Below are 72,089 nucleotides of genomic sequence, written 5' to 3' on the forward strand. Positions count from 1 at the left end.
TTCAAACTTTTTTTTAATCTCAGAAGCCCTTTATTATTCTTTAAAAGTAGTGAGAACCCCAAATAACTTATGCTAATGTGAATTCTCACTCTTAATACTTATTGTTTTAGAAATTAAATTGCCCTTCTATTATTATAGAATAAGTTTTTAACTCATAGGCCCTTGAGAGGAATTTGGGAACCCCGAGGGGTCTCCAAACTATACTATGAGAATAACTATTATAGGTCAAAACCCTTGCGTTATTAATGAGAAGCCTGTAGCCCAGAATAGTTAGCTTGTCTAAGATCACACAGCTACTGAATAGCAAAGTCAAGAATCAATTCTAGGTCCTCTGATTAAAAATTCAATACTCATGCTGCTACAACACTGTCTTTCAATGATGACGAAGAAGGTATTCCAAAGCAAATAAGTCAAGGGAGTTCAACTGGTACCATCTATGACCAGAGTAAAACATGACTCAAAAAAAAAAAAAAGATTTAGCTTAATGTATAATAAATAGGAGTATGGCATCCATCCTTGTAACTAGGATGATGTGGCTGAAATTTACTAGGATGCTTTCTTCTCAATCCCCAATTAGTTCATCTGCTAGTAGAACCATTGAGTCCCAGGAAGGTATCCACTCCACTTTACCACTGCCACCTCTCTGAGAGAGACAGACAGACAGACAGTAAGAGAGAAACAGAGAGGGAATAACAGAAACAAACAGAGAGACACAAGAAGACAAAGAGAGGGGGAAAGGTATAGGGAGAGACACAGACAGACAAAGGAAGACAGAAAGAAAGACAGAGAGAAAGAGAGACATGGAGAAAAAGAGACAGAGAGACAAAGAGAGACAGAGATGGAAAGAGACAGAGAGAGACACACACACACAGAGACATAGAGACAGAGACAGAGAGAGACAAAAAGAGAGAGAGACATAAATACAGAGAGAGAGAGAGACAGACACAGAGAGACAGAACACACAGAGAGACAAACAGAGACAGAGAGAGGGGGAGAAAGAGGGAGAGGGAGAGGCAGAAAGAGAGACAGGGGCAAAGACTGAGGGATAGAGACAGAGAAAGAGACACATAGAGACAGATAAAGAGAGAGGGGGAGGAGGGATAGAGAGAGACACAGAGAGACAGAAAAACAGAGAGAGAGAGAGAGAGACAGAGACAGAGACAGAGACAGAGACAGAGACTGAAAGAGAGTTAGAGAGAAAGAAAAACAGAGACAGAAAGAGGCAGAAAGAGTGAGAGACAAAGACAGAATCAGAAAGACAGAGATACAGAGAGACAGAGATAGAGATAGAGACAGAAAGAGACAAAGAAAGAAAGACACAGAGATAGAGACAGAGATGGAGACACAGAAAGAAAAGAGACAGAGAATAGAAATAGATAATTCCTATGTTTGCCTCTGAAGTTTCTATGGCTGGCCTAATGTGAAGGTTCAAAGAATGCCAGAGTCTTAGAAGATATAATATAATGTGGCTTAATGGAGAAACTTAAAGTTGGAGGACATTGGTTTAGATTCTGCCATGAATGTATACTTGTTCTATAAACCTGAGTAAGTCATTTAAATTTTCAGCCACAGTCTTCACAAGAAAGAATATTAATAACACCCATCTCACCAAATTGTGGAAACATTCAAAGATAATGCATTTTGCAGAACCTAAAAGTATCATGTGAATGCTTGTAGGTATCATGGTATTTATAATAATGATAATAATAACATAGAATGTTGGAGTTGAAAGAGGCCCTAAAATAGAAAAGTAGAGAGATGAAAAGAACTTTAGAACATAGAAGATCAGAAATGGAAAGGACCATAGAGTCTCAACTATAAAATTCTTCTCAACCTGGAAAGAGATTCAGAATATAAAAATAATCTAGTTCACTCTTCAAATTTTGACAGATGAGGAAACTGAGGCCCTTGGAGGGGAAGTCAGTTGCCAAGGGCTTCACATCAAGTTAGATTCCAATTCAGGAAGGGAACCAAGTCTCCTGAGTTCAATGCTCTCTCCACTTCAACCTTCTGCTGGTAAGAAAAGTCTGAAGTCTAGACTGGCTGCCCCTTAGATTCAGCAATCAAAGGAGATTGCTTCCCTCCTCCCCACCACCGCTCTGCCACCATTACCAACTTGCTGTCTTACGGTCAGATGCCAAATCTGTCATCACATTGCTTGGCAATTTCAGAGTGAAATCATTAGGATCTATTCTACATTCATGTGCTCTCTACTCAGCCACTTCAATTTTCTTTTCATTGTAAGGCAGCATTTAATTCTTCTCTGTGTCTGCAGCTTCCTCTTGCCACTTAGGGCACTTTAGCAAATAGGGATTTGTTTGGTTTTTGCTCCCAGCATGTCAGCCTTGGTTGATATACCCAATTTGTTAAAAGTAAACCTATTTGTAGGGCACTGGGTTCCAGTAAACTTAGAATCCAAGAATTCCAGAGCAAGGATCCTATAGCATCTCACAAATAACTCTGGTCTAGGAATATGAAGGAAAGCCACTTTCCTGATTACTCTGAAACTAGTGGAGGATCTTTAGCTTTCACTTGCCAACTTGAACCCTTTCTACCAGATATTGGTACACCAAAGGTATCACAAATAACAAATAGTTAATAAAACCATTTGCTCAAGCAAAACAGAAATTGGACACGTTATAGAGAACATACCAAGAAATGCATGTGAACAAGTAAGCTCTTCAAACTGGGAGAAAAATAAAATCCTATCCCAAATCAGAAGGACAACACTCTCATCCAGGGGAGTATCTCTCACATCAGTCTCTAAAATTGTAGAGTCTGGAGTTAGATATATGATAAGGCTGCCTCCCACAGCTCAGAAACTTCAGACTGTCATTCAAAAGTTTTTCTCTTTCCTTCACTTCCAAGGAGATCTTTTTCTCATATACTTCTTCAAGCAGTATTTATAACCAACTGAATAAGTTTCTTATGGTAAGCACTTACCTTCTGTTTCACATTGTTTCAAGCAATCAGAAGTCATATCTCCCTCTGCATATTTAGCACACAGTTCTCTTTAGGGAACTATCAGGAACAGCTTGAAACCAACCTCCAAAAATGGAGTTACACAAAGATCAGGTGTACCACCTTCCCCTTTCAGAATCTCAGTTTTCTCATCTATAAAATTATGAATAATAATATCTACACTACCCATATTGTACTGTTGTTGTGAAGAAAGTACTTTGTAAACTTTAAAGTGCTATAGAAATGTGAGTTATTTTACTAGCTCCCTCCTCTACATTTTGTAGACATGGATACTCATGCTCATTTTCTCAGGTAAAAAGAGCTACTCGGAATCACAGAGATATTTAGGGGCATAGCTGGGGTTTGAATTCAACTATTCTGATTATGTCTAATGAACTTTTCATTTCATGGTGGGGTATCATTCAGAAGATGCTTAAAAGCTTTCACTTGCTGAAATGTTTGCATGAAAATCCACTAAAACTAAGCAAACTTGTGACAATTCACCCATTCACAAAACCTAAAAGAGACAGCCTTCACTTCTAGTGGTAAGATTGCACAGAAAAGAGAAGATTGAACTGTATCTTGGTTCCAAATCTCTTCTGCAATCTGGGCTTTCACCAACTTTCAATTTGTCCCCTTTTCATGATGACTTAAGTGACTTCTAGTCTAATCTCTCCATATATTGAAGATATACAATATCTTCACATACTTAGAGGAAAGCGAATTGTTAGAGAAAAGTTATACTTTAAGTTGATTCTAGTGTGGAGAATTTAGCCCTTGGTTCAGATTCCTTCTACCACTGATGAGTTCTCCAGGAGCCTCTAGTTTAAGGAAGACCAAAGATCACCTTTCCTTCTTTCTCCTTCTGCCTCTGCTCATGATGTTTCAGTCTTTGCCTTCACTTCCTCTCCAAATCTCAGCTTCCTTCTGTCTTTGGAGCATCTCTCTGCAATGCCAATTTCCTTCCCCATTAAAGAGTTCTTCTTAGGCTTCCATTTTGGGGAGTGGTGCAGACCAGCCATCCTTTATTCCCTTGCTGTCTCTGCTTCTGACTCTGTACTACCATGCATGTTTGCAGAGAACTATGTTAGAGAAGCAAACATGATAGGAATCTTAGGACATTCTAAGCTCCTTAGGAGTGGGATGTATGTTTTATTTGTCTGCATAGCCCTGCTGCTAGTCTAGTCTTGAATACAGAAAATGGTTCATGTTTATTTAATTGAATTGAATTTGGATATAAGTTCAAATGCAAAATGAGGGGAAGGGGAAGGCAGGGAACTGAACAAGATGACGTCTCTGGTCCTGTTATAAACTCTACAATCCTATGATCCTTTCTATGAACCAAATCCTAAATGAGGTACATAGCAAAGGAGAGATTGGTTCAAGATAGGAAATAATAAGGTAAGACTTAATGGAAGTTTTGATCTAAGTATTGATGTATGGTTTCAGTTCCCTGGAGTTAAGTTGTGGGGAGGGAAGCGAGAATGGGGAGGGGGTATTATTCTGGCCTTGCCTATCTTCCCAGTGTCAGTGGGAATTAAAGGACCCATATTTCTCCGGTAACATTTAAGAACCAGCAACATCATCTTCAGATAACTTTTTTTATTTAATTCTGCATTTCATTTCCACAGAACTGGAAAGTCTCTATAAAGCAACAAATACATCCCCCTTCCACTTCCTACCCCCCTTCCCATGACTTCACAATTCCTCAAACAATCCCAGCATCAAAAGGAGCCATTTCCCACACTGCCTCTGGGCTTCTAACCCGGAGCATCCCTGCATCCCTCTGCCAATTACGGCAGCTGAGTTACAAATTCATCAGCCGCCGGACTTAAAAAGGAAGGGGGACCAAGCCCTTGAGGAGGAGGGATGCTGACAGGCATTATTACTGGAGACTTTCAAAGGGGCTGTCTATGCAATTTAGGCCTTGCTTAAAATCTTAGGAAGTTTTTTTTTTTCCTCCTGAATTGAACCAAGCTGTTAATAACGTAGCAGTGTGCCTAGTTTTTTGTTTTGTTTTGTTTTGATTTATTTTGTTTTGTTTTTTCATTTGAACAAACACATGTGCAAAAAGATTCCATTTAAACAGACACAGACACACACACGCACACCCTGCCATTCAAACCTGCTTTGAACATGTTGTTATATAGCTCCCCTCACTCAGGGCCACCTCCCTCCGCTGTTTACGCCGGTGGAACACTGTCAACAGCTCCCGCCAGTGCCCTGGTCCTGCCTGGCTGGCTGACCTCCGGTATTTATGATGGCGTGTGAAATTGATTGTGGTCGAAAGATCCGTACTGGAATAAAGTGAGCTTCTCAATTATTGCCGGGAAAATAAATCTCTTTTTCCCAGGGATCCCCTGGAGGGAAGGCGGCATAACCCCAGGTTCAAGGGAATAGATATTTCGAGCCGGCAAAGTACAGGTGACTGTATTGTAATGATTGTCAAGTTATAAGATTCCTGGGGGTCAAGCGACTCTCTCCCCTGCACCCCTCCTCCCTCTCCCCCTCCATTCCTCCTTTGCTGAACAATCAGGAGGTGGTGCGCCAACAACCTCCTCCATTGTGAACACAGCGCGCGCTCCCCTTCCTGACCCAGCCGATACATGATAAATAGTTCCCCCTTGAACGGGCTATGGGTATTCCCAATACTTTGTCACAGGAAATATGCAGGAGGTGTTAATGGGGTTACAGAAAGATTAATAGACCTCTCAGGGCGCCTGCGCCCGGCTGGCATTTCTTTCACAGAAAGCCATCAGCTAAGTAGGATTTAATGATGGGACATAACCCATTAGAACAATGCTGAGACAACCTCTTTCTACTGGGCTTTAATTCTATTTCTCGTCCTGAGACGGCAGAGTTTTCCCCAGAAAGAAAAGGGAGGCAAGGGAACTGTGAGAGGAGAAGAAAGTCTTGGATTTAGAGTCCAGGGGCAAGAGACCATAGGATTGAGAACCAGAAAGGACAATAAAGTTCTTATAGCCCAACCTTTCATTATAATATTTTTTAGCTGAAAGAGACCTTAAAAAATAGTCTAACACCCTCATTTTATGGAGAGGAAAACTTGTGTCGGGACACGTACTGATAAATAGTAGGATAGATGAAATTCCAACCCAAATCTTTGGCTCTAAATTCTTGGCCCAGTTCCAGGAAGAACTAAGTTTTGATTCTATCAATGACCTAGACAGTCATTCACTTCTTTGGGTCTCAGTTTCCTCATCTGTAAAATGGTCAGTGGTTGCTGTGGATTTCACAAGATTGCTGTGGACTTCAAAGGTGTGTAGAAATGTAAATTATTGCAATTACTCAGCAACTATAAGATCTGTATATCCAACATCCTCCTAGAGAGATGGCTACAATGAAGGGCCATAAGACTCATTATTCTTTACTGTTATTTTCCAAATTTGTTCACGGGCAGGGTCAGGATTCTTTGGTTGAGTACAGGGGACTCCTACACATTACCTCTATGAGGTAATGAGAGCCTATATCAGGTTGATAGCTTGTAGAAGATGGTTGATTGTTAAGATATGAGAGAAGGGGAAGATAATGAGTCTGATTTTGGACATGTTGAATTTAAGGTATCTATATAGTACATCTTCATTTGAGATATTTAGCACACGGTTGTGATGGTATAAAGCTGGATGTCGGGCAAAAAGAGTTGTATAAATAACCTTCCTCAGCATCTTGCTAAAGACAATAAATGGCAGAGACAAAACCATCCTGCTTTGGTGGAGGGATTTTCCTCCTCTGGGAAGCCCATGTATCCCATGTCCAGTCTCTAGGCTATCTCCTCAGAATGACAGATTTTCAGAAGTCATCATAGTCAATTTGTATATAATTTAAGATCTTCCCTACAAGATCCCCCACAACAAGCACTTAACCAGCCTTCTCTCCCATACCTCCACTCCCTCCCTGGTCAGTCTGTTTTACTTTAGGGAATCTCCAGTGATTAGGAAGCTTTACTTTGTCTAAATCTGCCTTTTCTCCCTCTACTCCTATTCTGCCTTGTGGGCCCTAGCAGAACAAGCCTAATCCCTCTTTCACATGACAGCCTTTCAACTTAACAAGTATTTGTTGAGAGGAAGACTGGAAAAGATTGGAATTTGAAGGCAGAGGCTTTGGGTATTTCCAATCCATCCATGCTAATCACTCCTAACAGGATGCTGGAAAAATCATCTCACCTCTTTTGCCATCTCAGAAGTGCTAGGCAACATAAAAATGATAACAATAGCATTTACTTAGCACTTTAAATAGGATAAATAGGTGGTGCCATATTGTGTAGAGTGCCAGGCCTGGAGTCAGGAAGACTCATTTTCATGAGTCTGACCTCAGACTAAAGCAACCCTGGGAAAGTCACCTAACCCTGTTGGTCTCAGTTTCCTCATCTGTAAAATGAACTGGAGAAGGAAGGCAAACCACTTCAGTATCTTTGCCAGGAAAAGTTCATATGGGATCATGAAGAGTCAGACATGACTGAAAAGGGAAAAAAAAACAAAAGACTGAACAACAAAAGAACTTTAGGGTCGGCAAAGTGCTTTATGTTAACTTATTTGATAAAAATAAAAAAGATTCCTTTCAATTCTATATTCTATAGGCTTGGATACACATTACTGTGTGCTGGTCCATGGAGGAAATGAAATAGTGTCTGCCTTCAAGGAGCTCAGTCTTTTGAGGGAAACAACTAGAGCTGCATGTTTAAAAACTGACTCTCTAGGGGAAAAAGAATGCATACTTAACCCTTTCAATTTAATCTGCATTATTAGCATTTTCTCTATCATTTTTTAAGTTTAGAAACTCAATAAGACAAGAAATTAAACCCTAATTTGCCAATTTCCAAAGTATAAGTTCTTGTACTGAAGATTAAACAACTGGCTCTCACGAGGCAATTTAAGCATACCCTTGGAACAACATTCCATGTAAAATAATTGGGCACAGCAAAATGGATGTGAAAGTCAGTCATGGTACAGGGACATATAAGCTTTTTGTGTGACATGGACCCCTTTGGCAGTCTGGTAAAGCCTATGAACCCTTTTTTCAGAAATAATATTTTTAAATGAATAAAAATGTGTGATATTATAAAGAAAACCAATTATATTAAAATACAATTATCATAACATTCTTAAAGAAAAAGTTCATGAACCCAAGGTTAATATTCCCCAAGAGAATGGACAGAATACTTTTCTCTAAATCAGGAAGACCTGAACTGATGTCCTGCTTCTGACACAGACAATATTGGTAGCCCTGCACATTTAAATCACTTAACTTCTCTGTGCCCTAGGCATCTCCCTAAGACTATAGATTACAGAGAAAGGGCTGATGTTAGTACAGGGATTTTCCTAAACTGAAATTGCCCTATATCAATTAAATCACAAGTAGTCCTTAAATCCCATCATAGATCTAGCATTTGACATAACTTTAGGGATCATCTAAACTAAGCCCCTCATTTTACAGAAACTAAGTTTATAGAAACTGAGGTACAAAGAAAAAGAGATGCTTGAGATCACTCACGCATTAAATAGCAGAACCAGCATCTGTCTCAGGTCCTCTGCTTCCAGACCCAGCATGCTTTTTATTATAAAAATTAAGTAATCTCCACTCACACCCTCTTGTAATGCTTCATCATAGTGTAATGTGACCCAAAGCTATTCCTAGAGAGCACAAGCTCCACCCAGCACACCCTTAGAAGGCTTTAAGGTTTGGTCCAGTAAAGGATTCTGAGCTTTTCATTTGAGCATCAACAGCTTAGGCTAGAGGTAAGAAAGTTCATCACCAAAGCACTAATCATTATCATTTGATGAATAGATTTGGCCACAGCAACTCAAAAAAACCTCTATAGATTTCTTGTGGGATGACAGATCCCGATCCAAAAGGGGCTATCTTTTGTTTTATAACAGCCTTATTTTACAGATAAGGAAACTGAGGACCAGGGAGTTTGTGTCTTATCCAACTTCACATGGATAGTAAATGTCTGAGTCAGAAACCTAAAGACTGATACATACTTAGGTGGGAAAAGCACTGATTTTTTTTTATCCATGCAATTACATTACTAAAAACCCTGAAGTGAATTACTAAAGTCTTGAAGTGAAAAATAATCAAGTGCCCACTCCTTTAGTATGGAAAATATGTACAGGAGACATCTTATTCCAGCTTAAGAAAATAGATCTTTAAATTTTCAGTGTGAGCATTTATATCTCCAAAATTGGCAAACACTACAAATCAGAGCTTGATTTATCGTTTTGCTGATTGTCTAGATTTAAGAAAGTGATGGAGAAAATGTTAACAACACAAATTAAACTTTAAAATGTGTTTTGTTGCACATTTTTCTTGGAGAGCTGGTTGTTAAACATTTATTACCTCATACTTGCTTTAGAGAGTCAGAAAAGGAAGGTATCTGGGTCCCATGGCAACGCTAGTGCTACAGAGGAAGGAGTGGGGTAGCTAACATGCTGCCCTCATAAAAGAATGCATTCACAGACATTTTCATTTCTCGTGAGAATTTAAAAATGGATGAATGCATGAATAGGTAGATGAATGAATGAATGAATGAGAAAAAAAATATTTCATACCAGATGGATAGCTAAGTGATATAGTAAATAGAGTGCCAGACCTGGAGTCAGGATGATTTTTCTTCATGAGTTCAAATCCAGCCTTGGCACTTAGCTAGCTGTGTGACCTTTGTTAAGTTATTAAATCCTGTTTGCCTCAGTTTCCTCACCAGATGCAGAATAAAATGGCAAACTCATCCAGTATCCTTGCCAAGAAAACACCAAGTGGGACACAACTGAAAAACAACTCAACAGGAACAAAATGTGCTTGACAGTATGCTGAGCACTGTGGAAACAAACACAAGCAAGACCGGGAGCTCACATTTTAATATTTAAGGGAGTGATGACCTGGAAACAAGGTTTTGAATTAGGGAGTCAGAAGGAATGGTGCTTAAAGTAGTTAAGATAAATGATTTAGACACACTTTCCAAGAAACATAGAGTTGGTTTGATTGCTGTTCTTAGAGAGATGAAGCAAACCATTATCCCAACATGCTCCTCTTCCTAATGTATTCTTCCTCACCTGTTCATCTTAGGGCCATAAACTTAGACCTGAAAGTAAATTTAGAAGTCATCTAGCTCAACCTTCATTTTACAGATAAGGAATTAAGGCCCAGAGAGTAAATAACTTGTTCAAAGTCAAATAGATAATATTAAAAATAGCTAAATGTAAATAAGCACTCCAAGGTTTACAGAGAACATCCCTCTTTTCATTCTCCTGACACTTGGGGGTAAATATTATTACTATTCCCATTTTACAAATGAGAAAACTGAGGCTCCAAGAGTCATACAGCCAAAAAAAATGCCAGGAGAAGAATTCAAACACAGGTCCTTCTTCTTCCAAAGGCAGCACACTTGCCATTACCCACCTTCTGCTTTGATTTTTCTACGTATGTCATTAAAATTAAGTTTTCAGTAAGTTCTCAGGATATGTAGGATTTGAATCAAAATCCTCTGGCTCCATATGCTTGTGAACTTTTCTAATTTAGGATGATTTCTATCATCCCTTCTCCTGTCTAACTCTGGATTGGCTTAACCTATAATTTTTGTTTTTGTTAAGGCCCAGCATTCCCATTTCTCTCCCAGATCTATTACTCTGAAAATTACCGTATTTGTGTTCCCTAATTAAGGATGTTTTTCCCTCTTCAAATTAATTCATCTTAATTTTAAGTCAACAAAATTTATGAAGTGCCCACTCTGTGCTAGGCTATTAATAAATGATGATTGATTGATTAGGGATATACAAAAAAAAAAAAGGAAAAAAAAGGCTACTCTTGCTTTCAAGGAATTTGTATTATGCTAATTGTTATAGGCCATTTACCCAATTAATTATGATAAAACATTGAATATGATGAGGTAAACAGAGAAAATGATGTAGATTGAAGAGGGAAGCATCCTCTTCAAAAGGGAGAAAGAGCAAAATTACACGGAGAAGATGGCACCTAATGGGAACCTTGTGAAAAGGGAGTTTTCAACAAGCAGGGATAGGAAGAGAATGTGTTCTCAGCATGGGGGAGCACCTGTAGAAATTCATAGGCAGGAGAGTACAGTGAGATCGCTGGAAAGGTCAAACTTGACCCATCCCACCCCCACAATACTGAAAAGGGCAAGCAGGGAAGGTGCTTAAATGTCAAGCTGAAGAATGTATATTTTATCCTATTGGCAATAGGATAAAAAAATCAATGGCACTTATCAATGCCATCTCCTCCGCACAGAGTGGGTGAGGATCGAGGAAAGGGCAGGAGTCTGATAGGTGAGCTCACATCTCACACTAGAATGATCTGAGCAGGCTTAGAGAAGCAAGGCTTAAGGCAGGCCTTCAAGGATAAGGAATAGAGTGGACATTCTAGACTAGAAAGACTCTAAAAATTACAGAAATATTTAAAAGACCCCAAGTATATTGCATAAATTCAAGAAGATATCACTCCTCCATTCTCTGAGATTTCCCCCCTTTTCTACCCTTATTTCATTGCAACTAGAGTAAAATCCTAAACTCAAGACCTCAGGACAATGAGAGGGCCTGCCTGTACTCCAGATTATACCCAAGATGCCAAAAATCATCCCAAAAGTAGGGCACAGTGCCCGGGCAGAGCAAGGAACAGGGTCTAGTCTCAGTCCTTGCAGAGCTCTGGGAATGTGACCTGAATAAACCTCTGAGCTAATAAGTGTCTGTCCTCTGTACATTAAACATTTATATAGGGCTTTATGACTTCCATTCAGCAGCGTAATTGGATGCCAATTCTTAATATCCCTTTTATCTCTTTTCTATTTGAGAACCAGCAGAATGCATCCCCTTCCTTTTCCTTCACTGTGAACTCTCTTCTGGTAGACCAGCCACCCTTATCCTTTCAAATAGACCTGAAAGAAATATGAGATATGACTACAAAGTTATGAAACGGTTCGACAAATGTACAAGAATTTATTTCATTCATAAATGGCTAGAACTAGGGTAGGGAGAGCCTTATATCTTGGAACTTTAGGATGTTAATGCTGAAAGGGGCCTTAGAACATGAAACCGATAATGTCGGAACTCCAACATTTCAATTAGATCTGGGATAGAAGGTGGGTCCTACTGTATTTCAGTCACCAGTGATTACAATTCTAGAATGACCAGTGGTTTTTCCATTTGGATTGTACTGGCATTTTGTTTTGTTTTGTTTTATAAGTGTGTGAGATGGACTCATGCTTTTCTAAAGAGACATGTATTAGCAACCATTTGCATATGCACACATATACAAAATAGTCCAGGACTGTGAGCTTGCCACTTACTAGGGAGGAAACAAGGAAGGAAAGATTGTAAACTAATAATTAAGTCTAGGGACACTCTCTTAGTTACTAAATGAAGGGGAAGGGAGATAGGAAGAAAGAGATTTTCACGAACATGATTGGAGATCTAAAGCAAACTCTGGAGAAATATCCTCAGACAAGCAGAGACCTGACTGAAAGGTTTGATTTGGTTGGGTTTTTAGTGACTTTCAAACAGATTTGTGTCCTGAGCTTGTTAAAGTGCATTCTTTTTTTTTTCTTTTTCTATTCTTTCATTAATCTATATTTGGTCTTTGAGGCTCAGAGAAATGGACACCAGTTGTGTGGCTTTGAACAAATACATTCTTTTCACTAGGCCTTCTCTGTAAAAATGGCAGGATGTGCCAGATTTGTGGCCAAAAACAGTCAGCAGAAGGTCTGTGTGTGACTCTGCCCTGGACTCGGAGAATGTCTGTCCCTGTTAGCCCATTTCATTACTGTGTTTTCTAACACAACACATCTCTAAAACACAAGACAGAAGAGCTCAGCCTATGGTTCCCATCCCTTGCCATCCCTCTATCCTATTCCTCACTGTGCAAAGCGAAGCTTCAAGAGCAAGGGGATCCATTTAGCCTGTTTTTCTTGAATCATCTCCCAAAGGCTTATTTTTACTATTTTTTCTTTTTTTCTTATACCTCTATGATCTCTCATCCCATACTTCATCTTTTGAGAGGGCATCCATTCCCTGCTTTCTAAAGTGACAATAAATTAATCTAATTAACTCATCATACTGATGTAACTATGAGAGCAGTATCTAGGAGTTCCTTAAATCTTTTCCCTTCAGGTTCTATACCATGGGAACTCAGTAAAGGGCTTCTCAATACGGTAAATGTTGGTTACATTAGCTTGTATATATTGAATAAAATAGCTTTAAAACTCTATAAAACTACCAATAAAATCAGCGTAAATTCTCTTGGGCATCAACTGAAAACACACATACAGTTATATGGCCAGTAAATAGCAGAATTGTGGGATGAAGTTATCTGAAGACAAATCTGGTGGGTTTGCTTCTGTACTATGCTGTTTCATTTTACAGATGTGAAAACTGAGATTATTAAAACTGATATAACTCACCCAAAGTGATGTGCCTAATAAGTGGCAGAGTCAGGATGAGACTATCTCTGACTATCAAAAAAGCTGTCAAATGAAAGAGGGAGAGTGCTTATTATTCTTAGCAGAGCTATAAGTAATAAGTAGAAGTTACAGAGATAGATTAAGATTTGAGAAAGGGGAAAATGCCCTAATAATAATCAAGTCAACATGTATTTGTTAAGTACTTAACTCAGTTAAGTGCTGAGTTCTGGGAATAAAAGCACAAGCAAAAAGAAAAATAGCGTCTGCTCTCAAGGAGCTTACATTCTGATTTTATTTATAAAATGGAACTAAAAAAGGTGAGAGGGAGGTAGAAGATCCCCACAATGGGGGAGAGTCAGGAGTGGAGCCAGGAAGAGGAGTGAAGGAGAGAGCATGGAGGTGGCCTGGACACTTCCTCAGAAAGAATATTTTGATAGGAAGGGGCTAAAGAAGTAGAAGAAGCTTCCATGATGAGAAGGCTACAGATAATTAGCTGCCTAATTTGACTGTCAAATGTGCTTTCTTGGAGATAGTGTCTTTGGTTACTAAAGTTCTCCAAGCAAAAGCTCTGGGTAAAAATACCCTTGATTGGGTATGTTGTTGAAAGTTCTTTTTTCTGGATTTCTTGTTCATTTAAGCTGTGTACAATTCTCCGTGAGAATTTTTTTTGAGAAGTTTTCTTGAGAAAGATACTGGAGCGATTTGCCATTTCCTTCTCCAGCTCATTTTGCAGATAAGGAAACTGAGGCAAACAGGGATAAATGACTTTCCCAGGATCATACAATTAGGAAGTGTCTGAGGTCAGATTTGGAAATCAGCTCTTTATCCACTACACCACCTAGATTCCCTAAGGACTAGCTTGCCTCTAAGATCCCTTGCAGCTCTAAGATTCTTTGGTGACCTCCTAAATTTATAAGCTATCAGAGGAACATTTTAATAGAGGCACAGAATGGACTTTTAAAAGAAAATAGGAAAAATGCATAAAGATATTAGGATTTACTGTTAGCCTTTGATATTAGTCAGGGAGGATATATACATTTCAACTGGATGCTTACTGCCTGGTCAACTGGTAGCTAGGGAGCCCCGTGTGCCTTGGCAGGGAAAAGGGAGTAAGGGAGGGAATACACACTCACCCTAGCAGTTGTCTCCTTGCTGGATCTATCCAGTTACTTTGAGGAAAGGCAAAGGGAGAATTGGTTTGACTTTGAAACAAATCAACAAACATATATTAAGTATCCACTGTGCATAAAACCTTGTGCTAGGCAATAAGTGTAGATCAGAAAAGGCCTTCCTTGTGGAGATTACATCTGGTTCTTGATGGTTACAATACCTGATATCACAGGATAAGTACCTGAGAATAGGGAAGAACAACAACAAAAAATGAGGTTTAAGAAGGGAAAGATTATAACAACTGGATCACCAAAGAAGGCTTCATGGATGATGTGATGTCTGAATTAGGCTTTAAAGGAAAGATGGTAATTCAGTAGATGAGACCTTTAAATAAGTCTCTTTACCCATTGGGAAACTTCAGATAGACTCTAGACTAAGCTCCTACATTTCCACTGGGGTGGACTGAGGAAGAGGTGTCCTTCTTTACCCCAAAATGCCCCTCCAAAGTTAAAATAACTTTAAATGACATAAATGCAAACATATACATACATGAGATGTCCATTCTCATGGACCAATTCTTTTCAGCAATGAGATGATTCAAGCCAATTCCAATATACTTGTGATGGAGAGAGCCATCTGCATCCACAGAGAGGACTATGGTATTTGAGTGTGGATCACAATATAGTATTTTCAGTTTTTTGTTGTTGTTTGGTTGCTTTTTTTCTTTCTCTGTCTTTCCTTTTTGATCTTATTTTTCTTCTGCAGCATGATAATTGTGGAAATATGTTTAGAAGAATTGCACGTGTTTAATATATATTTGGTTACTTGTTATCTAGGGGAGGGAGTAGAGGGAATGGAGGAAGAAAAAATGGAAACACAAGTTTTTGGAAGAGTGAATGATGAAAACTATCTTTGCATATATTTTTAAAATAAAAAGCTATTTTTTAAAAAAGAAAAGGACATTCAATAAGAAAAAAACTGGGCAGGCCCAAGATCTAAGATATACTGTACCATATTTATGCATTAACATACATACATATATATATATATATATATATATATATATATATATATAGTCTCCATGTAGTCTCCAGAAGAAAGGGGCAATACCTGAGTCATGTATTGGGAAAATCCTAGCAAAGTTTGGGCAAGAATAGAAGATCAAAGAGACTTTACTAAGTATGGTCTCCTATACTAAGTCAATGAGAGATTTAGAATCAAAACCAAGGCACTAGACTGAGAATACAATAGAGTTGCAATTCTCACAGGGCAATGAGGACCTTTTACAAGGGTTTCAACATGACACAAGGAAGGTATTTGCCTCCATGGTGATGATCTTCTCTATATCTTTTCTTTCTATTCCTCTTTCTTTTCCTAAGTTATCATACCATTACATTCCCTTCCCCATCTCCAAATTTTCCAATGTTACCCTTCTATCAGGGGTAAGTAGTTCCAAGAAATTAGGAGCCATCAGCAGAACACATAGGATCATCCAAGAAAATGCCAAAAAAAACCTTCTTTAACACACTTCCTAGAGCCCTTATTGATTATTCTCTTCCCTCACTTAGTCTCATAGAATTTCAGAATTTTAAAGGATTTCAGTGACCACCAGGTCCAATGAATGTCCCAAGAAAATATTCCCAACTATAACATAGCTGACAAATTATCATCCAATTCCTGAAGAAATATCTCTAGTTATAATCTTTCCATCCATAAATATGTATCAAGTTCCTAATATATTTTAGTTACTGTGTTAAGGGCTGGGGGTACAAAGAAAGACAAAAACATCCCAAAACAAAAACAAAAAATCCTTCCCTGCTTTCAAGAAGCTCACAGTCTAATGGGGGACATTTATGGACAAACAAAATACATATAGGATAAATTGAAGATAATAACCAGGGAGGTACTAAGATTACAGGGGGCTCAGAAAAAGCTTCTTATAGAAGGTAGTAGGCTTTTAGTTAAGATTTGAAGAAACCCAAAGAGGCCAGGAGATGGATATAATTAGGAGGAATGCTAGCATGTGAGATAGTTAAAATCTCCACAGTTGAAATAGGAAACAGCAAGAAATTCAGGCTTAGGCTGTGCTATGTTTGTCAGCTTGGAAAACACTTTTTTAGGTCTAATTGTTTTAATGTCACTGGATCACAGGGAATATGAAGGAGAATAAAGTATAAAAGAATCCATTCCACTTCAGGGTGGTTATGTAAGGAAGCCTAAATATCCCTTTTCAACTTCCATCCTTTTCTCCTAAACCAACTCTCTGGAAGCCAAGAACAAGCCACAGCATTTCAAGTATCTGAAGGCAATCATTAAGCCATCCTTCTCACCCCAAATAGTCTTTTCTCTAGGCTAATAATCCCATTTACTTCAAGCAATTCTCATACAGCATGGACTCAATGTTCTTTGCCATTCAGTGGATTTTCTTCTCTAAAACTTTTCCTCCTTATCAATATGCCTCCTTAAATGTGATGTTCAAGATTAATCATTTTAATCTAGTTGTGCTCTGACAAGGACAGAATACAGCAGGACTATTTTCTCCTTATTCCTTGAAACCATCTCTCTCTTCATGCAGCCTAAGATCATATTTACTTTTTGACTGTCATACTACAATTCATTCATACTTAACCTATGGACCATTTTTTGGTCAATGATTTTCCACAACCCCAGAATAGCTGTGGCCATGTTGGGGCTACTGACAAAAATTTGTATTATTGTCTACTCTGAAAAATTCTTTGGAAAATGAATGGATGCCCATCAATTGGAGAATGGCTGGGTAAATTGTGGTACATGAATGTTATGGAATATTATTGTTCTGTAAGAAATGACCAGCAGGATGAATACAGAGAGGACTGGCAAGACTTACATGAACTGATGCTAAGTGAAATGAGCAGAACTAAGAGATCATTATACACTTCGACAACAATATTGTATGAGGACATATTTTGATGGAAGTGGATTTCTTTGACAAAGAGACCTAACTGAGTTTCAATTGATAAATGACGGACAAAAGCAGCTACACCCAAAGAAAGAACACTGGGAAATGAATGTGAACTATCTGCATTTTTGTTTTTCTTCCCGGGTTATTTATACCTTCTGAATCCAATTCTCCCTATGCAACAAGAGAACTGTTCGGTTCTGCAAACATATATTGTATTTAGGATATACTGCAACATATCCAACATATAAAGGACTGCTTGACATCTAGGGGAGGGGGTGGAGGGAGGGAGGGGAAAAAAATCGGAACAGAAACGAGTGCAAGGGATAATGTTGTAAAAAAAAATTACCCTGGCATGGATTCTGTCAATATAAAGTAATTATTAAATAAAAATTTAAAAAAAAATTCTTAGAACAGCTCAGAGAAAAAAATACTAATGTAATCACCTCATCCCTGTTCTATTATGCTAATAGCTATTCAGTAGAGCAGAGACCAATTGTAGATGGATCAGGATCTGCAGAAATTAATCCTTTTTGAGGATATGGATTATTGACCTACTGGTTATTGGATGAGTCCTAGGATCTGATACAAATGCAGACTGATTTATGGAAGCCTATAATTATATATGCACAAATTGACACCACACACACACACACACACACACACACACACAACTAACAAGCCAATTGGTCCGGGCCAACTACTTTCATATATTTCCAATACAAGCCACTGGTCTCCCACCCACAACATACCAATGATTACCAAAATGTGACTGTTGACAAATTAAAATTAAGCACAGGATAAGAATGACCCTCATGACATCATTAGGAAAAATAAAGGGAGAATACTTGTCTTGTTTCTTGTCTGATATCCTAGAAAGGAACTAAAGATTTCTCCATTTTAGAACAAATTCTTATCTACATTTAATCTACCAAGGACTTCCATTGAAAAAAAAAATGTGAGACTCATTTGGAAAACTCATTATTCTGTAACACAACAACTATGCAGGGTTTTATCCATCCTTCCATCAGGAATAGCCCTGTGGGCGACTGTGTAAACTCAGAGGGAAATGGGATATCGATTCATACTCTTAGACACGGAAACACTCACATACTCAGTTTAGATACCTTTAAAAAATGGCATTAACAGAAGGGAACTCAGCTTTTCTCTGTCCCAACGATAGCAACAAACCCTCCTCTCAGCTGAGATCCAGGTCTGTGTTCTAAAGTGCCCTCTAGCTTCAAGGTTCTGATTCTTTCATTCCTCCCTCTCTTTCCCCTATACATGGAATCAGTCACCAACTGCCCCCAATTTCCCTGTTGCTGTGTCTCCTTGGCACCAAATCAGTGGCCCATTAGCCCAGGATTAAAACCTCGGAAGCTTCAACAATTGGGAGTCTATCTGCTTTGAAACTATATCCACATTTTAGCAGTTGATACTTTTTTTTTAATATGGATGAATCAATCATTAAGATATGTCCAACTTTAGCTATTGTATTTGATTCTTAACTACAGAATTCTTACAATGTATTGGACTGGGTATATTCATTCAATGAATGCTAAATGGGGAATAATGCATTGAATCAAGCATAAGAATACTTTGGTTCTTCAAGGTCTAGCTCTGCCATTAATTGGCTAAATAATATTGACTTTAATCTCTCCAGGTCTCAGAAAACATTACTAGGCTGGAACACATGATCTCTAAGGTCCCTTTCATCACTAAAAATCCCATGCCCCATGTTGTAAGGGTCCCTCCAGATCTAACATTCTATACCTTATGTCCTAGCATTTCTTCCAATTCCGACCTTCTAGCATCTAGGTTCTGATTTTTTTATTTCTCCTTCTCCTTCCCCTACACATGGAATCAGTCACAAACCTTTTAACCCTTCCTTTGGAATACTTCTCTCATGTATCCCTCATTTCCATTCCTTAGGTAGCCACATTACCTTCCCCGTAACTGGTGCCTCTGTCTAGATTCTTTTTCCTCTCTGCTCAACCTGGTATATTGTGACTGCATTACCCTATTGATCCAAACATAGACGTTTTCAAATATAAGTACAACTCTAAAATGAGATTGCACTGATACGAAAAATATACGTATCAGTACACACATAAGTATTAGTTATATTAGTTATGTGTGTACTGATATGTATATTAGGTATATTACAAACCACACAGGTTACAAAACAGATTTGTAGAGAACTGTGGTATATATCTAGAACGATATAGTAATTATCATCTTATTTCCCTGCTCAAAAATGTTTCTTAAAATCTTAGAGTACATTTGACTGTTATGCAAATCTATCCATTCTTTAGACAGAAAGAGCTCCTGTTGTGGAAATTCTCTCCATTGATCAAGATTAGCAACTCTTCTGTAACCATTAACCTTAGAGAGTTGCATCATGGCACTGAGAGATTATAAGGCCATGCTTATTATTGAACAAACCTGGAATTGGGAACGTCTGAGTTCAAATCAAACCTCAGACACTTACTAGCTGTGTGACCCTAGACAAGCCTTTTACCCTCTATTTACCTCAGTTGCTCCTCTGCAAAATGGGAATATAATGGAGAAAAATGGCAACTTCTCTTTGTTAAGAAAATCCAAGGACAAAAATCCATGGATCACAGAGAGTTGGATAAGGATGAACTAGCAAATAACAACATGCTCAATGCAGTGTCTAGGATGTATCAGAAGCAAATCCTTTTTATTTTCTTTTATCCAAATTATTTTATTCCCTCACACAAGACAAGAGCTCACAAGGTGGTCATAAAAAAGCATTACAAGGACACTCTCAAGATCTCTCTTAAGAACTTTAGAACTGATTGTATGACATGGGAGACCCTGCACATGATCACCCAGCATGGCATGCTGTGCACTATGAGCAAGCAGATTGAATTAGCCCAGAAGAAACATGAGATGTGCAGAATTAGACAATCCACCCCAAATGTTCATATGGACTATCTGTGTCTGACCTGTGCCAGAGCAACCCAAACTCTATTAGTCTGATCAACCATAATTGGACTCTAACATATGATGTCATTTTGGACCTCTTCGAGGATAAAGGACATAATCGATCAATCAGAAGCATCCTGAAAGCATGCCTTCCTGACTTCAGTGCAAGCCCACTATACCATACTGCCCATTATTGCATATTATATTCAATTAAAATTCTTCTATCCCAATTTTAAGAGATTAAATTTCAATTTTAAGGATCTTATAATCTTCACACACACACACACACACACACACACACACACACACACACACACACCTTTATCTCATTTGCTATCCTACCCAACATTACTCTCCCTGTTACGTCACTTAATGGCCATGTGAAGTGGCAAAGAAAACATGAGTGCAAGAGCATCCTGGGTTTGATTCCTGTCTCTGACACAAACTGTGATTTTAGCCTCAGTGCCCTCACTTGTAAAGTGTCTTCTTCACAAGATTGTAAGAATTAAGTAAAATAACAGGGATAATAAGACTATAAGAAAATTAAAGCTTGATAGGAACCTGAGCTATTATTTCTAAGAGGACTTCATTTCTGGTTCTTGCCTCAGGCCAATCTCAGCAGGTTCTTTGTTAGGAAAGGTGAAAAAGGTAACTGGAAAAGTAGGTTTTCTACCCCAAACCTCCCCAAGCACTCATTTTGTCCAGAACTTTATAAATTCATCATCTTCCCCTAAAAACTTATCTTTCTAGTTCCATTCATTCTTCTCCATTGCTCTTTATTTTGGAGTTATATTTATCACTTTCTTCTCTTTCACCTTTCATAGTCAATCAGTTACTAAATGCTATTAGTTTCATCTCTGAAGTATTGCTCTTACTCAACCCTTCATCTCAAATCCTATTGATGCTATCCTAGGACACTCTTATTACCATATGCCTGGATGACTGTCATAGCTTTGTAATAGCTCACAAGTCTCGCTCCTTTCTACCTTCCATTCCATCCAACACATGCTGCTAAGCTAATCTTCCTTATGCACAGGTCTTGTCATGTCCTCCCTGTGCTCAAAAATCTTCAGTGCCTCTCTATTACTTACTCATTAAATGTCAAACTTCTATGGTCTACATGGTAGTAGTATAGAATGAGACTAGAAAGATAGGATGAAGACAGAGAGAGAAAGAGAGAGAGAGAGACTGAGAGAGATAAAGAGACAGAGGGACATAGAGAGACGGAAATAGAAGGACAGAGAAAAACAGACACACAGAGAGAGACAGACAGACAGAGGCAGAGATAGAAAGAGAGAGAGAGAGAGACAGAGATAGAGAGAGAGACAGAGACAGAGATAGAGACAGAGAGACAGGAAGAGTTAGAGGGACAGAGAGGGACAGAGACAGAGAGACATGGAGAAGAGAGGAGAGAGACTGAGATAGAGAAAAAGAGAGAGAGAGAAAGAGAGAGAGAGAGAGAGAGATACAGAGGGAGAGACTGAGAGAGACAAAGAGACAGAGGGACATAGAGAGACGGAGACAGAAGGACAGAGAAAAACAGACACACAGAGACAGACAGACAGAGGCAGAGATAAAGACTTACAGAGACAGAGAGACACAGGAGAGAGGAGAGACAAAGAGACAGAGACAGAAAAATATGAAGGAGAGAGGGGGGAGACAGAAAAACAGACAGGGAAAGAGAGAGAAAGAGAGGCAGAGACAGAGACTAGAAGAAAAAGAAGGAAAGGGAGAAAATATGTAAGGGTGATGCAGATGGTGGAAGGTTTCAAATGACAAGTGGAGGGTTTCTATTTTTCTTGCTTCTTAGAAAACGGAATCTTGCCCCTGAAACTCCAGACCTCCTGAATGGTCCATTCAAACCTGCCTAGATGCTAAATAAAACCTTTGTCTGTAGTCTAATGATTAATCTCACTAATGCTGACTGGCCACCTGCTTCCATCTTATTTTTTTCTATTTTCTGTTGCTTAGACTATATAAAAGATAATGCTGTTCTCTGTTCTTAGCAACTAATTGCACAGACTACTTGTGTTGCAGAGCTGTATGTTGCTATAATTCTTAAAATGCTACAGAAATGTGACCTATCATTATGGAATATCAGATCTGGAAGGAAGCTTAGGACATAGAATATTCAAATCAATCTATCAATCAGGAAGCCTCTACAAAAAGCCTTCTAAGTGCCAGTCACTGTGTATTAGGAATACAATGACAAAAAAGAGACAGAAGGTCCTGCCCTCAAGGAACTTCAAATCTCTTAGGTTTAATATAATATCTATATACATATATGTATATGTATGTATATTAAAAACATAAATAGATGACATTTTGGGCACTAACATCTGAAAGAATCACAAAAGTCTTGATGTAGAGAGTGGCACTTGAAAGTTTTAATGGAAAGAAAGTTATTTTTTAGAAGCAGTTGGGGTTAAATGATTTGCCCAGAGTCACACAGCTAGTAAGTATCTGAGACTGAATTTGAATTCAGGTCCTCCTGACTCCAGAACTGGTGCTCTATCCACTGCACCATCTCACTGCCCCAAAAAAGTAATTCTAAGAGAGGGAGAAGATAAAAAAGTGTGTTCTGAGCAAAAGAGACACAATATAAAAGTATAGATGTAGGGAATGCTTTGTCATATGTGAAGAAGACTAGTTTAGATAGACTATAAATGACAGGAAAGGGGATTCATGTATAATAATACTTAATGGAAAGTTGAGAAGAGGTGGTTATAGGTTTTCTATTTGACCCTAAAAGCAACTTTTGAAGTTTCTTGAATAGGTGAGTGACATAGTGATCTGCACTTAAAGAAAATAACAGTGGCAGCTGTGTGGCAGATGGATTGGAGAGGGCCTTGAAGTAAGGAGACCGTATGGAAATATGTTTTGCTTGACTGCACATGTATAACCTATATCAAATTGCCTGCCTTACCAACATGGGGGGATGAAGAGGGAAGAAGAGAGAAAATTTTGAACTCAGAATTTTAAAAAATAAAATTAAAATTGTTTTACATGTAATTAGAGAAAATAAAACATTAAATAAATATAAATTGGTAGCTATAGCACTAGTCCAGAAAAATTTAATGAGGGACTGAATTAGGATTATAGTCAGCTGAGTAGAGAGAATGAGACTAATTCAAGAGATATTGTGGCAATAGGAAGCAAGATTGAGATATGTGGAGTAGAGAATGAAGAATCAAGGATAATACCAAGATGAATGCGAGCAACTAGAAGGATGATAATGCTTTTGAAAATAATATTGAAGGGGTAGCTAGGTAGAGTAGTAGTTAGAGCACTATTCCTGAAGTCAGGAAGACCTGAGTTCAAATCTAGCCTCCAACATTCCTAGCTGTGTGACCCTGGGCAAGTCACTTAACCCCAATTGCCTCAGGGGGAAAAAATTGTAATAGAAGTGCACAGCTATATATCTATATGTACATATAAAAAGGATTACATATAAATATTTCAATTCTCTTTTTTCCATTTCTCCTACAAGAGATTAATATAGCATTATAAATAAAGAATTTCTAACTTCCTTGGAACCTAGTTCAAATCCCACCCCTCATGCTCCCTGGCTAAGTGGACAAGTCCCTTGACAGGCACCTTAAAGTCACTGTATTTCATGTAACATTCTATAACCAAATATTTCAGAAAAGGTGTTGATCTACTTTGGTAAAAAAGGAGTTTGGGAAAGAAAGGTAAAATGTAAGATGATAACTAAATAAGATGATAGGTTTTTGGGAGGATTTTTTAAGATAAGAGGCAGTAAATAAGAAGCCACTATAAAGGGAGAGATTGAAGATTAGAAAAGTAGAAATGATGAATGAAGGAAGCAGTGTCTTGTAGGGAATGAGATCAAAGGTTTAAATAGAGGGGTTGGCTTTGGGGAGAAGAAAGATCATTGCATCAAAGAGTGGAATAAAGGAAGAGTGGATAAATGGTTTTGAGAACCACAGAATGAAGAGAAAAGGATGCTCATGGGGAACTGTCTCAATTTTCTCAGTAATGTATAAAGTGAGTTCTTCATTGAGAGAATTGAGGAAGGGGAAAATGTGGGAGGTTTAAAGAAAGAAAAAGTTTGGAACAGACTGAGCTATAGGATCAAATAAGGAGGAATAAAATAAATAATTTATTATGATAAAGATTAATTATGTAATTAGTATTATTAATAATTATTATTGAAATTATTTTGTTGTCTGACTTCCCCCCAATCCCACCCCAGCTCCATTCCTTAGTATTGAATAAGGAATAATAAGCAAATAGTAGAAGTAATCCATGGTTGATGGAAGAGTTAATAGGACAGAGGGGCAAAAGCAGACAGCAACATAGAGTTGAGTTTGTCAAGATTGGAAAGGAATGTAAGTGAAATTAGAGCAGGAGTGATGGTCTGGGAAAATACAAGGGATTCGCAGTCTCAGAATGAAGAATAGGTTTGTTAGTTTTGTTGAGGATTTTTTTTTCACAATTTCCAAAATAATTTTCATTGTTTTGATTTCGGACTTTAGTTCTTCTCCTGTACAGGCTTGGCACTCTGGAGTCAATCAGTGTATCAGACAATAATGAGATTGACCTTTCATCCAAATGGGGTATCTCTTCAAATGGTGGATAGTTTTCCAATATGCTGGTGATTACCTCCTCAGAAGGAATATTCCACAGGATTCATTGCCACACACAGAACAAGAGAAAGGCTTTTTCTCTTGGTTGGGCATTAAAAAATTTGGGAAAAAAGGAGAATACTAATAAAAGTATTTCATTCAAATGCAACACTTATGGCAAGATCAAGTGTATGACCATTCCTGTAGCTAGTTGAAGTGAGGTAGAGGAAGAAGTCTTTAAAATTGAGGAGAATGATAACATGAGAGGTTAAAATATTTATGGAGTTATCAGAATGATAACTCTTAGTTGATTGGCTGGAGTAAAGTTAGGGAGGAGAATTGTGAAGCAGGCACTCAATTCCGTGAGAAAAGAGGAAAAATAGCTTGGTAATTGATAAATAACCTATTGGATCTTATTGGATGATAAATTTAAATAGAGTGAACCTCAAAAAAGAAGAGGATGACAAAGGCACAATCTGGAAGTAGCAATGAGAAACAAAGAAAATTAACATCCTCCTTCCTCCAGGACCAGTATTGGAAGGTATGAGTAAAAATGCTACCAGTGCTGGAGAGGAGAGCCAGGGATGTACTCTAGGAGAGTGAGAAAATGAAATAATTCCAAGGGAAAAGGGATAAAAAGAGAACCCACTGGAATATGGGGACAGGGCTGCAATGAGTCATTAGAGCTAGGATTGAAGTAGATGGGGTTGTGCTTTATTTACTATCCACTGCCACACAAGGAAAGGAATAAGCATATTAATACATACAGAATAATGTAAGCATATATGTGTGTGTGTCTATGTATGTATACATTTACATTAGTTTACAATAATACGTAACTATATATAATATATAGATATACATATTTACTATGTGTTACACTGTTAATCACTTTATGAATATCATCCATCTCATATGATCCCCACATCTACCCTGAGAGGTAGATACATTATTTATCCTCAGTTGAATAAACTGAATAAAATTAAGTGGCATCTCAAGAGTTACATAGTTAGTTAGTTAAAGACTGGAGTCTTTGTAACTCCAAGGCCAATACTCTAGCCCCTGTGCCATCTAGCTGCCTCAGATAGAGAACTGATCAATTCAAAGTAAATATTGAAGTATATGGTTTTTGGACATGGTTAATGCAGGAATTTGTTTAACATGACTAAAGATCTATAACTATATCTTCTATATCTACATACTATATATAGATATATATCTATACATATATACACACTATGTAATTTTTGTTGCATTTTCAATGGGCAGGAGAGAAGATGAGAAGGAGGAGGGAATTTAGAACTGAAAATAAAATTGATTTTTTTAATTGCATCAGTTCTGGAAGAAGCATTAGAACACAGAATAGCTCGTTTCAAAATTTGATATAACTAAGGATTTCAAATATTAGAGTAGAAGATAACTAAGAAAATTGTGGCTGGAGAAATGAAAGAATTTGCCCAAGGCTGCCTAGCTAATAAGTCCCAGAGTTACAACTTGAGTGCATATCACTTAACTTCAAATTTACTCTTTTTTCATCAATGGCATTGATACTGTCTTGTGCCCAAGTTCCAGCTATCTCCACTGTGATCCAATCCACTATCACCTGAGCTCTGGTGATTATCAAAAAAACCTTTATGAGATTATTCCTATTTACTCAATAGAATCATGAAGTTTGGGGTGGTCTCACATTAACGAAGAAAAAAATGTTTGAAAGAACTGCCATTTCAGCACAATTAACTGGAATGCCAAGTCTTTGAAGCCAAACTTGCCCAATTGATTTTTCCCCCTGCAGTTTCAACTTTCCTAAACCTTCTTTCTCTTTACACAGCTCAGATTTCCACCGGGAAGCTGTTGTCTGAAGCCTGAACTATATATGTCAAAACATCCTATTAGGGGCTTCTGACTTCTGATAATTCAGTGTTTGGGGTTTCCAGATCAGAGGAGCAAAATTTTCTTCCTGTCATCATGTTACCACTTTATCCTCATTCCCCTCCTCTTCAGGCTTGGAGCTGCATGCAGACAACTTTGGTAAGCTTCTTCAGGGACCAAGATCTGACTGGGGGTGAGACTTGGGAAGACAATTTGAGAGACAAGATGGTTTCACTGTTCTTCCAGAAGCTTTGACCCTTCTCTCTTCTCCTGTCACCTCTCTAGGGTAAGGAAGCGGGAAGAGAGGATGAATTAGGCATAGATAAGATAATGTACATTGTGTCCTATAATGACAGAATGTTGAAGTTTAGAAATTAGCTAGTACAATTCCCTTTTATTCTAGATGAAGAAACTCAGACCCCCAGAAGTTGTCACCTGCTTAGGATCACACAGCTAGGAACAACAGTGATGCTAGAAGGGAAAATTTTCTCACTGGGCATTCCCTACTGTGATGAAATTACAAGTTTGGAAAAAATAACAAAACAAAAACAATGCTACATCTATATGGCACAAGAAGGCTTACAAAGTGCTTGGCTCATAACTATCTCCTTATAGAGGGAGTGAAAATCTTATCTTCATTTTTCAAATGAAGGAGCGGAGACCCATAAAGGGAAGGGATTTACCCAACACCACAGTGATAGCAAATCACAACTTAAACCCAGACCTTCTGAATATTTTGATGCAAACTCCAATGATCTTTCCCTTATTATACACTGTGGACTTGGGAGTCAGAAGAAAGGCTTAGAGAGATTAAATAACTTACCTTGGATCTTCTAGTGAGAGATATCCAAATTAAGTCTCCCTTCATCCCAAATGCAACATTCTTTCCACTGTACCAATGGTTTCAAAGGAGATTCCCAAGAATGATCCAAGAGATTCAAATTAAAAATTATTTTAATGGTACTTTAAGCAGTAAATAATTGTTATATTTTAAGTAATCTATTAAATTACCCTAAGGGATATGATACATTTTTTGTTGTTATTGAAAGAGGTTCACAAAACAAAAAACATTGGGAATCACCACACTATATCATGGTACTTCCCCCTTACTTCTATTGTCTTTTCTCTGCTGATTGTCTCTAATTAAACCTTATTTGAATATGGTTATTTGCATGTTGTCTTCTCTTTTGAGCTCCTTGAAAACAGAGGACTGTCTTTTGTCCTTCTTTGCAAATTCAGGACTTAGCTTACTGCCCTACACATAGTAGGCCCTTAAGAAATGTTTAATAACCATCTCAAATCCCTTTACCTCAGTGCAGTTTTCTTATCTGTAAAACCTACAATAACACAAACCCAGACTATTTCTCACTTCTATTGCAATTTCCAATAGATGTGGAAACATTTTGTTAGACCATAAAGTGCTTTACAAATGCAAGCTGTGATTATTAATGGCCCAGCTGGGTGTTAGGAAGGGACCCAGGTTGCAATGGATAATTCATTAAGCAGATGTTAAACACTAATCACAAATTGATTACTCATGTTCTTGTTTAGAGGTTCTCATCACACTTTCATGTGGAGAGTGATCTCTTTGTTCTTAAAGAATTTCTATCTTTCTAGTGATTTCTAACTTCAAATCAGCTCTAGGATGTGATCGCTTTATCCACTCCCTTCATCAGTACTCTCCTTTAGGTCCTTCCTACTGGAATATGGTACTCTTCTCTCTCCCCTGACTCCTGCACCACAATCTCCAAGCCAACAAGCTGGAATCCGCAGGAGACTAAAAATACAAAGGCTGGATCTTCTCCCACTTCCCACTAGCCATTTCCTCTCTCCATTGTCTTTTAACCTGTTAAGTCATTTGACCCCCATTTTTTGACTATCCCAGACTCTAGTCTAGGGCCAGATTTTTGACATGTAGACCTAGACATGATTAGAAGATCGGAAGTTTTCAATGCCTCTGTTAACTTGACAAGAAAACTCAGAGATTATTTAGCTCAAAAGCAAGATCCACTAAGCCATACATGAGGATCCCTGCAGGCTGAATATTGACATAGACATACATACATTTCTTTACTGTTAATATTGTTCTTGTTGTTAAGTCACTTTTCCAGAAACATCCAACTCTCCATGATTTGGGGTTTTCTTGGCAGAAATATTGGAATGATTTACCATTTCCTTCTCCAGTTCATTTTACAGATAAGGTAACAGAGGCAAACAAGGTTAAATGACTTGCCCAGGGTCACATAGCTAGGAAGTATCTGAGGCCAGATTTGAACTCAAGAAGATGAGTCCTGATTCCACACCAGTATTCTATCCATTGAGCACTTAATAAAGCAACACATTAAAACCAGATAGGTAATCTATATCAATCTTATTAGAGCCACACTTGAGAAGGTTGAAGGCTGTATGCAAACCATAGGCCATGTATTTGATCACTTCTGATCAAACTTAGGAGGCAATAGCATTATGACCCCCATTTTATATATAAACTGAGCCAAACAGCAGCTAAGTGATTTGTTCAGAGTCAAAGAGCTATTAAGTATCTGAGGCTGAATTTGAACTCCAGGTCCAGTGCTCTATTTACTGGAGCCACATGACTACCTTTGCAGAACATTAATTTTGTAGAATTTTAATGTGCTTATCATGTATTTAATAAATATTTGTTGAATTGTTTTATCTTGAAACCTACATCCCATAGCCGAGACACTATCATGACTCCAGGTTTCCAATCCCTTCCTCAATAAGCCCTTTGCCTTTCCAGATTAAGTATCTATCTATCTCATCCTACTCTGAGGCAGTAAGGTAAAACAATGGATAAAGTGCTGAGCATGGACTCAAGAAGACTGAACTCAATTCCCAGTCTTAGTATTTACTAGTAACATCACTCTGGGCAAGCCCCTTTAACTTCTATCTGCCTTGGTTTCCTCATCTGTAAAATGGGGATGATAATAATAACATTTATTTATCTCTTAGGATTGTGGTGGAATCAAATGAAATAACTTTCATAAAATATTTTTAAAACTCTGACTATTGTCATTCTCCCCTAATTTTTGACTATATCATATGTTCTATGTTCTTAATGATATTATTCTTGATGAAAAACCATTTCACTAATGTAACAGTTTAAGTACTTAGCCACATTTTTCTTATAACAACTCCAAAAGATAAATAGTTCTAGTGTTATAATCTATTTACAGATGGGGAAAGAAAACCTCAGAGAAGTCACACAACTAGTAAGTGGCTAAGCCAGGTCTAGAACCCAGGTTTTCTAACTTTCCGTTCGGTCTACTTTCCCTTAAACCTCACTGCATCTCCATCCCTGATCCCTCCCTGATATTCTCCTCGCTTGTCAAGGCTTCTCACTGACATCAGCTTCATGGTTGACAAGGTCAGCATGAGTCAATTATGGCTGTGGCAGACAGGAAAGTGGATTTGATCTTAGATCTCTGTAACAGAAATGCAGCACCTCAAATAAGGGAGCTAATAGTCCCAGCATGCCTTTTCCCAGTTGTCACATCTGGAGTACTGTGTTCAGTTCTCAGACACATTGCTATGACTGAAAACAACTTAATACCATTTGGGTGCCATATGCATTTCAGCAGAATTCCTGGAGATACAGTGACTGACCCCCTAAGAAAATGACTCGGTGGAATTACAAAACCATTAGTAACCCATAGAGAAAGGGAAATATCTGGAACCAGATATTTTTGAAAAGCAACCTCACATCCTCCAAACCTTTATTGAAAAATAGGGAGTATCAGTTTGATAAAATTGCTGGGTTATGGGTTTGCCCTGTCTTCAAGGAGATCACAATCTTATTAAGATAGAGAAAACATAGAGGAGTTAAAAAGGCAATGGACTTGTAATCAGAAGATCTGAGTTTGAACCCTGGTCCTGATACTAATGAGTAGTGTGACTGGATCACAAACTGAGTCTCAATTTTATCATCTATAAAATGGAACAAATTCATATATTTCTATATTTATGCAGGAATTGGGTCCAAAATCTTAGTTAAGTCCCTACTCACTGAAATTTCTTTCTATTTAGATCCAAACTCTTAGAGTTCTTCTTGCAAAGTTTTTTTTTAATTTACTTAAATTATCGATCGATGTGATATAAAAAAAATAAACACTAGCAAAACCATTACCCTAAGCAAGCCATCTCATCTTTTCCCAACCACTCAAAGAGAGAAAATAATAATCAATCCTAACTCCAATGACAATCAAGGATGTTGCTTAACAATTCATCTCTCTCCACAGCAATACTGCATCTTCGGGATCTGGTACCATTGCGACTTAATATAGGGATATGTTTTGTGAGGGAGAAGATGTCAGTTTAGAGTTGAGAAGACTTCAGACCATAAACTCTGCATCGTCAGGTGAGATAAAACCCCCAAGTACATGTCAAAACTGGTTCCCCAGAACCCAATATCTCTTCTTGTCAGAAAAGGAGAGAGCATAGCCAAGCTCCCCAAAGTCCAGCAACATTCTATGCATCTTACATTTATTAACCTTATTTCCTACCCTTCTCTGTCTTTTTCCCTCAACTATGCATTTTGAAACTGGTAAGTCTGAAGGTTTATTTGAAGAGTTCACACAGGGGCCATATCATCCATAAGTGTCCTTTATATGCAGAGGAGAAACAATTCAGTCATTGCTCAGAAAGCCCAGGGAAGATCCCATGGTGCTCTGATCATTGTGAATCAAACGACTCACAACAGAAACGGAGGAGAGATTGTCACATCCCATGGGTAGTCGGAATCTGCACCCCCTTGGGGGGAGTTAAAGGTTAAAGTCTAGAACAAGCATGAGAAATAACAGTCCAGATCAGAAGCATTATCCAGTCAATGGGGTCTATAAAAATGTCTTCACACCAAAAGGAGTCAGCATCAGTGGAGGCTGGGTCTATGTATGCAGAGAGGCATTTATGGACAGGATTTGAATGAATGAAAAGGATTCACCGGGATCTGAATTAAAATTGTGAAAATACAGAGAAGCAAGATCAAGAAGGAAACCCTGGATATCTACAAAATATAACTTTCTGGTCCAATGATCATGTGTAGCAGCCTTTCTTTTTTTTTTTTTTTTTTTTAAATTTTTTATTTAATAATTACATTATATTGACACTCATTTCTGTTCCGATTTTTTTTTCCCCTCCCTCCCTCCACCCCCTCCCCTAGATGGCAAGCAGTCCTTTATATGTTGGATATGTTGCAGTATATCCTAGATACAATATATGTTTGCAGAACCGAACAGTTCTCTTGTTGCGTAGGGAGAATTGGATTCAGAAGGTATAAATAATCCGGGAAGAAAAACAAAAATGCAGATAGATCACATTCGTTTCCCAGTGTTCTTTCTTTGGGTGTAGCTGCTTTTGTCCGTCATTTATCAATTGAAACTCAGGTCTCTTTGTCAAAGAAATCCACTTCCATCAAAATATGTCCTCATACAATATCGTTGTCGAAGTGTATAATGATCTCCTGGTTCTGCTCATTTCACTTAGCATCAGTTCATGTAGGTCTCTCCAAGCCTCTCTGTATTCATCCTGCTGGTCATTTCTTACAGAACAATAATATTCCATAACATTCATATACCACAATTTACCCAGCCATTCTCCAATTGATGGGCATCCATTCATTTTCCAGTTTCTAGCCACTACAAACAGGGCTGCTACAAACATTTTGGCACATACAGGTCCCTTTCCCTTCTTTAGTATTTCTTTGGGATATAAGCCCAATAGAAACACTGCTGGGTCAAAGGATATGCACATTTTGATAATTTTTTGGGCATAATTCCAGATTGCTCTCCAGAATGGTTGGATTCGTTCACAACTCCACCAACAATGCATTAGTGTCCCAGTTTTCCCGCATCCCCTCCAACATTCATCATTATTTTTTCCTGTCATCTTAGCCAATCTGACAGGTGTGTAGTGGTATCTCAGAGTTGTCTTAATTTGCATTTCTCTGATCAATAATGATTTGGAACACTCTTTCATATGAGTGGTAATAGTTTCAATCTCATCCTCTGAAAATTGTCTGTTCATATCCTTTGACCATTTATCAATTGGAGAATGGCTTGATTTCTTATAAATTTGAGTCAGTTCTCTATATATTTTGGAAATGAGGCCTTTATCAGAACCTTTAACTGTGAAAATGTTTTCCCAGTTTGTTGCTTCCCTTCTAATCTTGTTTGCATTAGTTTTATTTGTACAAAGGCTTTTTAATTTGATGTAATCGAAATTTTCTATTCTGTGATCAGTAATGGTCTCTAGTTCATCTTTGGTCACAAATTTCTTTCTCCTCCACAAGTCTGAGAGATAAATTATTCTATGTTCCTCTAATTTATTTATAATCTCGTTCTTTATGCCTAGGTCATAGACCCATTTTGATCTTATCTTGGTATATGGTGTTAAGTGTGGGTCCATGCCTAATTTCTGCCATACTAATTTCCAATTATCCCAGCAGTTTTTATCAAATAATGAATTCTTTTCCCAGAAGTTAGGGGCTTTGGGTTTGTCAAACACTAGATTGCTATAATTGACTATTCTGTCTTGTGAGCCTAGCCTTTTCCACTGATCCACTAATCTATTTCTTAGCCAATACCAAATGGTTTTGGTGACTGCTGCTTTATAATATAATTTTAGATCAGGTACAGCTAGGCCACCTTCATTTGATTTTTTTTTCATTAATTCCCTTGAGATTCTCGACTTTTTATTGTTCCATATGAATTTTGTTGTTATTTTTTCTAGATCAATAAAATATTTTCTTGGAAGTCTGATTGGTATAGCACTAAATAAATAGATTAGTTTAGGGAGTATTGTCATCTTTATTATGTTCGCTCGGCCGATCCAAGAGCACTTAATATTTTTCCAATTATTTAAGTCTGACTTTATTTGTGTGGAGACTTTTTTATAATTTTGCTCATATAATTCCTGACTTTCCTTTGGTAGATAGATTCCCAAATATTTTATGGTATCAACAGTTATTCTGAATGGAATTTCTCTTTGTATCTCTTGCTGTTGGGTTTTGTTGGTGATGTATAAAAATGCTGAGGATTTATGGGGATTTATTTTGTAGCCAGCTACTTTGCTAAAATTATGAATTATTTCCAATAGCTTTTTGGTAGAATCTCTGGGGTTCTCTAGGTATACCATCATATCATCTGCAAAGAGTGATAGTTTGGTTTCCTCATTGCCTACTCTAATTCCTTTTATATCTTTCTCGACTCTTATTGCCGAGGCTAGTGTTTCTAATACGATATTAAATAATAATGGTGATAGTGGGCAACCTTGCTTCACTCCAGATCTTACTGGGAAAGGTTCCAGTTTTTCCCCATTGCATATGATGCTTACTGATGGTTTTAAATATATGCTCCTGACTATTTTAAGGAAAAGTCCATTTATTCCTATGCTCTCAAGTGTTTTTATTAGGAATGGATGTTGGATTTTATCAAATGCTTTTTCTGCATCTATTGAGATGATCATGTGGTTTTTGTTTGTTTGGTTATTGATATAGTCAATTATGCTAATAGTTTTCCTAATATTGAACCAGCCCTGCATTCCTGGTATAAATCCTACTTGGTCATAGTGTATTATCCTGGTGACAATTTTCTGTAATCTTTTTGCTAATATTTTATTTAAGATTTTAGCATCAATATTCATTAGGGAGATTGGTCTATAATTTTCTTTCTCTGTTTTCAGCCTACCTGGTTTAGGTATCAGTACCATATCTGTGTCATAAAAGGAGTTTGGTAGGACTCCTTCAATCCCTATTTTTTCAAATAGTTTATATAACATTGGAGTTAATTGTTCTTTAAATGTTTGGTAGAATTCACATGTAAATCCATCTGGTCCTGGGGATTTTTTCTTAGGGAGTTGATTGATAGTTTGTTCTATTTCTTTTTCTGAGATGGGACTGTTTAGGATATTTACTTCTTCCTCTGTTAGTTTGGGCAAGCTGTATTTTTGGAGGTATTTTTCTATTTCATTTAAGTTGTCGAATTTATTGGCATAAAGTTGGGCAAAGTAACTCCTAATTATTGCTCTAATTTCCTCTTCGTTAGTGGTGAGTTCTCCCTTTTCATTTTTAAGACTAACAATTTGATTTTCCTCTTTCCTTTTTTTAATCAGATTTACTAAGGGTTTGTCTATTTTGTTGGTTTTTTCATAGAACCAACTCTTAGTTTTATTAATCAATTCAATAGTTTTTTTACTTTCAATTTTATTGATCTCACCTTTTACTTTTAGAATTTCAAGTTTAGTGTTTGACTGGGGGTTTTTAATTTGTTCCTTTTCTAGCATTTTTAATTGCAAACCCAATTCATTGACCTTCTCTTTCTCTATTTTATACAAATAGGCCTCTAGAGATATGAAATTTCCCCTTATTACCGCTTTGGCTGCATCCCATACATTTTGGTATGATGTCTCATTATTATCGTTTTCTTGGGTGAAGTTATTAATTATGTCTATGATTTGCTGTTTTACCCAATCATTCTTTAGTATGAGATTATTTAGTTTCCAATTATTTTTTGGTCTACTTCCCCCTGCTTTTTTGTTGAATGTAATTTTCATTGCATCGTGGTCTGAAAAGAATGCATTTACTATTTCTGCCTTACTACATTTGAGTTTGAGGTTTTTATGTCCTAATATATGGTCAATTTTTGTATAGGTTCCATGAACTGCTGAAAAGAAAGTGTATTCCTTTCTGTCTCCATTACATTTTCTCCAGAGATCTATCATATCTAGCTTTTCTAGTATTCTGTTTACCTCTTTGACTTCTTTCTTATTTATTTTCTGGTTTGATTTATCTAATTCTGAGAGTGCAAGGTTAAGATCTCCCACTATTATAGTTTTACTGTCTATTTCTTCTTGCAGCTCTCTTAGTTTCTCTTTTAAGAATTTAGATGCTACTCCACTTGGTGCATATATGTTTAATATAGATAGTGCTTCATTATCCATGCTACCCTTTAGCAAGATATAGTGTCCTTCCTTATCTCTTTTAATTAGGTCAATTTTTGCTTTAGCTTGATCTGAGATCAGGATGGCTACCCCTGCTTTTTTGACTTCACCTGAAGCATAGTAGATTTTGCTCCAACCTTTTACCTTTAACCTGCATGTATCTCCCCGCTTCAGGTGTGTTTCCTGTAAACAACATATTGTAGGATTCTGGCTTTTAATCCATTCTGCTAACCGCTTCCTCTTTATGGGGGAGTTTACCCCGTTCACGTTTATGGTTAGAATGACCAATTCTGTATTACTTGCCATCTTGTTAACCCCGGTTTATGCTTTTCTCCCTTCTTTCCCCTTTCCCCCCCTTCCAAGTATTAAGCTTGTGAGCACCCCTTGCTTCTCACAGCCCTCCCTTTTTAGTGTCCCTCCCCCCGCCTTAGAGTTCCTCCCCCTATCTTACCCCTTTCCCTCCCAGTTCCCGTATTCCCTTCCGCTTAGCTTATTCCTTCCCTTTCCACTTTTCCCTTCTCACTTTTCAATGAGATGGGAGAAGTTTCACCATAGATTGAATATGTCTTAAGATTTTTCACTTAAAGCCAATTCTGAAGGCAGTAAGATACCCACTATATTCATCCCCCTCCATTCTTTCTCTCAGATATAATAGGTTTCCTATGCCTCTTCATGAGATGTACTACCCCCACTTTACCCTTTTTCTGGTACAATGTCCTTTCCACATCAATTTCTAGAACAAGGTATACATGTATTCTTTATACATCTATATAGTCAAAATATAGTTCCCAAGATTAATCTTTACCTTTTTAGATTTCTCTTGAGTTCTATATTTGTAGATCAAACTTTTTGTTAAGTTCTGGTTTTTTCATCAGAAATAGATGAAATTCGCTTACTTCGTTGAATGTCCATCTTCTTCCCTGGAAAAAGATGCTCATTCTCGCTGGGTAAGTTATTTTTGGTTGCATACCAAGTTCCTTAGCCTTTCGGAATATCATATTCCAGGCCCTTCGATCTTTTAATGTGGATGCTGCCAGATCCTGGGTGATCCTTATTGTGGCTCCTTGATACTTGAATTGGGTTTTTCTAGCCGCTTGCAATATTTTTTCTTTCATCTGAGGGTTCTGGCATTTGGCCACTATATTCCTTGGTGTTTTGATTTTAGGATCCCTTTCAGTGGGTGATCGATGAATCCTTTCAATGTTTATTTTTTCCTCTGTTCCTATGACTTCTGGGCAGTTCTCTTTGATAATTTCCTGGAAGACAGTGTCCAGGCTCTTTTTTTCATCATGCTTTTCTGGGAGTCCAATGATTCTCAGATTGTCTCTCCTGGATCTGTTTTCCAGGTCTGTTGTCTTCCCCAGAAGGTATTTCACATTTTTCTCCATTGTTTGATTTTTTTGGATTTGCTTGACTGATTCTTCTTGTCTCCTCGAGTCATTCAGTTCCACTTGTTCAATTCTGATTTTCAGTGAAGTATTCTCTTCACTCACTTTTTTAAAATCTTTCTCTAATTGTCCAATTGAGTTCTTTTGTTCTGTGGAATTTTTTTCCATTTCGCCAATTTTGTTTTTTAGAGAGCTGTTTTCTGTTTCCAGTTCACTAATCCTATTTTTCAAGGATTTTACTTCTTTATCCACTCTCTCTTTAACTTTCTCCAGGCTCTTTTCCCATTTTTCTTCTAGCTCCCTTGTGAGAGCCTTTTTAATCACTTCTATGAGGTTCATCTGTGCTGAGGAACAGACAATCTCCTCCTTTGGGGAATCACCTGGGGACTGCCTGTTTTTAGTCTCCTCAGGATTTAGAGTCTGCTCTCTGTCTGTATAGAAGCTGTCAAGGGTTAAAGTCCTCTTCAGCTTCTTGCTCATTCTGTCTATTAATCAGAGACAAACTACCAAAGAAAAACAGAAAAAACTGGAGTCTTTCTTTGGGGGGGGGGGGCTGGGTGTGTTATCGAGCTTCCTCTACAGACTGCAGGGGGCAGCAGTGAGGCACTAGCAGGACTGTGCTGCGCCTGCGCTCTGAGATCCCAAAGCGTGCTGAGTCACTGAGGGGGGGGAAGGGGGGGGCGGCCAGGTCCTGAGAGACTCCAGCTGTTTGCGGTTGTGTTCTTCAGCCCCGGTGTTTTTAGCTTCTCTGCTGGGTTGTTGACTGGCTGCAGGTTCCAAACCTGTAGCGAAGCTCTCCCCGCAGAGACGGCTGCGATCACTCTCCACCCCCTCTCCAGTCTGCTCCCGTGCTCTCACTGCCGCTGCCCGCCGCCTGCGCCCGATCTAAAACCGCCCCAGCCCTCCAGTAAAGATAGACCTTTCTTGGCGGATCTCAAGGATGGCTTCTCTTGGTAACTATTTGTGGGTTTTTTTCAGTCAAGCATTGATTCAGAGGCTTGTAATGAAGTGGATAGTGAGAGAAAGCGCGGAGCTTATGCAACTGTGAGCCTCCTCTCCGCCATCTTAACCGGAAGTCCAGCAGCCTTTCGATGAACATCTACTCTGATAGATTCCCAGGGATACAGGAGAACACCCATGTCCAAAACCTGAATGTGTCCCCAACGTGTCTTAAAGTCAGACTTTAATTTCCTCATCTGTAAAATTAACAACTATCACACTTTGTAAACTTAAAAAAGTATATAGAAATGTTAGTAATTACATCTACTGTCTCAAAGCAATTGGGGCAAACGTTGTCCTCTCTCCTCAAAACTTAGAACAGGCCACTTGGACTTCTCTTTCACTGAGAAAAAAGAATTAATTAGATGAGAGCACCTTCTATCCCCAACCTCATCTCCTCAAAATATCTCCTCAGAATTCCCTCCATTCTCGGGAGAAGACGTTAATACTCTTCCTTTAGAAGGCAAATCCTTCTGCTTAGATCTTTGATTCAATTTCTTCACACCTGTTCCAGAACCTTGTTCTGTAAACAAACCATCTCCTTCAAGTCTCCCTTCACTCTTCTAGCTAATCCCCTTGTCTCCTTTCTTTTTCTCTGAATTCTCCCAAATCTGTTGTCCTGAAATCATTTCTCTACTAAAATTGTTCTCTGGCTCTCTCTCTCTTTCTCTTTCTCTCTCTCTCTCTCTCTCTCTCTCCTCTCTCTCTCTCTCTCTCTCTCTCTCTCTCTGTGTGTGTGTGTGTGTTTGTGTCTGTCTGTCTGTCTTACTCTATCTTTAGTTCTGACTCTCTGTATCTCTCTCTGTGACTCTCTGTCTCTTCTTCCTGTCTCTGTGTCTCCCTCTTGTTTTTCTGTGTCCTCTCTCTGTTTTTCTGTGTCTCTGTTTCTGGTCTCTCACCCTCCTCCCTCCCTCTTCTCTCTTTTCTTCCCCCTCTCCCTTTTCCTCTCCTTCTCCCTCTCCTTCTCCCTCCCTCTCTTACTCTCCTACTCTCTCTCCTTCCTTTCCTTTCCCTCCCTCCCTCTCTTCCCCCGCCTCTCTCCTCCTCCTCCTCTTTCCACCCAGACTCAAAGTCACCAGTGACCTCCTTGTCATCAAACCCAGCAGTCTTTTCTCAGTCCTTATCCTCCTTGACCTGTTTGCAGTATTTAACATGGCCAATCATTTTGCTTCTTCTCTTTTGGCTTCTGAGATACCACATTCTCCAACTACAACCTCATCTCTCTAGCTGCTCTTTTTCTTGTCTCAAACACTGGCACTTTATGTTTTTCTTGTTCCCTTTAAAGTGAGTATTCCCCCCTTATCCCTGTTCTCTTCTACCTCTACACACTTTCAGAAATTTCAACACCTGCTCTGGGGATGAACTGTCCAATTGATCAGTGAATGAGTGCAGACTGCTCCTAGCCAACCTTAACCCAGACCATGTTTCACATTCCATCCTGCTGTCTATCCTATCATCTTGTCATCTGCTTCCTCCTCCCCATCCAGAGCCTCCACCCCCATTCTGTCCTTTTGCTCTGGGAACCAAAAACAAATAAATATTACCATCTCACCTATAAAGGGCACATTAATTTGCCCACCCCCCACTTCAGCTCCACTCACTGCACGTAGGTGCTCCTACGAATCACCAGACCAAGACATCCTTTCCAGTTGCTGCTTATCTATACTTATCTTCTTAGATTAGAATGTAAGCCTTTGTTATCAGGGGCTGCCTTAATTTTTATTTATTTTTTTCTTTGGCATTTGGTGCATAGAAAGGGTTTGATCATTATTTTGGGACTCCTTTTCTAGATCTTCATTCAGGCAACACCCCAAAACTGTGAGCATTACCTCCAGTCTCTGCTGCTGGCCCTCTTATCTTTGCCCTCTACATTATCTCCATTGGTGAGTTCATCATTGGTTCCTGTTTTGTCTCTGTGCAAAAGATTCACACATGTAGTCCTAACCTCTCTGCCGAACTCCAGTCCTGCATCACCAACTGCCTTTTGGACATTGCAAACTTCATTCTTTCTACCACCATATGCCCCAAGCCCTCTCCTCTTCTTAACTTTCCCACCATTGTTAGGTACATTCTCTTCTAGTAACTTGGGTGTCCAATTTCAATCTCACCTGACACTATTCTCTTCCACTCTCTCAAAATATACAACTGTTCCCAAGGTATCAAAAGAGCATCTCTTACATATAATCTCCTTTTCTCCATTAACACAACCATAATCCTAATATACACTCTCATTACCTCACACTTAGATTATTGAAATAGTCATCCCTCCTTAAGTCTCTCTCCATGCCAGTCTATCCTCCACTGGTATAATAATTTTCAAGTCCAACTATGTCATCTTCCTACTCAATAAAATCCAGTAACTCTCTATCACTTCAAGGACCAATATAATATTCTCATTCTGGCTTTTACAGACCTCCATTCACTGGCTCCTTTCTACCTTTTCTAGCTTCTTACACTTTACTTCTTTCTATATATTCTGCAATCATTTGACACTAAGTAACTCACATTTGTTCACACATATCTCCATGTGACTTTTTAATGATTGCACCTCATGCCTGGGATTTTTTCCCTCCTAAACTTATCCATTTGACATTCTTTAAGATTCAATTGAAACCTTATCTTCTGTAGGGCTTTGCTGATCCTCACTCCTTTGCTATGCCTTGCTTCTGAGATTACTTTCCATTTATATTGAATATACCTGGTATATTTAAACATGGTTGTTTGCAGGCTGTCTCCCTGCAAGGACTATGTCTTTGCCTTTCTTTATTTATACTCCCAGTGCTTAGCACAATGCCTAGAACTTGAGAAGTATTCCTACCTCAATTTATCATCTTTGATCCATCCTTCACCCAACTACCAGAGCAATCTTCCTTTTATACATAGATCTGATCATTTAAATCTTCTTCCCCAAATCCAATTTATTACCTGTTAAATTTCCTTAGTCTGGCATTCAGAGCCTTCAAAAATTTAGGGGCCATTCTACCTTTCTCATTTATATCATAATATTCCCATGAGATGAAGCATGATAAAATGGAAATAAAGTTGATTAGCATCAAAGGACTTAGATTCAAATCTTGACTCTGATTTTAATCCTGGTCTGACCTTGGGTAAGTAAATTTCTCTTGGAGGTCACATATTTCAGATGTGAGACCATCCCTCTAAACCATATAGTCTTCAGAGCATGACCTTAATTGCCTGACCATTCACTCTCTCTGGCTCACCCAGTAACTCCTTGAGGGTGCTCATCATTGATGCTAGTCTCAGGGGGACCATTTCTCTTGCCAGTGCATGAGGAATTTCTACCATGAGAAAAGAACATAAAGATTAACTAGGTGGGAAAATTTTTCCCTTGGCTCTAAAGCACTGAACATTTGTCTGCTCCAGCACATATTCTAGAGGAGACAGCCTAAATTAAAATACTAATGGACTGCTGTATTTAAAATATATTTGCCAATGATTAACAACACGGCAGGTGATATATGTTTCAATAATTTCTTATTATAGCCTCAGTAAACCTCAATAAATATTCTCTGGGTAATTAGTGGGTGTTTGTTTAACATTCAGTTTTGTTTGCCTTGTGGGGACCGAAGGGTGCCAGTCTATGGTGGCCCTACCTGCCCCCTTGTGGGTGTAGAAGAGAAACCTGTCTTAAGAAGGGCCCCAGTCTTCAATTCTAAAATTAATAACTCACGTTTATATATCAGTTTATAAAGTATTTTTCTCCCAGTAATATTTTGAGATAGGTAGAGCAAAAATTATCATATTCTTCTTAAAGATCAGGAAACAGAGGTTTTAAATATTAAAATGTTTTGCCTTAGGGTCCCCAAAGCCCCCTGCAAATATATCTTTGAATTGTGGGAGCATCAGGACAGTGAAAAACAGTATGGTAGCAAAGAGAACTTTAATTCAATGGAAATAAGCTCTTTTTTCCAGAAAGCCACCATAAAACTCTTAGCTCGTCTTTCCAGAAAGCAACCAAAGCCCCTAACCTTATTAGAGCCCTACGAGATACATGGACAGATTTCAGAGAGTCAGTGATCTTAGATGGGAAAAATATTAATTTTTATTTCAATGTAGTTGGTTTCCTTTGTGATCCCATTTTTTTTTTATTTTATGCTTTTAAGAACATTACTCAGACTCTATGAACTTCACTAGACTGCCAGTGAGGATCAGGACTACACAAAAAAAAAAAGGTTAAGAATCCCTGCCCTGGGGGAACCGTATGGTCCCACTGACTCCATCTGCATAGAAGCTTCAGGGAGTCTCATTAGGATAGTCCCTTTTTCTCTCATTGCCAGTGGGTATATAGCCCAAGCAGTCGTAGGTGTCTATGTAGTTATTATAAATAAAGGGCTCTGCAGTCCCAATGGGTTCACTAGCTGGCTAAGCAGGTGTAGATAATTTTATGGGCTAGGTTGAGAGGGGGTTCGCTATTTCAGCTAAAACTGAGTGAGTCATTTTGCTTGCCCTGTTCCTTGTCTCCTACAGTCATACCACTAATGAGTGTGAAAGCCCGGGTTCTAACACTGGCCTCCCAATTTCAGATTCTCCAATGTCCACCTCTCAGCCCCTACTTGACCCACAACCTCCACAGCAAATTGGGGGGAACTGGAAGGAATCAACACCGGCTGGGTTTGGAATTAGAAGAAGCCAAGTCTGAATTCCAGATCTTCTACTTAATACATATTTTTCCATAAGCAAATAATATCCCTTCTCTAAGACTCAGTTTCCTCCTTCTTTATGAGTAAAGGAGTTGGACGCAGTGGTTCAGCTCTTACTTTTGGAATGTTCTAAATCTATATCCTCAAGCAGAATCCACTTCCCCAAATAACACAGGGTCAGTAAACTTAGATGGAAAAAATTATATCTTTCTTTCGATAGTTGCACACTCTAATTGAGGCTCTGGACGGTGGGGTCAAAAACATCAGGGACAAGAAGAAAGCAATAACTAATGCACTTATACGTCTCTGTTCTATTTCCCTTTTCGTAGTCCCTCTATTTTACCCTAATAGAATATTAGCTCCTTGAGGACAGACTAACATTTTTATTTTTGAATTATTTATACTTTACATCTAATAAGAAATTAATGTTTATTGAATTGGACTAGCTCGGCACTGCCCTATTCTAGATTCTTATTATCTCTCTCCTGGACTATCTTAAAAACCACTTATAGACATCATCTTTGTCCTCCAATCTACCTTTGACATCACTGCCAAAGCTATCTTTCTAATAAACAGGTCTAGTCACTTCTCTCCCCTGCCAAAACCCTCGAGTGGCTTCCCATTACCTACTGGCTAGAAGACAACCTCATTAACCTTAACCTGATTTCAAGTGTGGTGCTCTCCACATTCTAATCTTAGTCTATCTGATGAGGTGTAACAGCACCTGTTACTCCCACTAATAATGGTCCAGTCAATCGCAATTATCCTCCAAAGACGCCCCAGGCCATTCCATTATCAGGATTTTATTCCTATCATTTCCTCCACCCGGAGGTGTGGAGGTAATATCTACCATATTAATTTGTTAAGAACTTCCATTTTCAGATCTTAACCATTTAGCCATCTTTGGCAATAGTATAGTTAACAATAGGAACCCACTTACACTTGAACTCTTTTGCATGACAGCTGTAAAAGTCATCTTTTCTCAATTTAGCTTATACTTATATGATAACAGAGTACCAATTATGTCTTGGTATTGATTACATTGATATCTTTTGCACTTATATCAGTCATTATTAGTTATAAACACTTTCTCCCCTTTACTCAGCAAATCATCCTTGGTAACTGATAAAAAACAACCAATGGAATAAATGAAACAAAATCTCAAGCAATCATACTCAATAGTTTTTGTACCATCCTGTACCAAATGCATACCCATTCCTATTCAAATCTTCTAGGTCTACAATGAAAGTAAAAATGAATTTCTTCATCTTTTCCAAGATTGATTATTACAATTATGGAGTTTTTTACATCATTTGGTAATTTGCTCTCCAGAATGGGAGGATCAGTTCACAACTCCAACAACCAGTGCATGTGTCCAAATTTTCCCACATTCTCTTCAAAATTTCTCATTTTCCCCTCTTTCAATTTTCTTCAGAGGTCTATCATATCTAAATTTTCTGAATTTTCTAAAATCCCTTAACTTCTTTCTTGTTTTATTTTTGTGGTCAAATTTACCTTGTTCTGAGAGGGGCAGCTTGAGGCATAGTTTTGCTGTCTATTTCCTCCTATAACTCATTTAACTACTCTTAGAATTTGGGTGCTATAGCATTTGGTGCTTGTATTATATAATAATGTTATACATAGTAATACATTATTATACAATATATTATGTTGTTATAGATTTTATATCATATTTATATGACATATAAATATATCATAGTATTGCAATTACTTCACTGTCTACAATATCTTTCAGCAGGATATTTCCTTTCTAATCTATTTTAATTAGATCTATTTTTGCTTTTGTTTTATAAGATCAGAATTACTACTCTTGCTTTTTTTTTTTTACTTCAGCTGAAGCATAATATATTCTGTACCTACCTTTTACCTTTACTCTGTGTGTGTTTCTCTGCTTCAAATGTATTTTTTGTAAGCAACATATTATAGGGTTCTGATTTTTAATGCACTTTGATATTCACTTTTGTATGATGGAAGAGTGCATCCTATTCAAATTCACAGTTATGATTACTGTGTATATTCTTCTGTTCTATTCCCCCCAACCCATCTCTCTCCTTTCCTTCTGTCCCTCCTCACCAGTATTTTGCTTGTGATCACCAGTTTTCTCAACTTGTTCTCCCTTCTATTAGACCACATCTCCCTTTTTCCCTTTTCCTTTCCTACTTTCCTATATGCTAAATTTCTTTACCCAACTGAGTGTGTGTTATTCTCTTTGAGCCAAATCCAGTGAGAGTAACGCTCAAACAATGCTCACCCTTCTTTTCTCTAATAAGTCTTATGTTACTTGAGATTCTTCTTTAAATTATGCTTAATTATATCTTATCTCCCTTCCCCACATACCTTCCATTAGATTACAAACTGATGGAAGGAATTCAGTCATTTTCTTTGTAACTCCTGTAGGTACCAGAACATGTCCTTACATATTATAGGTATTCAAAATGGCAGACATCTCTGCCAGAAGCAAAAAGTACAAGATTCAGAGAGACAAATTTCTGCTCTATAAAAGGGGAAAGTTTATAAAACTTACATCTTTTTCAAAAATAGAATGAACCCCCTTGGAGTATGATAGGTCTCCCATCATTGAAGATCTTCAAGTGGAGACAAGTAGCCCACTTGTCAGGAATGTGTTAAAGGCACCATATTGCAGAAAAGACCACTCTGGGCTCAGTGTTTAGGAAGACCATATCCAATGCTTTTCAGTTGTCTCCTAACACACTTTCCTCATTTTTTCAATGAAGCTAATAATCACACCAGTCAGTCAATAAACATTTGTAAACATTGTGCTTAAAGATGGTTCCTGCCTTCAAGGAGTTTACAGACTAAAGGGGAAAGATAGCAAGCTGAAGACATGGTAGAAAACTAACAGAAGCCTCCGAGTAGTTCAGTCAGATAAGGTAAAGAACAAAACCTCTGAGCTGAGCTCCCTTCTTAAATGGAGAATTTGGGATTTTAAAGCTCCACCTGCAATCAGAGGGAAGAAGTGAGGTACAACACTACTTTACCGGATTATTTTGAGGAAAAAATGAGATACTGTCTGTAAAGACTTTGTAAACCTTAAAATGCTATAAAAGGATGAGCTTTTAAGTGGATTGTTAAAAGTTATAGACTTTCCCAAAAAACTAAGAAATTCTTAAATTCTATGTTCCTTATTCCATTTCCTCAGCTACTATGTTCTCTGAATAACCTGATATAATACTTGCAGCTAAAGTATTCATCACTGACAAAAATGATTTTCTCTCCCCCAGTCATATACTTATATGATAAGAAGAAAATCTCTGGGGGTGAGGGTAAGATGGCAGAATAAAAGCCAAAAAGTTGCCTGAGCTCTCCCCAGTTTCCCTGGGAAACAATGTTAAATCGAGCCTCTAAACAGATTTTGGAGCTACAGAGCCTACAAAAAGACAGAGTAAAATAATTTTTCAGCTTTAGACAACTTAGAAGGTTTTGGAAAAAGTCTGTGAGGGAAAATGTTTTTTTTTTTAAATTAAGGATTGAAAAAAAAAAGAATTGTATTGGGAGAAGAAGAAAGACAGAGGAAGAATAGGGTAAATTATATCACATAAAGACTTATTATAGTAGAGAGAAAAAGGAAGGGGATGAACATTGTTTGAGCTTTACTCTCATTGGATTTGGCTCAAAGAGGGAATAACATACACTCAGGTAAAAAAATTTATCTTAGTGTATAGGAAAGTAGGAAGGGAAATGGGGGAAAGGTGGGCTAATAGAAGGGAGGACAGAATGAGAAAATTGGTGGTCAAAAGCAAAACACTGGTGAGGAGGAGAGATGGGGTGGGGGAAATAGAACAGAAGAATATATAGTAATCATAACTGTGAATTTGGATGGGATGCATTCTCACATCATACAAAAAGTGAATATCAAAGTGCATTAAAAATCAGAACCTTACAATATGTTGTTTACAAGAAATACATTTGAAGCAGAGAGACACCCACAGAGTAAAGGTAAAAGGTAGGTGCAGAATATATTATACTTCAGCTGAAATAAAAAAGCAAGGGCAAGGGTAGTAATTCTGATTTCAGATGGAGCCATAAGAAATGAATAGGCATACTTCAGAAAAACCTGGGAAAATTTGTATGAATTGATGCAAAGTTAAGTGAGCAGAAGAACAGTATCAACAATATTATGTGATGATCCACAATAAATGACTCAGCTCTTCTCAGTAATGCAATATACAAGTACAAAAGATTCATAAAGGAAAATATTGTCCATAAAGGAAAATGTTGTCCATAACCAGATAAAGAACTGGTGGACTCAGAATATAAATTGAAGCATTTTTTTTCTTTCTTTCACTTTCTTTATCTTTTTGTACTTTTTTCTCTTTTGGTCTGTTTTTTTCTCTCACAACTGTGACTAATGTCAAAATATGTTTTAGATGATAGTACACATATAAACCATATCAAAATGCCTACCATATTTTGGAAGAGTGAAAAGGAGTAAAGAAAAGAAAAAGAAAACTTTGGAACTCAAAATCTTGTAAAAATGAATGCTAAAAATGTTCTTGTTATGTAACTGGGGAAAAATAATAAAGTACTATTTAAATAAAAGTGAATAAAATTCAGTAACCACAGAAAGAAAAAACAAAAAAGAAAATTTGAATAGGAATATATATTTTTCTCAATGATAATAATACCTGCACAAAATCTAAACGTTTATTAGGGCACAAAAACCTCACAATCAACTGCAGAAAAGCAGAAATATTAAATGCATTCTTTTCAGATAATGATACAATAAAAATTACATGAAATAAAGGGTTATTGGAAGATAGATTAAAATTAATTGGAATCTGAATAATCTATTTTTTTTAAATGAGTGGATCAAACAACAAATAACAGAAACAATAATCTCATCCAAAAGAATGAGACAACATCCCTTAATCTATAGGATGCAGCCAAAACAATTCTTAGGGGAAATTTAGTAATAAAATTCACATGAATAAAATAGAGAAGAGTAAATTAATCAAATGGTAATGCAACTTTAAAAAGCTAGAAAAAGAACAAATCAAAAATCCTCAATTAAATGCCAAATTAGAAATCCTGAAAATCAAAAGAGAGATTAATAAAATTGAAAATAAAATTAAAAAAACTGTTGAACTAATAAATAAAACTAAGAACTGGTATTATAGGGGGGAAGCAATAAAATAAATAAACCTATGGTTAATTTGATTTTTTAAAAGGATGAAAACTAAATTCAAAATATAATTTTCAAAAATAAAAAAGATAAATTCACCAGTGGTAAAGCAATAATTAGGAGCTATTCTGCCCAATTTTATGTCAATAAATATGATAATCTAAGTGAAAAAGATGGATATTTTTCAAAGTATATATTGTCCACATTAACAGAAGAAGAAATTAAAATATTTAAATAACCCCATTTTAGAAAATTGCAATTTAGAAATTGAACAAGCCATCAATTAATTCCCTAAGAAAAAATCTCCAGGGCCAGATGAATTTACAAATGAATTCTACCCAACACTTAAAGATTAATTAATTCCAATGCAATATGAACTATTTGGGAAAATACCCAAAGAAAGATTCCTACCAAATTCTTTTTATGACATAACTATGATGCTAATATCTAAATCAGGAAGAGCCAAAACATGAAAAGAAAATTATTGATGAATTCCCTATTGAATACTGATGTAAATTAAAAAAAAAAAAGCAAAGAGATTATATCAATTTGTCATGAAGATAGTACAATATAACCTAGTGAGTTTATACCAGGACTTCAGGACTGCTTCAATATTAAGAAAGCTATCAGCAAATTGACCATATTAATAACAAAACTTACAGATATCATATGATTATCCTAATAGATATGGAAAAAAAGCTTTTGACAAAATATAACACTCATTCCTATTAAAAACACCAGAAATCTTAGGAATAGTTTTCCTTTTTTAAAAAGTATATATTTAAAACTATCAATAAGCATTATAGTATTATAAAACAAGTTTTCCCATAAGATTAGGATGAAACAAGGATGCCCATTATCACCACTATTATTCAATATTATCCTAGAGATGTATTCTGATGGAAGTGGATTTCTTTGATAAAGAGACCTGACTGAGTTTCAATTGATAAATGATGGACAGAAGCAGCTACACCCAAAGAAAGAACACTGGGAAACGAATGTGAACTATTTGCATTTTTGTTTTTCTTCCCGGGCTATTTTTACCTTCTGAATCCAATTCTCCCTGTGCAACAAAAGAACTATTCGGTTCTGCAATCATATATTGTATCTAGGATATACTGCAACATATCTAACATATATAGGACTGCTTGCCATCTAGGGGAAGGGGTGGAGGGAGGGAGGGGAAAAATCGGAACAGAAGCGAGTGCAAGGGATAATGTTGTTAAAAATTACCCTGGCATGGATTCTGTCAATATAAAGTTATTATAAAATAAAATAAAATATTAAAAAAGACTTAAATTTTTAAGGAAAAAATATTATCCTAGAAATGTTAGCTGTAGCAATAAGAAAAGAAAAAAGAAATTGAAGGAATTAGACAAGGCAATGAAAAAACAAAACTATCATTTTTTGCACATGATATTATCACAAAGTGGTCCTGCTCATTTTATTCAACATCAGTTTATGTAAGTCTTTCCAAGTTTTTCTGAAATGTCTGTTCATCATTTCTTACAGTACCATGTATTTCATTACATTCATATATTACAACTTGTTCAGTCATTCTCCAAATAATGGGCATCCACTCCATTTCCAATTTTTTGTCACCACAAAAAGAGCTGCTATAAATATTTTTGTACACATAGGTCTTTCTGCCCTCCCTTTTGTATTCATAGATGGGGATGTGGGGGAGAGAATCTCCTAGACCTTGTAGTGGTATTGCTGGATCAAAGAGTATGCAGAGTTTTATAGCCCTTTGGATATAGTTCCAAATTTTTGCAGAAGCTTGACTGTATAGAAAATAACATTTCTGCCCCATACCTGGGCCTCTGGGCAGACTAACTGCCACCAGATCATTATTGACCTGAGAATGCTACCCAAATGCTGAACCAAAATATGCTAGTAAAGGACAGAGACCTAAATGGAAAAGATATTTTAAAAATTATTTTGAAAAGCCACAAAGCAGAAAAGTAAAATGTCCTTCTATCTTATCCATCCTTAATAGCTACTACTTCAGAATTCAGAATTGACAGTCTAAAATTCTTGTAAGTGATCATTTGAACATCCTACCCAGCATCTCCTTTTCTCAGCACAGAAATCTGCCAATCCCTTTTCACTCCTAACTTTGACATTATAAAAATTATGTAACATCACAAAAATCAGACAATTTAGAAGTAACCTTAATGATCATACATCCCAACTCTCTCTTTGTACAGATGAGGAAAACTGAGGTCTAAAAAGAGGTAGATTTATATAAGATCATGCTAGTCATAAGTAACATTAGAGCTAGGATAAACACCAAAGTTTTATGACTATGAATTTGGATCGTTCTCTTATACTTCATTTCCTTTTGTGTAGATAACCTCTTCCTAATTAGGAAAACTCTGTGTCTCCTGTAGGTATGACTAATTTGGAACTAAGAAAGTTAAAATGCCACCATTATTGAGAATGATGATTTTTTTTCCTAAACATCACTCCTGTAATTTGGGGAGCTATCACCCAGTGAATAGTGATACCTATTAATGAATACACAAGAAAATTGGAAAATAGTATATATTTACTTTAAAGGGGCTTTTGAAACTTTTGCAATTCAAATGTAGATGTTTTATTTATTTTATCATCATTGTTTTCCTCCTTATCACTCCATTATTCTTTGACTAGAAAGTGTGAGTTATTAATCCTGCTTGAATCTGTGCAAAGAGACCTAAACTTTAGAGTCAACTAGACTTGATTTAGAAGTCTGGTTATACCATTTACAATATTGGCATGGAAAATGAAAAGAAACAGAAATAACACATATTTAGCCTGTTTTCCTATAAAAATGTTTTTTAATAAAATGGGATTGTTTACAAAATTATTAATATGAAACATTAGTGATCTCTAATAATACTTTAATTTTCTAAAATAACATTTTTTCTTCAAAAAAGGCTATCCTAGCTAATATCTGTATATTGGTGATCAGCCATGTCTGATCTTTGTAACCTCAGTGGGTATTGTCTATAGAGATACTGAAATGGTTTGCTGTTTCCTTCGCTAGCCCATTTTATAGATGAGGGACTGAGGCAAACAAGGTTAATAACTTGCTCAAGGTCACACAGTTAGTAAATGTCTGAGACCAGATTTGAACTCAAGAAGATGAGTCTTTTGTCGGCCTAGCACTCCATCCACTGCATCAAGTGCTGCCATTGGAGAAAGTATCTTAGTTTATTTCTCAGGAAGTTGGTTGAGTCCTGGATCTATTAGTTACTAGCAATGTGGTCCTAGCCAAGTAACTCATTCTCTAGACCAGTCTCAGTTTGTTCATTTGCAAAATAGAGATGGTATTATTTATACTCTATACCTTACAAGGTTTTTGGAGGAAAGCACTTTGGAAGCCATAAATCATTAAAATACCACTTAAGATCATTCAACAAATATTTGTAGAGGTTAGATTTACTCAACACAAGCACTCTTCAGATTACATAACTATTTCCTAAACTGTCCATATACAGCTAATAAATGTCTGAATGTTGAGAACAAATGTAATAAGCCTCTAAAAATAAGTTTTCTTTGAAAGAAAAAATATAAGTATGCACAAAAAATAATAAATTAATATAGGAAAATATGTTTGTATATTTACTCTGAAAAGCTTTTTGAAACTTTTGTGTAATACAAATAAAGATTTTTGTTTATTTTGTCATTATTGTTCTCATCTTCACTTTATTGTTCTTTTACTAGGAAATGGGAGCTATTAATGTTATTTATTGCTACACCAAGAAGGCTGAACTTTGAAGTTATTTATTGTTGTTTGTCCTTCATTTCTGAAGAAGACCAGTAACATCACAAGTGTAAAGACTGTAGTATGAATTGGATTTAAATGAGGACAGAGCTGAACAAGTCCTCAGTCTCACTGTCTCCTTCAAAGTCATCATGAAGTCCCAGGATATAGTGGATGACCTTGGTCTTTCTAAATTAGTATCTGGTCATTAGTCTTGAATTGAAAGTTTGATTCTACCATTTAGTATCGTGATGGCCTCAGACAACTTTCCAAACCTTAGTTTCCTTATCTGTAAAATGAAAGATAAGACTAGATGACTTCCTCAGCTCTGGAGCTATATTCCTCTAATTTTAGTTGGTGGTAGTATTGTTTTTATATCCTGAAATTTCACAGTCTACTTCTTTTTTCACTTCACTTCAATTTGAAAATTAGAAAACACAATTATCCAATCGTTTCCTTACAGTGCATCTGTATCTTTTTAGATAAAATTCAGAAGGAAGATTAACCTTTTTTTAAATCTTAGAATTGATAAACTCTGAGGGTTAAATTCTGCAGGAACCTCAACACCAAAGGATAGAAATTCTTTTCTATATTCAAAGTGCTATCTCCTTCAAAATTGGAACCACCAGGAAAATGAGAAATTGCTATCCCTAAAAATTAAGATGTGATATAGGAAGTATTGTTACACCTCAGATATCTAGGATATTGCAGTTTTTGTTGGACAGAACCCATCTAAGAAAGTACCTCATAAATACTGTCTTCTCAATAAGAGTGTATGAACCTACAGATGTGCTGTGTTCTTCATAAAATCATATTTCGATTCTGTTGGGTCTCCTGACTTACTAGTCCCTAAGATGCTTTGGCAATGCAATGTTACTTTACTAAAGATTAGTCTAAATTACTAATTACTAAAGATAACTCTAATTAACTCATCCTTTTTTCATTTACAAAGCACATTTCTCACAAACAGGTTTGGGATTATTATTCCTCTTTTATAGAAGAGAAAACTGAAGTTCAGAAAAGTGGCAGCTTAGCCAAGGCATCCAGTTAGAAAGTCAAAGAATCAAGATTGAAACACTAAATTGCATTTTTTTTCATCCTAGGAAACATCATGCTCAAGGAATAGAAAAAGAAAGGATCCCTTTTCTTGGTGACAAAGCTTAGAAAATCAAATATGTTAAGATGCAAAAAGCCTTTGTAAAATTATAATATGAGTTTGAGAATCAATTGTAATTTCTGGGATTTGTACTTCATAAGAGACAAGCATTTTTATAGTCTGAGACTATTGTTTTCTTTGAGACAAAAAAAGCTTGAATCATGCCTGAGAATCTAATATATATCTAGATATAGATATAGATATAATATACCAAAAGAGCAGCCTTAGAATAGAGGGAGGTAGTGTTTCCCAGACTCACCCAGGATTTAATAAGCCAAACTGGAAAACATCTGTGACACAGGGACAACAACCAACAGAAGAAATTGAAAGGTGTGGAGCCACTGAGGAAGCAGAAATTGAGGTGGGTCATTAGAACTCTACAAGCTCCTCAGAGCAGAGACTTGGGCTGAAGTTACCTTTTGTCCTAGCCTCTTCAGGGACTGAAAGAAGTTCCAAGAATAGCTCTCTTCTTTCTGCAGCATTCTTTTCCCATACCTGCTTAGTAAAAGACTCATATCCTCAGCTCACTTTTTTTTACCTGTTACCTCAAATAGAGAAGGGCCAAGGGAGAGCTAGAGATACATATAAAATTCAATTAAAGCAGAGGGTCTAACCTCTGTCTGAAAATTGGAAATCTTCCTAACTGGTATATCTGAGCTTTTGTAATTATACTATCCACTTTATATCCGGCATAAACTTCATAAAACAGGAGGGGTAAAGAATCATGTGCCCCTTAAGCTTAAAAAAGATGAACTGATTGTTTTAAAAAGGACTTGGCTGATTAAATCATCCAAAAAAGGGAATAGTGGTGGCAAAGAAAAGCTCACAACTTAAACCATTCTCCTTGGAAGGAGATGGTCAACCCCTAGGAAGCTTTCAGTCCTGCCCTATCTAGCAGGGAGGAAGCAGTTCAAAGAAATGTGTCTGAAGTCAAATTTGAACTCAGAACCTCCTGACTCAGGCCCAATACTTAATTCACTGCATCACCTTATGTCTCTGCCCATGAAAGATAAAGAACATTTAGTAAGGAAAGACTGCCTAAACTAGGGACAGAGAGAGGACAGAAAATCACTAGTTGCTGCTTTCTCTCTCTTTTTATCCCCTTCATCTCTTTTCTCCTTCCTGGGGATCTTCCTTGAAAGTGTTTTGAAGGGAAGAAAGGAAGAAATACTTCCTATGATAATGGCAATAAATGCCAGTGATCTCATCCTGCTGATACTTCCTCCCCATTCATAATATTATGAAAGAAAAGGAAAGAAAAGAGAGGAGAAATAGAATGTATGGAAAGGAAAAGAGGCAAGGGGCTGAAGAAAAAGGTGAGATTGAGGGTGACAGATCCATAGGGGATCAGCGTGACTCTTTTCAATCCAGAATTAATTCAGAAGCTACAGTAAGCCCACATCCTCAAGACCAGTATTGCTAGAGCTGCCATTGGATCCCTAATCAATATCATCTCCTGCTATGTCTGCCAAATATTAACATTGAATCAAGGGAAAGAGTTCAAATAAGCTGCTCAGAAGGCCTTAGAAAAGGATTAAGCTAGGAGGAGAAAGAAGAATATGGTAATAGATTGACTTACTCAACTAAAGTCTCCAGCACCTAAGGCTGGCCCTGCTTCCTGATCTAAACTGACAGAACCAAATCAAAAAAGACAAAAGAGAATGGAACTGAGCTTTTAGTAGGAATTCACTTCACTATGGGAGTACCAGACCAGTTCTACCCAAGCACCCCACACTTCAGGACCTTTCTCCTCACGGCCCATCACCATTCCTCCTTTTCTAATCTTGTTTGAATTCTCTCTCCCTTTTCTGGGCCAAGGACTTAAGAGATGCCAAAATGAGAAACAGAAAGGCCAAATAATTTATTTGTAGTCACACAGGTAGTGGGCCAGAGAACTAGAATTCAAACATATCACTCTGATGAAAATCCCTCTCCTCACAATGGCAGTCACCATTGTGATATCAATATATTTTCTGTAAATAAAGAGAAAACTATTGAAACAGACCTCCTACGTCTGAGATGGTAGGGCAGGGAGGAAAAAGGGGAAAATGATTTATTAAGAGCCTACCACATGCCAGGCACTGTGCTGAGCACTTTTCAAATATGATTTCATTTGATCCTTCAACAACCCCATTAATCAGATGTTATTATTATCTCTACTATATATGATGAAAACAAAATCACCTATTCACTATATGTCTGAAGCGGAATTTGGATGCAGGTACTCCCGACTCAGAGTCCAACTTTCTATCCACAACACTATCTAATTACTTTCTCTAAAATCTCTTGTTCCAATACAAGGTGAAGTCCTTGAAAACTTCACTTTTCCCTTAATACTCCCACTGACAAGCAGAATATCTTGTGCAAAACAGGTGCATAACAAATGCTTATAAACTGTGTTTTTTTTTTTTTATTTCCTACTCCCAAGTGGTGCAGTCCTCAAGTATCTGGAAGGCCTATCAAATAGAAGAGGGATTAGATTTGTTTGTTCTCTTTAACTCCAGAGAACAGAATCAGGAGGATGAGTTAAAGGTCCAAAGAATTAGACTTCTGTGGGACATCCCGAAAACTTTCTAACAATGAACGCAGTCCAAAAGTGCATTGAGTTATTTAAGGAGATTGGGCTTGCAGTTGAGAAGTGGAGAAAGATTCTCCTCCTTCATAAGAAATCTTAAAGCAGAAACTCTTTCACTGCTTACTGAGATTGTATAAAGATTTCATTTCAGATATAGTTTGAGCTCGATAACTTCTGAGGTCCTTTATGATACTGAGTCTGGAATAGTTATAATGGTGAGGTGGAGAGGGTTTGGTCTCCTTGAGCCATTTCACCATTCTTGCTCCTTTATGACTGTCCCATAATTATACTCAATACAATTTATGTCTTTTACTATCAACTTGATTTTTATCTCAATCTATTAAAAAACGAAATCTTTTGTGTGGCTGGTCTCAGGAAATGAGGATAAGGCAAAGCAAATCATTTCACCCAGAGCTTACAGTGTGTCCAGGTCGATGCTAAGTGATTTGGGAGCTCTAAGTATAAGACAGAGTGCCATCCCGTGGAGATCTCAGACTACCAGGAGGAAGAGTGAAGCTGAAGACCAGTGACTGAAACAGAAAGGAATAGAATGGTATGGAGGATTGCCTACTTAACTTACAGTCAAAACATCTGGATTTGAACCCTGTCTCAAATATTTACTGGCTATGTCACCCTGAAGGAGTCACTACCTCCTTTAACCCAATTTCCTCATTTGTAAAATATCAGATTTAGGCTCAAAGACCTCTAAGTCTAAGTCTAAGGACCTAAGATCCTTGCACATAAGTCTACAAGTCTATGATTAACTAACAAATCAGAATTTATACATCCAAATGGAAACTGATTTCCAAGACATATAGCTAACAATATGAAGGACTCCACCCCTTATAATTTCTATAACTTCTCCAAAATAGGAATTATATGCAAGAAATACAGCAATTTTTTCCCAAGAACCCTAATGAGATTTTCTTAAACTCAATGAATTAACTGTAGAGAGGGCTAATCCTTAACCTCCAAGGTGCTCACTCAGCACCTGCTCTTCCATGGGCCACTATTCTCTGTCCAAGCTGCTCAAACAGACCCACAAGCAAACAACAGAACTCAACTCTGCTGTCCATACTCCCTATGCTGTAGAAAACCAAATGAGAAAAACTGTCTCCTGGCTGGAACTGCAACTCAGAAGCAGTCTGTGCTACTTAGAACTTAGCTAGAGAAATTAGGAATGGATGGAACTGAGGCAGGATGTAAGTTAATTGGCATCCAGTTTGTTCCAGTTCTGACCTCCAGAAGTCACTAGGAATATAAATTGAGGATGGTGAAATCCAAATGAGGATAGGACCATTGTAAGACCCAATCCCCAGGATCAAATATAAACTCCTCTATTTGATATTCAAAGGCTTTCATAGCATAGCTGCCATGCCCACTCACATTTTCAGTCTTTTTACAGCTTACTTCCCAATATGTTTTAAAGCCATTAGCTTATAGAATGGGGAAGACGGAAGAAAGAGAATCTGAAACTCAAAGTTTAAAAAAAAGAATGTTAAAGTTGTTTTTACATGTAACTGGGAAAAATTAAAATACCAAATAAAAATATAGAAGCAAAAAAAAAAAAAGACTTTAATTTAAAAATGCTAAGGTCTCTCACTGTGTCCAGGGCCAATTCCTTTCATCCTGTTCTAAATCTGACCACTGGACTCAAATAGCTCCATAGGAGAAAGTGAAATCGGTGACCTTGTACAGCCTTTCCTCATTTAAATCCAATTCACTTGCACGTCATAGCATCATCTCATGGGCATCCTCAAAAACAAAGGACAAACAACTCTTGAGTCCAGTTATTTCAGCCTTCTGACTGTTCCAGGAACAAGATATTCCATCTCTTGGCTAAAGGCATTTTCTCTGGCTGTCTCATAGGAGAGAGATTTGGTGGTCTGGGAAGGCTCTTCTATCTGCAAACCAAGGTGACATACCCTACAAAGCTAAGTTAAACCACTAAGGAAAAGAGACTCATGTTCAATAAAAAAAGAGGTGTGTAAAGAATTCCTAGAAAGAAAACCATCCAAATGAGAATCATTCTCTTCAAAGCCACCTTCCTGAGAATCCACAAACTCATTCCAATGAAGCTATCCTGGTTCCAGAAATCTTGGTAGTTCCTTTTTGGAAGATTCTGAAACCAAAAAGTCCTAAAATCTGAGTTTTAAAGGATCTCAGAGATCACCAAGAGTGAACTTTACCCATACAGGCATTTCTGACAAATGGCCTTCTAGACTTTACTTGAAAACCTTAATGATGGGGGTTTCTCTATCTCCCAAGGCAGTCCACTACACTTTTGGACAGTTCCAGATAAAAAGAAAGGATTTGAAGTCAAAGCCTACCCCTACTACTTATTACTTGGGTTACCATTGGCAGATCACATAAACTCTTTGGGCTTCAATTTCTTCATTTGAAAAATGAAGAGGGAAACTTAACTAGGTCTGACCTAGCCAGTCATGATCACCCTTCCTATAATTTTCATCCTTCTTTCCCCCTAATTTTGCCCTCTGGGGTCAAGCTTAAACAAGTCTTCCCTAGGACAGCCCTTCAGATAGTTGAAGACGGCAATGATGGAGTCCCTTAAAGCTTCTCTTCTTCACATTAAAACAACCCCAGTTCCTTCAACCAATACTATATCTGAAGCACATTCTTTTAAATCTCTTCAATGGCAGCAAATCTTTGACATTTGAGGTTGTATTTAATTTCTGGAAACAGCCAAGAGACAATTCTAGTGAAGGAGTTGGGTGTCAAACTGGGTAATATCATTTTGGGTCAAAACCTACATGTGGCTATAAAATAGGAAGATGAATGTTCTTGTGCGACTCATAAACTTGATGCTACAGCAACTGCAAAGGAAGGAGGAAGAAAAGATTCTCTCATAGCTCCCATTTCACTAAAGTTCATCAAGGTTTACAAAACACTTTTCTAATAACAGCTCTGAAGTATGAGCAATATAAATCTTTTTATCCTCGTTTTAGAGATTAGGAAACTGAAAATCAATATGATAAATGCCTTTCCCAGGTTCACATAGCAAATAAGCATCAGATCCAAGAGTATCAGAAAACTCAGAGTGTTCTGGTTTCAAGACATGTGCATTCACCATGCAAAACTGATATGGACATATACTACTATACCTATCATAGGTGTTCAGTATGTTTCCATGATTTTCCTATATATGCGACCTCTACAACATAGTCCCTATAGATGCTGGGGATCTGTGGGAAAATTATCAAGACAGGTACATGGTATAATGAATAGAGCACTGAAGCTGGAATCAGGAAGACCCGGATTCAAATTCTATTTCATATTCTAGCTATGTGACCATCAACACTTTCATTTCCTTATTTCTAAAATGGCAGGGAGGGGGAACTTAATAGACTTTAAGGCGCCTCCCACCTCTAAATAATCAATGACTTTATAACTGGTTTCCCTGTGACCATAGGATTATAGATTGAGACATGGAAAGAATCTTAGAAGCTGTTCAATCCCTTCACTTTCCAGATGAGACTAAGAGAAGGTACATAATTTGTCAGAGGTCTATTGTCCTCTAAGGGTCAAATATGTTACTGCAAAGAACACTGAGTTTAGGTGTATGGTGGAGGAATAACTGAGACCCTTCTTTAGGTCAGCACCCCAAGACCAATATAGCTCTGTCCTGAGTCTCTCAATTCTGGACTACTGCTATTTCTCTCAAAAGCTTCTGATACTTCTCTTCAAAGGAGTCATTCCAGCCTAGTATCTATCAACAACTTAGCAGTAGCCCCACTGTAAAAGAAAAGAGGTTTGGGGATAATCTAGTGCTTTTGCATGCTGTGATGAAGAATTGGAGTACCTTAAATGATTTCCTCCTATACAAACTGTGATCCTGAGCAAATTACCTCCCAGTCTCATTTTCTTCATCTGTAAAAATTAATCCATAAACATTTATAAAGTTCCTATTGTGTCCCAGGTATACTGGAGATGGAAAGACAAAGAAACAAAAGATGGCTTTAAAGAGATTATATTCTGTTAGGAAGAAAAAGCATATAGGGAATTAAATTCAAAATTTGTACAAAGTAATATAAAGAAGAGGGTGATCAGGTATAAGGTAGAGGATATGGGTAAGAAGAGAATGCCTTCCAGGAAAGGGGAACAGTCTATACAAAGGCATGGATGGAGACAAGAAGTAAAAGGTTGTGTATAAGGAACAGCCAGTCATTCCGTTTTTTGTCCAGATAAGAAACTGTCTTTATCAGCTATCTCTTGACTCCCTGAATGTCCTTTCTAATTTTCACTCCTGGATCCATTTCTACTAGTTTCTTATTCATTGATCCAGTTCAACAATTTCTTCTCATATTCTCTCTTGTTGCTTACTGCCCTTTCCTATCTCACAATACCTGAATTTAAAGCTCTTCATTTCATCCTTACTTTATCTGACAAAGATCTGCCTCCTTACTTGACTTCCATGCCATTTAAACCAGATAATACTTATAATAATAGCTGGCATTTATATAGTCCCTGCTGTGTGTGAGGCACTGTGCTAAGTGCTTTACAATTACTATCTCATGTGATCCTTAAAAGAACCCTGGAAAGGAGGGGTTATTATACTCATTTTACAGCTGGAAAAAGTGAGGCAAAAAGAAGTTATGTGTTGACCTAAGGCCATACAGATAGCAAGTATCTAAGACTGGATTTAAACAGATTTTCCTGATTCCAGGCTCAGTACTCTATCCACTGTACCAACTAGCTGCCTCAATCTGGTGCTGCTATATGTCCTTAAGTAATATAGGAATATATGCTCACCAATTTCCCTTACTATTTGAAACATCATATTCCAATTTCTCCTGTAACTGGGCGTCCTAATTAGACTTCTCATGTTTGAAAATTTTAATCCTCACTTCTCATATTCAATCAGTAAAGTCTTATAAATCCCATTTTTGTAAAATCTTCCAAATTCATTGCCCCTCCTCTTTCCCCACTGGAACTACATTAATAGGTCCTCCTCACCACCTGAATGAAATTAGCACTCAGCCTCTTTGTGGATTTTCCCACATCCACTCTCTCTACCTCTAATCCATCTTTCATTACCTCTGCCAGATGAATCTTCCTTAAGCACCGAGATTTTCATCATGCTCCTGCACTTGAAAATTTTCAATAGTCCTCCTATTGCCTACTGAAAAAAACAAAAACTCTTCTTCTTGGCATTCAAGGCTCTCCATAGTCTTGTATTATAGCTGACCTTCCCAACTTGTTTACCACATTTCTTTCTGCATATTTGAAGCTTTAGCCAAACCCCAGGATCTTTCTACCCCCAACTCCCAAAACCCACTTCCATGTGTTTTTACCTGTCAGAGTTATAACCAAGGCAGGTTGACTGAGCCTTTGGGATACCTGCATAAAAACAATTGAAATTAAAATTAGCATATCCTGTAGTCATATTTTACCTTATTACCTGAAGGAATAATCCCAGTTGTCCTCCTCCATTTGGACTCCATTTTATCAATACCCTTCTCAATTCATGGTGCCTGAAACCAAACACAATATTCCATATATGGCCTTGTTAGGGCTGAATCTGTTCTCTCCCTCTTTCTATAAGTTATGCCTTTCTCAATACAACCCACAATAAGATTTTTTTTTCAGCTGCCATATCACATTGCTACTCATAATGAGCTTGCAGTCCATTAAAACCCCCAGATCATTTTCAGAACAGATACCACTGCCATTTCAAACTTGTGAGTTGATTCTTTTCTGTCCCCATGGGCAAAACTTTGTATTTCTCCCTATTGAATTCCATCTTATTAGATTCAAACCAATGCTCAAACCTGTCAAGATCTCTTTGGTTCCTGACTCTGTCATCCAGTGTGTTAGTTTTTTCTTTTAGCTTTTTGTCAGCTGCAAATTTGATGAGCATGCTACCTATGCCGTTATTATTATTTTCCTCTGGGCCCAGAGTGATGATGATTTGGGAAGAGAGAAAGAGTTTGGTAAAGCATTTTCTCTTGATTCTGGCACAGATGGGAGAATGATTGATCACCTGTCCCATCTAACTGAGATTCACAGGGAACACATACTCACAACAAGCCAGAAGTCATATGATTGTATGGAGACCTATACACTGGCATGTAAGATTTGTTGCTTCTTTTGCCTTCCGCTCCCCTTGAGATCTGAACTTCCTTATCAACATGAAGAGATTGGAACCTTTCATTTCAGTCTTCTGCATTTCTATGGAGTAAACTAAAGAAGCTAGGATTGTCGAATCATATTTCAGTGCCATAGTAGAAAACTACCTCCTGGATTATGGACAGAGACTACAGTATGAGAAAGGAGAGTCAAGAGCCCAGAGATTAGCAATAATTGTGACTTCCATTGATTGGTGGACTGGAAAGAAACAACTTTAACCTCTGTTAGCTTTCTTCCCCCTGTTTAACCTGAGATGGGGCTTGGGGCATATCTCCTTTCCATATTCTTTTCCATTATCTGTGAGGATTGATAGTTCATGGATTTTCCCCATAACGCCCTCTGACATATCCAAAGATCTGGGAGAGCAAGCAAGAGGGGATTCAGGAGACAGCTGGAGGCAGATGGCTCTCCATAGGAGCTCTGAACCTATTTTTTCCTATTTTTACAATGTTCCATAAACAATGTGATCACAGCTTGCTAAAACTCTGAGTCTATGGATGAAGGAATTCAAGACCAAGAGAGGAGAGTCCAGATAGATGGAATGTGAGATCATGAGCTATATAATACAGAACAGAGATTTTATATTTGAACAATATTCCATTTTATCTCCTGGATTCATTTTGACCAGAACTTTTAGCCACAGGCTCAGTGATGGAGAAATAATCTAAGCATCTGCACATTAAGCATCTTTTAGTCACCAGTCAATTAAATTGTTAGTCTTACAGGAAAGTCATTAAAGGCAGGGACAGATAGGTAGCACAGGTGTCTAGTAGTGCCAGATTTAAAGTAGGGAAGACTCATTTTCCTGAGTTAAAATCTGGCCTCATACACTAGATGTGTGAACCTGGTCAAAACACTTAATCCTTTCTGTCTCCATTTTCTTATCTGGAAAATGGGCTGGAGAAGAAAATAGAATAGTTAAACATGACTGAAAAGTAACTCACCAACAACAATCCAGAGAGATTCTGACAAGACCACTAGGTCAAAAAAGAATACTACTCAGAAATTGTACAGTGGATAATTAATATAGTGGCATTTTGCCTTGCCATATGTTTTTAAAAGGCAGCACTAGATCCATCATGATTCAAGACACTAAGGAAGAAGACACAAGAATAATCAATGAAATAGGAAGATCTATATTTACTTACCTTTCTTCTTCCTTCTATTAAATTACTACAGATAACCTTTAAAATCTAACTCAAATATCAGTTCCTCCAAGAAGTCTTCCTTGATCACTGCAATTAATAATAATTTTTCCCCCTACACACACCCCCCCTCACATAGTACTTTGTTCTGCTGTTTATTATACTGGACAGTGTCTTGTGTCTCTTTACTAGGTATCCAGTTAAATGAAGGAAGGAATCATATCTTCCATAAACTTTGATCTCTCCCAACACCTGTGTTCTTCACAGAGTAGATATTTAATAAATGTCTGCTGAATTGCACTAGATTGGATTCTAGCAGATATCACTATCAATGACAAGAATATATATGTGTGCGTATATATATAAGATGACTGACATTTTATAAAACATTTTATGCATTTTGTCTCCTTCAATCATCATAGTCCTAAGAGCAAGGTAGGGATAAAAAGCAACACTATCCCCATTTTACAGAAAGGTAAAGTAGCATGCCTCTGAATAATTAACAAAACTAGCATTTGAACTCAGGTTTTCTGGTTCCAGCTGGAGAAGTTTTCTGCCTGCAGCACAAATGTTGAGTCTACAGCAATATTCTATCCCCAGGGTCCTTGGCTCTTACCCCTCCCCTGCCAGGAGCCCGTAGGAGGTGAGAGCCCCATTCTGGCCGCTGATAAACAAGACAGAGGAGAAACAGCTTCTATTTGCATGGGTTTCTTGAAGCAGCTGCAAACCCAGCTGAAGTGGAAGGGAATTTGGCTGCGACAGCAGCTGTGTTTTTCAACCTCTTCACTCTCAGATAAATAAATATGCTCGGATGCAATTTCCACGAACATCAATATTGACCTGAGGTTGAAACGCTTCTTGCTCAGCGGGAGGATCATCCGGAAGAATAGCACCATCTCCCGGCTTTGCCAAGTCCCCGGGAGCAGGTGCCTCTTCAGGAGCGCAGAGAAAAATGCCGTCCCCAATCCGGAGCCTGCCCCATCAAGGAGAAACTCTGTCTGAGAAAGAGAACTCATTTACTCAGATATTTTTGGCTTAACTGGCTAGAGAATGCGGGGAAGGGTCATCTTATCCATCCCTCTATCTTTGGGGTTCCCTTTCCCCAAACCACCCATCACAGATAACTCAAAAGGAGATGGGGACTCCTTCGGAATAATAGCAGCTGACGTTTACATAGAGCTTTTGACTTTGCAAATTGCTTTAAGACCTTCCTCAAGTTTGTCCTTAGAACCAACAATCCCGTGTTCTTGTGGAAGTATACAACTTCTCCCCCTGTACTCAGACAAAGCGCCTCCTGACGTACCCCCTCTACTTGCGTAGAGTCAGCAAGATCTGGGTTCAAATGGTGCCTCAGATACTTAAGTTACTTAAGTTACAAGTTACTTAAACTCTCTGTACCTCAGTTGCCTCAGCTCTAACGTGAAATTTATCTTATAAGATCCCTTATAGCTTTAAATGTATTATTTCTGAGTGCCAGAGAAATCATAGAAAAAATGGCATTAAAGTTGGAGTTTATAGGATGAGCAGGAGAAGGAGAAGAGAAGAAAACATTTTAACATAAGTGAATAGCATGAGCTAAATCAAAGAGGTAGAGTGCAGTGAGTACCTAAAGCAGAATGTATTTTTTTTTCTCTGAAACATAGCATTAGTGAAGGGGAATAATACGAGATAAGGTTAGAAGAAAGAATCATGAAAGCTCTTAATGACAGAACAAACCGTGAGCTTTGTTTTATAGAGACCAGGGACTCAGTAAAAGGTTTGAACAAAGAAAATATCATGACCAGATGGCTACTGTGAAGGTCATCTGTGAGGTGTGTAAGTCAATGAGATAATGGCAGTGAAAATATATATTATAGAGCAGGGATTATTAAACTTTTTCCACTTGTGACCCCTTTTCGCCTCCCAAAATTTTACATGACCCCAGGTATATAGGTATATAAAATAGGTATGCAAATCAAACATTTACTAATAATAAATCATTTTGCAAATCCCTACCTTTATATAGGTCAGGAACCACAGTTTAAAAAGCTGAATTAGAGAGGAACTTAACTTAACTTAATAATAAGTATTATTATTTTAATTTTTACTTCACTAGCTTCTCTATATTATTTTGCCTCACTAGCTTTCCTATAAGTGGCCACATATTGTATATGTTAATTGCTGGAAGTTGAGTGTTAATGAATCTTCACCAAACCTGGGGGGATAGATTCTGGGAATGATTGCTTATAGCAAGTAATAGGAGAGAAGTCAGGAGTCTAGGAGTGGGAGGCTTAGGAGGCAGGAGACTGCTTAGAGCTGCTTTTTATCATGAACAAAATGCTAGTTTTGAAATCACAGGGATGGACTCAAAAATCTGACTCTAACACAAGTTATAGAACCAGGGGCAAGTTGTTTCAGCTCTCTGAGCCTTGATTTCCTTATCTGTAAAACCAGGATAAAATACTTTGTTTACCTGCCTCATCATCTTGTAAGGGTTGTATTAAATGGCTATAAAAATGGGAGTAATTATTGCCAACTAGTTGGGGTTGGACAATGATGGTAGGATGGAATGATGAATTGGCCTGAACTGGAGGACTTAGTCTTAGACCAAAAGAAAGAAAGAAAGAAAAAATAAATAAGAAAGAATACTATTTTCTCAGTGATTAGGAGAACTAAGAGGTTAAAATAATAATTTATACTAGGGAGAAAGAAAGAGAGAAAATTAGGAAAGATAGATGGACTCTTCAAGTGATTGGGATTTCTCAAAACCAGGACCTAAATTCAAGTAATTGGGTTAGGAAGCCCTGGACTGGACCACATAGCCCTAGATGTCATCTTGGATTCTTTGCTCCCTAAATCTCATTCCCCCTTATCTGATCTGTTGCCAAAACTTGTCTATTTTACCTTCACAATATTTCTTGCATACAACCCTTTCTCTCTTCTGACACTGCTACCACCTTTGCAGAAACCCTTCACTTCACATCTGAACATCTATAGCCTTCTGGTTGGACTCTCTGTCTATCCAAAGCAATCTTCCTAAAAGCCATTTTACACCCCTACACAATAAATTCTAGCAGCTCCCTTTCATGTCCAGGATCAAACATGAAATCCTTGTTTGGCCTTTCAAAACTTTGAGAACCTGCCCTCCCCACTCTTTCTAGTCCCTCACAACCCTTACACCCTTCCATATACTTGGAAATCCAGTGATGTTCCCCTCTCAACCATCTCTCACACATCACATTCCACCCTTGACTCCAGGCACTTTCCCTGGCCATTCTCCAAGCCTGGAATGCTCTGTCTTCTCATCTCCTCCCGGCTTTCCTGGTTTTCAAGCCCCAGTTAAAATCACATCTACTCGAGGGAGTCTTTCCTAATTCCCCTCATCACTTGTGCCTTCCCTTGGCTGATGCTCTTCCACTTTTCCTATGTGCAGCTTACTTGGATAAAGCTGTCTCCCCTATTACAATACCTTTTTTTTAGAGCAGGGACTACTCTTTGTTAGCCTTTCTTTGTCTTCCCAGTGTTTGGCCCAGTGCCTGACTCAGCCAACTAGTAAGTAGCTGAGGTCAGATTTGAACTCATGAAGATGAGGCTTCCTGACTCCAGACCTAGCAACTCCGGGGCACCACCCAGCTGCCCATATGAAAAGGATGAGCTGCTTATCTTTTCAACTTCCACATCCATAAAATGGGCATGATGGCACCTGTGCTTCCTGTCTCCTAGAGTTATTGGGGGAAAGCACTTTGCACAGTGTAAACATTATATAGAGATGTACTGTTAGTTCTATGAAAGGTCGATACCTTACAACATGTAAATCATTCCTGTCTGCTCCCCTGTTGCAATCCTTAAGGACAGGGACTGAATTTTCTTTATCTTTGTATATATAGGACATCATTTTGTGCATAACTGGTGCTTCATTAGAAGTGCTTTAACTGAATTGTTGAACTAAGCCAGGTAGGGCTGTGGAAATAAATCCAGCAACATTTTTATTCATCATCTCCCCTCACCCTTCCTGAGTCTATTCCTTCAATCATTAGCAAGCTCTGCCTTACATTCAGTTTCCATCTCCTCCACCTCCACTACTATTTTAACCATTGATATTTTAACCCCCTGTGTTTCAGGAGTAAAAGAAAGTCACAGATCACCATTCTTTTGTCTGTTAAAGACCTCTCAGCCTTCTCATCCCCAGGAAAGGCAATCCCAGTGCCTCACTGGGCCAAAGGACAGGTCCAATCAGTGTGAGCCACTTTATTTTTTCCTTTTCTTTTCTATAGGGAAAGAGAAAGAGAGAACAAGGATGGGGAGTGAAAGAGAATAGAATGGAACATTGTTTATTCAATCATTCCCTAAACTTGCACTACAAATAAATGAAAACCTAATTAAAGATGTTCACCATTGGACCTGTTCTCTAACCCCACAGGAACACCTCTTAGTGTACAGTTTTAACAAGGCAGGAAAACAAGAATCACTAAATTTCAGCAAAGGTGATTTTTTTCCTTTTTCTTTCTGTATCTCTCTGCCCATCCCTCCCCCCTCCATCTTTCTGTCTCCTCCTCTCCTACTCTGAATGTGTGTTTGTCTCCTCTCACATTTTAACAATCTGCTTTTTTTTTCTTTTTCTCTTTCCCTCCCATCTCTGGCTTTTTCATTTTTTCTCTTTCTTTATCTTCCTCTCCCTTTCCTTCTGTATATATCTTTCTCCTTATGTCTTCTTTTCCTCTCTCACTCCCAGTTTCAATTCCTAATTTCTCTCTCTATCTCTCTCTCAGCCATTTCCTCTTCCTCCATGTTCATCTTTCTCCTCTCTCTCTTCCTTCCCATCCCTCTGCCCACTGTTCCTTTTCTCCTCATTTCTTTCTCTCTCTCCTCCTCATTCTCTCTCCCTAGCTCATCAGTCATGTTGCTGTCTCTATGAGAGTGAGGGGGAGGAGAAAAGCAGAGCTGGGGAAAAAGCCTCTGCAGGCAGCTGTTTTATTTCCCCCTAAGAAGGATTGTAAATCTCTGCTGACTGCTGCTGCAATGACTAAACACCCCCACCACCACCAGAGGCTGTGATAGGGGGCAGGAACTCTGAGTACCAGTGAGTCTAGTCAACAGTCTGGGTCAATAACATTTTAGCAGATGTTCCTAACAACCTAGACCTTCTCCAAAAATCACCAATCTCCCCTCAGTCCTGATCACCCAAGTCCAGTCCTCTGTAGCTCCTTGGCTATTCTGAAAGGATCAGAAGCCCTCTCCAAATAAAAACCATCCTCCTGTTCTTCCAAATTGCCACAGTGCCCAAGAATATTATCAATAACTAGCATTTCTCCAATACTTAAAGTGTGTAAAGTAATTTACATGTCTTGGCTACTTGATTCTCATAATAATCCATTGAGGCAAGTGCTGTTATTATTTCCAAGGGAAAGTAAGATTCAGAGATATTGCTTGAATTTCTCAAGAACACACAAATAGGAAGTTTTTGAAGCTGGATTTGAACTCAGATCTTGATGACTCTGGGTTCAGCACTTTGTCCACTACAACTCTCTTCTATTTCACTTTTCTTAAAGGGACAAAGATGTTACCAGGGAGAAAATACATTAAACCATGGATACTAGGAGACCTACCAAGCTCAAGTATATATTAAAGAATGTGTAATTGCAATAATCAAACATGATTCATAAGAGATATGGGATGTTATTTCCTTCCCTTCTTTGAAAATATGGGATGTATGGAAGTGGAATACAGAGGATATTTTCAGACTTCATCAATTCATTATTACTTTTGGTAACCTGCCTTTTTTCTCTTTCTTTTTTATTCTTTATTATTATAAAGGATGGTCCTCTAGGTGAGAGAAAGAAGGGAAAATATATTGGGAAATGAAGGTGATATAAAATCAAAAGATAATAATATAAAAATATTAGAGGTTTACTAGATATCACCTTGAAATTTTACATTTTTCATCTTAAAAGTTCTCCAAAGTGGATAGTATCAGTATTAATATCCCTAGATTATAAATAAGGAAATTGATGCTTGGAAAGGTTAAGTAACTAACCCGTGATCTCACAACTAGGAAAGTAAAAGATGTAGGACTCAAGCCCAGGTCTTTATAATGCTAAATTTAATGTTTCAGGATAGCATATACCATGCTGATATAAGAGCAAGGGACTGAAGGAACTGGAACTGGAACAGGGGAATTTTGATGGCAGAAGAAGGAAAACAAAGTGCTTACTTGGAAAGAGCAGAGAAATAAGTCATCAATTAAATCTTTCAAATGTCCATGTTTATGAATATAACTGGATATCTGATGAGATCTAAAATCACCAAATGAAATATTATAGAGGAGAAAAGTGAACCCTGAATAAAGCCTTAGGGAATATTCATGGTTAAAGGCATGAGCCAGATGAAGATCCAAGAAAGGGAACTAAAAAATGGTCAGACCGATTGGAGGAGAACCAGGAAAGAGTAATTACGTAAGGAAAGGCTAAGAGGAAAAGAGCATCAGGAAGAAGAGGTCAATCTTGAAAGTGTCTGGGAAGTCAAGAAGTATAAGGAAAGGTCATTCATTAAATCTGGCGATCACTGCTAACTAACTCTGGAGAAAATTCTGTTAAGGTCAAAAGTCAGGCTGCAGAAAGTTTAGAAAAGAATGAGATGAAAAGTGGAAGCATTGTAGATAGCTTCCTTAAGTTTAACCACAAAAAAGGAGAGATTTGAGACAATGGCTAGCAAAGATTTTTGTATAGATGAATAAAGTAAGGGATTTTCAAAGATGAGAAAGGCTTGGTCATGTTTGTAGGCAATAAGAATGCTACCAGTAGAGAGGGAAAGAGGATATTAAAAGGGGCACTCTACTGGAAAAGTCAAGATGAAAAAGATTCACTTATACATGAGGAGGGGTTAGCCTTGGCAAAAAAAAATAGAAGCCATCTCTTTATGTGAAATTGAGCAGGGTATGGTATGGGGAGAAGAAGAAAAGATAGAAGTAAAGACATTTGAGTGGTATAATATGGGAAGAAGAGCTCTCAGTGAACGGCCTCATTTTTTTCAGGAAAATATAAGTCAAGATTCTCAGTTGAGAAGGTAAAGGAGAGGGGGTGGATTGGAAGGGATGAGAAAAATGTTTCCAGAAATCAAAGTCAAGCTTACTGGTCATTAATTTGTATGCTGTATTCCTTTCCCTTCTTTTTTATTTTTAATTGGGATAACTTTTTTTCATCTTCAGTTCTGCAACATCTCTATCCTTCTCTATGACTCTTTATTGACTGGGACTAAGCAGTTATACCATTCGGATCTATCAGGATCCTAGGATGTATGTAGTTCATCTGGACCTGATTGATTTAAACTCATTAAGGGCAAGGAATTTCTAATTTACTATCTTCTTACTTATCTTCAGCTTCAAATCCCTATTTGCCTTTATTGGTTCTCCTTTCTAAAACGAAAATTTTTCTCCTTGAGAGAAAAAAAATAAAATATAGTTTTGAGAAATTTTGCCTTTTTTCATGTATATTGTGATCACTGCATCAATTTCTACTAGTAGACCTATTCTTGCTTTGCAATGATAATAATTTTAACAATTATAACAATAATAATTAGAAGTTACATAGTGCTAAGAGTTTTACAAATCCCTTTACCTATTTTTAAATTATATGTTTATACATGCGAATATTTGAAATTCACATTGAAAATCACATTGTTGTAATACAGTAGTACAATGAATCAGAGCAATGGGAATGGAGTCACTGAATTCAAATATGGCCTTATTATGACTCTGGGCAAATCATTTAGGTTCAACTTGCCTCAATTTCCTTATGTGTAAAATGAGAATAATACTAGTACCTACCTCCCCGGTGATTGTAAGAATCAAATGAGATAATAATTGTTAAGAGTCTGGCCCATAGTAAGTACTTTATAAATGTTAGCTATTATTATGTACATGTAAACATTTATGAGTACATATATACATATATGAATGATATGTGTATATAAACTCATGTATATATATCTATAAATAATATACAGGTATGGTTCTCTTCTTGGCCTGGACCATTTAACATTTTAACATTTTTGTCAATAACCCAGATGAAGACATAGATATCATAATTAGCAAATTTGCAAATGACATACAGGAGAGATAGCTCACCTGTTGGATGACAGCGGCAGGATGGAAAAGAAGACCTTGACAAGCCAAAGCACTGGAGCAAGTCTAATAAGATGAATTTGAAGAGGGGTGAATATAAGCATATAGGTTTAAAAATAATTAAACAGATAAAAGATTGTGGAAGGGTGACGGCAGGACAGTTTGTCTGAAATGGATCTAGGGGTCTCAAGGTCTCCATGGTTGTAAGCTCAATATGAATTAACAAGTGTGATGTAGCTGCCCCCAAAAAGGTTAATGAAATGATAGGGTAGAGAAGCAGAGAGTGTCTAGGACTAGGGAGTGGCAATTCCACCCTGGTTAGACCATATCTAGAAAATGTTTGGTTGTAGACATCATATTTTAGGAATTAGATGGATAAGTTAAAGAGGGTATGGTACAGAGGACAATGATCAGAAAAATGAAGGATGGAAATTCATGCCATATAGGGTCAAGTTGAGGGATTTAGAAATGTTTAGCTTAGGGAAAAAAATGTAAAGAATTTAATGAAGTTAAGGAATTACATGTTAGTGGCCTTCAAGTATTTGAAGAGCTCCCATGGGAAAGAAGGATCATATTCTCTTCACGGTCCCAAAGAGTTAGAAGGAATGAGTAGAAGTTGCAAAGAGGCAGATTTTCATTGAATGTAAGGGAAAGAATCTAACAAGCAGGTCTAAAAAAGTGAAATGGTTGGCTTTGGAAGGGAGTGGGTTCCCCTTCACTGGGGATCTCTAAATAAAAGCTCCATGATTACTTAACTAGTATGCCATGGGAAAAATTGTTTTTCAGGGGTATGTTAGACTAGACAGTCGCAGGAGTCATCAAACTTTTTAAATAGGGGAGCAGTTCACTGTCTCTCAGACTGCTGGAGGGCCGGACTATAGTAAAAACAAAAACTTTGTTTTGTAGGCCTTTAAATAAACTTCATAGCCCTGGGTGAGGGGGAATAAACGTCCTCAGCTGCCGCATCTGGCCCGTGGGCTGTAGTTTGAGGAGCCCTGAAGTTCCTGTCTACACAATTCTGAGACTATGATTCTATGGTTGCAGCAGGCTGACCCAGCACTTGGAAAGTTCAGGAGACAGCAACTAGCTAAGAGAATTTGGGTTCAAATTCTGCTTCTGACACTTATTAGTTGTGTAATCTTACTCTCAAGGCTTCAGTTTCCTTATCGCAAAATGAGAGAATGAGACTAGATGACTTTTTAGATCCT

The sequence above is a fragment of the Antechinus flavipes genome, chromosome 1 (assembly GCF_016432865.1).
Source record: "Antechinus flavipes isolate AdamAnt ecotype Samford, QLD, Australia chromosome 1, AdamAnt_v2, whole genome shotgun sequence".
Taxonomy (NCBI): domain Eukaryota; kingdom Metazoa; phylum Chordata; class Mammalia; order Dasyuromorphia; family Dasyuridae; genus Antechinus; species Antechinus flavipes.